This window comes from Emydura macquarii, unplaced genomic scaffold, assembly GCF_026122565.2.
Source record: "Emydura macquarii macquarii isolate MOO-44397 ecotype Brisbane River unplaced genomic scaffold, CSIRO-AGI_Emac_v2 contig_18, whole genome shotgun sequence".
Classification (NCBI taxonomy): domain Eukaryota; kingdom Metazoa; phylum Chordata; order Testudines; family Chelidae; genus Emydura; species Emydura macquarii.
In genome coordinates, this window is record NW_027130155.1 from 6,443,900 (window position 1) to 6,515,988 (window position 72,089).

Below are 72,089 nucleotides of genomic sequence, written 5' to 3' on the forward strand. Positions count from 1 at the left end.
AATTCAGGAAAGCGGGATAAATTTTACAAATTTTTTTTGTGAGGCTCTCTGGATAGTCTGATGCTACGGTGATGATCTATAGATAGATGTTTGCAAAATTTCGAAAAGGAACAGGAGAAAGTGGCAGTGTGCTCTAAAAGCTACATGATACAGGGAAATGAACATGCAGATAGGAACCAGAATAGGGAAAGTTTTATTCTTACCCCTACTGACTTTAATATTTTACATTTCTATAGCACTTTACTCTCCTGACACCCTTGTTCATGTTTAATATGCTAGATCACAGTACTCATTAGACAAGCAATTTTAACTTCTGTGAATTTTTTTTATCTAATGTGACAATGTAATATTGACATAAAGAATATGGATCATAAGAAAGGGTATTTAAATTGTAGTATAGTATGGTTTACATTAAAATATCTTAAAAAATGTATTGGCCTGTCATTAGTTACAGAATTCAGAATTTGGCTCAGATACTACTTTAACAATGAATCCTCACTTCTCACGTACTTCTAAAAATTGTGGATCAGTGATGGGCTCTTAGGTATTGGATTTTGGTGTAACAGGCCAGATTTTTCAATGATCAGACTGGCTTCTGGGTTTTTTGACCACATACATGACAAGAAATATCTGCTAGCAGTGTCATGAAATAATATTATTATTTGTCCAGCAACTTAAATGCACACAGTGATTTATGGAACAAATATATAAAACAGCATCCCTTCCCTTAAGAATTTTACGTTTTAAATTTAGGCGTAACATGAATGATAGCAGTAAATGGGGGGAGGGAGGGCTGAAGAGGTCAGGGGAGGACAAAGAAACACAGATAAGATAATGCAGTTGTTTGAGTTTGTTGGAACCAAAAAGTGTGTGTATGTAAGAGTGTTTATTTTTTAAAGACCTAGTTGTTTGTTCTCATTGTGTGTGTACGCAGATCTAGAGTGGCAATGGATAAAAGAGTTGGGAGGATACATGAAAGCACAAATACAGAGAGGAGGAGAAGTGGGGTGAAGTTTCAGGGGAGTGGATAGGTAGGGGCTGGCAAGGAAAAACGAAGTGCGGAAGAGAAAATGTCCAGGTGGCACAAGTTTACTGACAGCAGGGAGTTTGTGAATTGAACAAATGGTAATTCAGAGGCAATGGCAATACAGAATTTAGTATAATTCATGTATATCTATAGTATAATTTTGCAACATGATTAAAATCCATCAGGAATATCTGCTTTATTTTTTTATATTCTATATGTCTATTGTCTCTAACTACAAAGAGAGGACTTTTAAAAATAATTTCAGTGTGTTGAAGATAATCTATATGTATGATTTACCACGTTAATACTTTAATGTCATGATGTGTATATGAAAGGAAAAACATAGAGTGCAGAGGTATCTGTGCTCCAATGCCAAATTTCTGCTCCCTGTCTACTGCATCTATTCTCCCTGCAAGATGGATGGGACAAAGCCAGGGGCCATGCCTTCTTTGCCAAAGAAAGACATTGCACCAGCGTTTGATACTAGGCCTTGTAGCAGTGTAGAATACTATAGGACTGTACATAAGGGTACAGTTGGACTCCTTTTGTTTAGGCATTCCAACAGGTATTTGAAGCCTTCATGAAAATGCAGTGGAATTACTGCTAAATTTCTGATATGAATTCAACTAACTTTAATCAGGCTATAAAAGCTTCTCTCCAACTGAGAGTGAACTGGAGCCTGGGACAGGAAGTTGTGCAGGCAAAACACTTGAAACAGCCACACTTATCTAGAAAGCTTAGGCTGAGATTTGTGTTTATTATTTGAGTCACCAGTTAAAACTAAACTTCAGCTAGGGAGTAAATTTAGGTATATGCAATGTACATATAACCTATTAGGGCAGCAGCAGGGTGGGATTGATACCAGTTTACAGACCTAACTACCAAATTTTTGTCATTTTCAGGAAGGTGGTATCATTTTTCTCTTATTTTCATCTAGTTGTATTTTTGAGACAGTTGGATGTTTATGATTGGTGTATAGAATCTGTATTTATACTATTGGGGTAAAACCTAGGTGTTTGAGGATGGCTGTTATATCAAGTTTACAGGGATTATTTTTTGTTCATGAGAAAGCTGCAAACTGTTTCTGCAAAAAATCAGTATTATGTCATTTTAAAGTTGTGTAGAGTTTTTTAGCTTGTGATGGGTTTTTTTGGCCTTCCTCATTCTCTCCAAGGAATTTATTACTTTGGGCTCTTTCATCCTCCTTTGTCTTGATCCTTGCTCCTGTTCAGAACGTTCATGATCTTTCTGTGTAAATTTAAAATAACGAGACGCAAGTGTCAAGTTAAACAGAATGTTGATGTTACACAGAACTTTCCTGTGTATGTGTTGTGTTGCGTAAGTGATGTCAAAATAAAACCCTTCATGTTTTGTAATGGGAAGCCAAGGATATACCATTAATGAATTACCCCGCAGCAAGAAACACTTATCCCTATTATCCAGCATATTTCACTCTTATGTGCAGCTGGGATACATCTGTTCCTACTTGGTTGTTTCTACAGTTGTATAAAAGTATCAGATCTTAATATATCTCTGTCATTCAGGGTAGAGGAAAAAGAATGAAAAGCTCAAAGAAAAACAAATCCATAATTTGCTTCAAATCATTCTCTTGGGTTTCTGGCATTTGTTCCTTAGCAATGGTGTATCCATTTGCAGCTGTGTGTTTATACTGGGGGATCGCAACCCATCATCATGGAATTCAAATTATAGTACTAAGATGTAGCTATTTTTGTGCCTGGCATGAGAGAACATCTTGCACCAAGTTCTGTTAACCCAAAGTAAGTTGTCATTTAATAGGCAGCATGTTGTGATTTATGATGTTGGTTTTCGTCTTGTGGCTGGTGGTCAGTGGGAAGTTGGCATCTGACAGAGTCACCGGACATAGGTTTCTACTAGGCCTTGTTTGCAGCTACACAGGCTCTTCCTGAGGTGGGGGGCAAGCGTCTAAATGCCTGTAGGAGCAACAGAGAACAAGGATGGGGACGGAGGCAGCCCGACTGTCTCTAGTAGGGGCCATCGTGACATAAAAGAGGAGCTGAATGGAGAGACTGAAGCTAGCAGAAGGATGAGAGCTGACCATGAGCAGTGGGACTGGCACTGCTGGCCACCATCAGGAGCCATTAGAGGAAGAGGCTGTCCAGGGAGCAGGTGCACGATAGGTCATGCAGTAAGTTCAAGGAAGCAGAATGCCAGCCAACATGTGCAAGTGGAGAGTTAATTTAAGAAAATCCGGCCCTAGGCACCCCCTGACATGGGGCACCTGTGTCTCTGTCCTGAAGACCCAACTCTGCACTATGGTCCCACCCCCCCAATTGGATCAGTGCTGACAGCCCCTCCCCTCCTGACCCAGAGAAGAAGTGGCATGATGCCCACTTCCCTCCAACAATATCAGCAGAGGAGCATATCTCTGTCTCTGGAGCATTGGGGTGATCCTCAGTACTTACCCAGCAGCCACATGCCATATGCTTGACTGGGTGGGCTGGGACAACTGCACTCTTTGGTTACACCAGGCCTCTGTTTGGGCAGTGGTGCTTGAAGTTAAGACCATATTGAGATGAATTGGACACTTCCCCTCCCAGAACTGTTGTTCCGGGCTGTCTGCAGATTCAGGCAAACATTAGTGCATAGTGATACTGTGATTCATGGTTTTCAAGCTTTTCTTCACAACCATAAGGAACATAAAAATGGCCATGCTGGGTCAGACCAGTGGTCAGTCTAGTCCAGCTTCCTCTTTTTGGACAGTGGCCAGTAGAAGATATTTCAGAGGGAATGAACAGAATAGGGGAATTATTGAGTGATCCATCCTGTTGTCCGGCCCTAGCTACTAGCAAGGGGAAGATATCTATTTTTTTTTTTAAATGAAAGCTGAGATTTTTGATATAATCACCTGACTTTAAGGGACAGGGCCTCTAGGCCCAGAGCCACAAAACTATTTAGACATTAGGAGCCTAAATCCCTTTGTGGGTTTGGGCCATAATGCCTGTCCCTTAATCTGGTCCTGTCAAGTAAGATGAGGAGAAGGAGACCTACGGCCTGTTAGCAGAGAAGCATGTACAGGGGCTCAGACAGGAACAAATGGAAGAGGGGAGGCAGCTGACATGAAGAGCAAAAGGAGAGACAGTGAGATCTACTCCTTTTTGAAAAAGGATTATCACTTGTATTAAAAACAGATAAAAATACACCATGGCTTTCCCATTACTGCTTTTCTATATAAGCAAATGCTGTAGTTGCCACAAGGATGTTGCATGATTTTGAATAGGTTTGTGATTGGAAGAGGAGGTGATCCAGGAGATGGTCTCTCTGAAGCATGTTCCACATTATGAATACTATTGAGAATCCCCGATCTATGGAACCATTGGTGTGTTACTGTAACTTAACAAGAAAAGTAATGTGCGTTACTGCTAGAGGGTCGACATAATTCTTAGCTACAAATGAAATTATTGTATATCTTTGTTCAGTAGCAGTAGAAATTTTAGTGAACCATGTGAAAGAGCTCATGTAAAATAGACTTCATTACAACACTGATTTTTTTTTCTTTATAACATTTCTTTTTCTGTCATTTCTTCTGTCATTTTGGCTGTACTTAATACAATTATTTCATAACTGCTGTTCTCCTTATAATTCCTTCACTGTAATTAGGTTATATTATGTTGTACAAAGGTGGAAAACATATAAGTGCTTGGTATTAAAGTACATGTTATTACTTCAAAAATTCTGCTTGGACGACAAGAATGAATTAGAATTCTAAATTATTACATAAGCCTTCTGTTCTACAGTGGGAGCTATAGTGAAATGCTGACACTGGATAATTAACAGGCACTATTCTGTCTCTTCATTTTGGATAGTCCATAAAAGATTTGATGCTTCCTTTCCTGAAACAAACAAAAACAGCTTCTGAACTGTCAGAAAATAACAGCAGTTCTTGAAGGCTAATCATTACCAGCCTTTGTCATGCGGCTGTAATTGTTTCATGAATTCTGCTTCAATCAGGGAAAAATATGTTTAAGTGCCAATAAAAGTTTTTATGCTGCTATGATTTCCCCCCTCCCCCCAATTTATGGCTTTATTCTACCATTTGTGTGTCTAAGCAACACTGTACATGTTAATGCAAATTATTCTGAACTCTCAGACAGTGAGGCAGAATCTAGTGCCAATAGCATTGGGTTGATTTTTCTGATTAATATGTGATAAAAAGAAATGCTGCTGCACTAGAAAAGGCAGACAAAAAGACTTTGGAAGCTGGTTTGAAGGTCAAAAGGAATAAAATATTTAATATTAATTTGATTGACTGTAGCTGTTCCATGTTTAATAACTGTCCTTCTCCAACCAGATGCCCCAAAACTTCGATGCCCAAGGATCTATCACTTTGACTGGATTGCTTTTAGTTAAGCAGCCCAGTGGTCACACAATGTACATCCCATGATGACACGAGTGTTGTTGTGATTGTATGTCATTTTCGTATGTATATAAGAAGAGATAATATGATTATACGTATGCTATTTTATTTTTATTATGCTCCAAAAGTGTAGTTATTGGGTGGGATTTTCAAGCACTCAGTATTAGTGTGTTTCCATTGAAGTTAATAGAACAACACCCATTGACATCAATAGGAGCACAGCTAAATTAACACTAAATTTTCAGTAACCCCACCCATGCTATGCAACTTCTTAAATATTGTTCATTGCAGGAGATTCCACTTTTTACTCTCTGCACATACAGAGCTCAAGATAGTTTCCTTTAACAGGTCAGAAATACAACTTGTTCTTGAATGCAATTTGTTAGATAGAAAGAACTGAGGCAGACACATCTTAGAATAGTATGAGAGAAAGACACATTGGAGGGGCACGTTGGCTCACAGGAGCATCTTATCATTTTAGAACTGCTTTTGAACTTTTAAGGCTTGGTTATACCCTCACTGAAGTCAATGGCAAAACTTTTAGCATCAGGCCCTTAAAACATTGTTGAAATATATTGGTGAAATATAGAATTTTCCAACAGTTTAAATTCTAGGTGTAAAGTTTCACTTATTTGCATGTGTTTTGACATTTTTTTTATTGCTACAGTGTGAAGATTTGGATCTTTAAAACAAACTAAAACAGGATCCAACCATTATTGGTCCAAACAATGTTGCCCCTCCCCTTTTTTAATAAAGAGCTGAAAAGGCACATTGAAACAGACTAGATTTCAAGTTGCCTAAGTATTAATAGTAATAGAAGGAAAAGTAGCTTCAGATACAACTCCTGCCTATGAGTCCCCTCCCATTTTATGTGATTTTATTACGTTTTTCATTTAAAAAAAAATGTTTTCTGTCTTTTTGTGAAAGATCCGCATAAACGAAAGGAGAAACTGACTATGCAGAGGAAACAGTGACTCTTACTGCACAGGAAGTGCTATCAAATGTACAAAATGAACAGACTGAAATTTAGAAAGAGAAAAATCTCTGTTTTAGTGCTTATATCTTACTTACAACAAAAAATAAAAATGTTCACACAGAAACCTGATTTTTTTTTTTTTTTTTTAAAGTTGATGATCGATTTAAAAACTGGAAACATAAGATGATAAAAGTATGGATTGTATTCTTCATATTGTCCCATGTGTTTTCCTCTATAGTTTACAGCCAATTTAACAGCTGTGGATCAAGTATTATCTGAAGGTTAAGAAAATAACATGTATTACAAGAATTAAGTATTAACTTTAGTAGATACAGTTAATCAAATTTAAGCACCTGCTAAATCCTAAAAACAAGCCAAACTGTACTTCATTAGCATTTGCAGTGTCAGAGTGTGGCTACAACCTAAATACTGCATGTATTTGCTAGTTGATATATACAGTATGTTTATACAGGAAAAAGAATAATGCAGGCATGGATATGGCTGATTTACTGTAGAATTAAAAGAAAAAAAGATGTCACAGCCTATGCAACTACATTGGGTCAGATTCATCAACCTTGCTCACTTTAAGTAGGCTCTTACTCCTCAAAGTACTACTCGACATGTCTATAGCTGGAATTTATGGAGACCTACATTTGACAAAATACTGCTAGCTTCTTCTGTTGCACAGACACATTACCATTTTGTTGATGACACAGAAGAGAGCTGCTCTTGTCTTACTTTTACTGTTATCGCTTATTTTACACAAATATAACGGGCCAGATTCTTTGGTGTAACTTTAAGGCAACGGACTTAATTTATCCGAGGATTTGGCCATAAACCAACTCCAAGAGAAGCACTGAAAATGCAGGTTGAAAAACGTGCCCCTTGACTGTAATTTATTTAAAGTGTGCAGCTTTCAATTGGAGAGAGGGTCGAAACTGAAGTAAACAACTTAAGATATTTTTAATGTACCGTATTCTTTACCTAAGATCATGACCCTACCATTGTTCAATGGTCCACTTAAATGCAAAAGCTAATGTACTGACCATAAACCTGAATTTTAAGGTTTCTTTTGTGTTTTTGGCCCTAATCCTGCAAATGCTTAGGCACATGCTTAACTTTATGCACCTGAGTATTGTGTTCAATAAGCATTTATAGTTATTTTTAACTATCATGTAAACCAATTCACAAATCAAATGAATCAGCAATGTAGAAAACATCTTACAAATTCCTAACCTTTGTGGGTATATACTACAGACCATTTGCATTTTCAATTGTGACCCAGATTTCTTTCTTTTGTTTTGTTACATATGCTGGGACTCGTTTAAGATGCTTCACTTTAGTACTATTCAACCAAAGATCTCAGAATGCTTTAAAAATGTGAAGCCTCTCAATAACTGAATTTTTTTGGGGGGGAGGGGGGCGGGAGGGGAGAATGGATGGATGGATAAACAAGTCACTGAGAGGTAAAGTGACTTGCCCAAGGTCATACAGTCAAGACAACACGCTCATGCATAGCAGAGCTGGCCAACTGAGCTAGCTTGCTAAAAGTGGCAGTGTAGTTGTGGTAGCATGCTAGCTGCCCAGGTATGTGCCTAGGGTCTCAGGTGGGATTGTACTCGGGTATCTAGCCTGAGCTGCTGCCCATGCTGCCATGGCTACCGGGCTATTTTTAGCGAGTTAGCTCAATGGAAGCTCACTCAGATATGCCTACATGTGCTGTGATCATGCCTCCTGACTGCAGTGAGATATACCAGGATCAGTGGTTGAGCCAAACAGAGTCCAGGCGTCTTGCCTCCCAGTTTCTACTGTCAAATAGTAGTCTCGCTAGGTTCACAAATGTCCTGTTGAAGCAAAATACATGCATTAGATGTTGTAGGTGAACAAAACTTGAACAAATCATCACTGGTTGTGAACTGAAGATTAACTTGAATCAACGCTTAGTTTAAGTGCAGTGAGGTTGTTTTAATGTTTCTGACAGATCAAACTCAATGGGAAAAACTTTTGTGAAAAACCATTACTATTTCTGAGAATAGTAGTATAATTACTACTGGATTCCAGTCAAAATGTTGATAGGTTTTCAAATGAGTAATACTTTGATAGTCAGGTATCTAAAATCTATTAAAGACTGTGCAATAAAAACAAATCCACTGTTCAACTCTCAGGTAAAGACTAGCTGAGTAAAACATCAAGGATAATAGATAAACTAGATAATAGTCAAAGTTAGTGCACATAGCCAGAGATACTACTCACTTAATTAAAAATATCAGATATACATTACCATATGGAAAGCATGGTGATACTTTGCAATACCATACCGAACTCTATATAATAGGGAAAATGCATACTCTTTTCTGTATTTTTCGTGACATTCATACTAAAGTAATCACCTGAGTCAGTTTTTTGAAAAAATTTCAAAATTAATATATTTTATTATCTAAAATGTACACCTCATGTACACATCATAAAACTTGTTTATACCATATCACCAAAGGATACATTGCAGGTCATTTACATTCTTTCTTGGTGGTCATATGGGTACACCTAGTACACAGTGAGGGGATGGGGGTATGTTTATACATTGTTGGCTTACCTGATTATTTTTCACAGTGAAAAATTACATTCTAAGTTATAAAAATAAATATATAGACTCTTATCTTCTACTTCGATTTGTTTTCTCTACGTATATATTTCATATATAGTAGATGTATCTCTTGTGTAATAAACTAAGGAATATGTGAACTCAGGTTATTTGTGCATAGCTAATATACATACACATGGCAATATATTACCTTTCCTAGATACAGAATTATCTATTGCAGTGGTTTTCAACCTTTTTTCATTTGTGGCCTCCTAAAAAATTTCTAATGGAGGTACAGACCCCTTTGGAAATTAAACCTGTGGTCTGTGGACCCCTACCATAGAAGTTTTAGGCTATATCTTCACTGACGGTGGCAAAATCGCCACCATCAGATCGACTTCTCTGGATCAACTGAGCGATCAGTGAAGACCCGCTCAGTAGATCCAGAAATCGACATATTAAGACCACCTTCTCAAGTGGCGTAGTGCTGCATCGGCGCAGTGCAGTGAAGACAGCGCGCAGAACAGAAGCAGAGAAGTCGATGGGAGTTACGCAAGTTTTTTGCATAGCTGGCTTAACTCCGGTCGACTGCTGCCGAATCTCCGAGGTAAGTGAAGACAAACCCTTAGAGTGAAAACTGACTGGACAGAATTCAACTATAAACGTTGCACATGCTGTGCATGGCATTTGATGCAGTATGAGAAAGGACACTAAACTGTGTGCTTCTATGGTAATGACACGTCTGGGTTTTGACCTGTAAATAGGGGTAGTCACATACTATTGAATGATCACAAAAATGGAATGCCTTTTCTGGGATCTGAAACTTTATTTTCATAGTCACCTTTCACAGATTCTTAGACACAATTTGCGGACCCCCAGGGGTTGAACCACAGGTTGAAAACCACTGATCTATTGGGTTCTTAAGGGAAAAGGTGCAACTTCTTATGAAAGAGCTTCCGAACAGTGGCAAATTAGCCACTAATAGATCCAGTCCAAATGTTCTGGCCCAAACACTTATTTTATTTATTGGGGTGTGTGTGTGTATTTAATATAAAAAAGCCTGTATTTATGAAAATTTTGGAGAAAATTTTTGTGTGGAAACTTTTTGTCCCCCTGCCAACAAAACCTTAAAATAAAATCTTTTACTGTATTCTGTTTTCCCCTTTTTCAATGGCAAAGGGAGAAAAGGAGGGCAGAAGGACCAATTTGAAATATTTTTAATTAATTTTGGATTTAAAATGTAGAGCAAATGAAAAATTATTCTTTCTTTAAAACCTGTGGGATGAAAATGATTTTGAAATTTTTGCACTTTTGTCATACATAATTTTTATAATTTTTCAACAGGCTCTCGCTACTGCCTGTATTTCCCCCTTTCCCCCCCCCCCCCACACACATTAGACTGTAAATTCTATGAGGCAGGGTTTGTGTCTTCCCGTGTGTTTGTATGTCTCCTATTATAACAGGTCCTGATCCTGACAGGGGCTTCTGGGCACTAGCACAATACAAATTTTAACAGTAATTAAAGTACATAGAGACTAAGCAAATTAAATAAAAATGTATAATCCCAGATGTACTATAATCCTCATCTGTGTCCTACAGTGTGGAAACCTCTACAAGGCTTTGCCTGTGGGATGGGCACTGCTAAGGATTTGAATGGTTTATAGTTCAAAACATGGACAGAAGTGGTGTCATTTGATTTCAACCCAAAAGTACTGCGTGCTATCTTTGGGCCCAATCCTGCACTCTTTATTTGCAAAAAAACCCAAAAACCACTCCATGGAGTCAGGGGTCTGATCCAATTTACAGTGAAGTCATTGGGAGTCTTTACATTTATTTCAAAGGGAATTGGATCAGACCCTCCCTGGAGCACAAGGAATGCAGGATAATACCACAGTGTTAATTATGAGAATTTTGGTATGGCTGATATTGATTAAGGAACAGAGATAACATTTCATTCAAACTGCCATTATATGCCACTTTCTCCAGTTTTCATCTTTTTCATCATAACTTTAATACTTCTTGTGTACTTGTAATAAAATGAAAACATTTTAACTGTCACTGCCAAATGACCAACATAACAGGAAAGCTGTCCTTGTGAAAAACATTATTAAATGATGAACCAGGCATTAATATTAATAATTAAGACAACAAAAGCAACTCTTATCCTATACAAGAATAATACAGTTACACAAGAAGGCCTATGCAATTTAAAACTATTTCTAATAAAGCAACAAACTGTTAACATTCAACACTTTACAAATTCTATCTGCACAAAAACACAATGGAAAACATTCTACATATTAGTCTTGTTGCTTAGTTTTTCATATATATCTTTACGGTTATAGAACACCACACGAGCCACTAAAATGATCATATTACTCACTGCTACGATGCTTTAAATTCATGTTAACCCCTCAAAGTAATCTGAATGAGTATATGTCCATGGCTTGGACCTAGGGCTTCAGTACTAGTTTGTCAATGGCAATGAGCCTGACAACTCTAGCCATCAGGATTAGCAATGTGCTCATTCAGCCTTGGTAGCAAGGTTTCTGGGGAAACAGACTTGATTGATAACACAGCCTCGTCAGCTTGCACCACAGGTGTCATGAGGTTTTGGCCAAGCCCTTCAGTATGATGTAGAGGAACAGTGTTGAAGAGACCTTGGCCTTGCAGTGGGATAAGAATGGCTTGATGAGGGTAGATAGATGTTTTATATCTGGATCTGGTCATGCTGTCTTCAAAGAGATGCCTTTCAAAACTTTTTCTAGCTATTACTAACACAAGATGAAGAGATTTTGTGTTCAGTGTTTTAACATCACATCTTAAAAAAGTAACTTTCTACAAGCTCAAATGATGAACATTTTCAGTATAAGCAACCTCCCTCTTGATAGTTTTGTTTTTTTTCAGTGTTTGACAATTTTCCCTCTTTCCACTGCAAAACTTATCTTTGGGAACATCAACATGTACAAATGTAATAGATTGTATATTTAGACAAGAGGTCACACTAGATGGAGATGAATCATTACTGGAGCTACATAAGAAAAAGAGAAAAATCTGGGAATCCCATATTATCCACTGATGCTGCCAGAATTACATGTACATGATGAGAATCTTAACAAAATGATAATTCTGAAAAATAAGAAAAGCCTTTTGGCATAACATTCATTCTGCAGTACCTTGACAAAAGAAATCATTAAGAGAATGGGCCATATTCATCCCTGATAGAACTCTATTGACTTCATTGGAGTTTAGCTCAGTAAGTGCGCACATATATGATGAAGCATAAAAACACAAAGTACAAGCTCGAAGGATGTTCAGTATGAAACATGAGTCAAAGTACTATTATACAATAAATAGAAATAAATATGAATGCACATCTCGAGTATACCATTGCTTAAACATGATTCTGCCAGCAGAAAGGAAATACAAAATATTCAGTTAAACATGGCAACAGCATATATTTGTGAAGTGACAGGAGTGGGTGAAGTCATTCCTGTACTTAGGACTGTATAGTTTCCTTGATTCACAGCTAGCAACTCCGTTAACATCTTCAGGAGTTTCCCGTACCAACAGAGGAAAATATAGAGAGATTCATAGTGGAAAAGTGTTATGGTCATTCTCAGGATGAAAGGTGATTTATAAATGTATCCATTTAAAAATAGTCATGTTATAATGACCTACACCTATAATGACCAGACTGTAAGGGGTGGGGGCCTTTGCCTGGCTTGTTGGAAAAATGTGTGCTTCTGTAAGGGCTAGAGAGCCCAGGCATGACTCTGCTGCAGCTGCAGACCAGGTCAGTGTGGGGATACTGAGCCATCTCTCCCAGGTTACCGGAAGAGAGGGGGAACTCTATAGGTCCATGCTGGTGTAGGAAAAGCCTTCTTTTACTTGAACCAGTTGGAGCAGCACCCACTCTCCCACCTGTGGAAGTAGTGAAATCACAGGTTTTGTCAAGACTTGCTGTGAACATTGCAGTAATTGCTTCTTTCTCGGTGAGGCCAGGAAGAAATTTTTCCTTCACTGCCAAATTGGCCAAGGTGATGTGGGATTTTTTGCCTTCCCCACAGTGGGTTTGGGGGATCTTTGTTGGGGCAAACATGAAATGGGAGTGAGGCTATGATATCACAACTCGTTATGTAAATGTGGGGCGGATGTTCCAATGAAGGTACTCCGTAGGGAAGGGACACAGTGATCAAATAAAATGGATTGGTAAAGGATTTCAAGGAGATATTTTTAATGGAGCAGAAATGGGGTGTTTGCAGCTCCTATGACTGATGGCAGTGAGTCAACCCCCCCCTCCTTTATAGCCCCCCCTCATTTGAGGGGGGCAGGGGATGGTGAGGTCCGAGCAGCAGGCTGGCTGAGGACCAGGATGGGTAAGGGGGAGGAGTGACGGAAGCCCCTTGCGTGTATATATCGAAATGATTATGGAATGACTTGCACTGTACATTCTTTATTGCCCGGGTACTCCCAGACATGTAAGAATAAAGTTGTGGCCTAATTAAACCACATCCAGTGGCTCCTGTTCTCCTTCCAGCATAGATGGAAAATGTGTACTGTATATTTATTAAACCCTGTATTTAATGAGCCCTTAGGAGTTTGTTCTCCTGAGGCCTGTATAATTAATACTTAATTGAGGGTAAATTATTTGGGCCTGATCAAAGGCCCATTGAAGTGAATGGAGGTCAGATCTTCCTCCTGACCATAGAAGAGCTGACCTGTGGCAGTAGGTTGTGGAGCGGCAGCTTTCCCCACAGACAGGGAGAGGAGGAACTGGAGGTGTGGCCAGGGAGTCTTCACTGTGTGGACTGGCCACCTCCTCTTCTCATATGTTAGGGGCAGCTGCTGTCACTACAGCCTGCAGGCTGTTGTTGTGGCTATGAAGGAGCTATGTGAGTGCTCTACAACCTGGCAGCAGGAAGAGGGGAAATCTGTCTCCTCCCTTGCCTCCCCCTTACTCATAGCCAGTTCAGGCAGACTTTGTGCAAGAGATCAAGATTTAGCTGTGGGAGAGCATTCCAGGGCAGGCTAGGCAGTATTAGGCACAGAGGCAAGAACACCCCTGTGTTGCTGCAATGGCCCATATCACTAGCACCAGGGATGAGTGTGCCCTTAATTGTCAATTTGGTGGCTTTGCAGGGGGCTCTGGAATGGCAAATATTGGCCATTCCACTCTTCTGACTGTGTTTGAAAACAGTTAGCATTGCTGCCTCCCGCCTAGGGTCCCTGAAGTCTGCACACTTGCAAGCCCGGTCTTTCTTTTTTTTTTTTTTTTACAGATTTCTTTATTTTAATCTGTAATATTTGAGTAGTTTCTTATCCACCATCTGTTAGCGGTTTTTTTTTTTGCAAATGCTAGACTAGGAACCACACCCCTCCAATAAAAGTCATGACTAAAGTATTTAGCAAAAGATTATTCCCCCACCCCTTCTAATTACCAATGTGGGGTTGATTGTTCATTAATAACACATCACATGCACCCCTTCTCTACCTCTCCCACAGTCACACACACATACAAGTACCCATCTGCCTTCTTTCCCCCAGGATGTGTACAGACTTAGAACACTGAGCAGGAATTTTCCTCCACTTGTTAGTAAGCCACAAGCTTTCCTTGGGCCAAAATAATTAAAACCACTGACCAATGTAGCTACTTTTTCATTTTCTGTTGTTAGACAATTGTCGTCCCCGTCCCGCCCAATAATTTAAAAAATAAACTCACCAGCCTGTGAGGCAGTTACTTCTCAAACCCCAGGTGGGAAGATAAATTGGCTTTCAGGTGCACCAAAAGACAGGGAGATCATCTCTTATCTTAACGCTGATATATGAGTATCCAACACATATAAATGGCCCAGTCCAGCAGACAGCATCCACAGCCAGCCACCCTGCAAATGGGAAAGATGGATGCTCTCTAGCAGGTGAGGCCCTAAATATTAGTGCATGTATATGGCAAAATCTAATACTTGTGCTTCAACTTATTAAGCGTTTAATGGAATGCAACTACTTTGGATATAGTATAGTATAATGGACCAAATTTTGCCTTCAGGTACATATCTCCTATTGGTTTTAATTGGATATCACGTGCATATCTGAGAGCAGATTTAGCCTACATGTAAGGTATTAAATACATAATTAGAAAGTTGCTTAGGTGATTATCATTAACATATATTTCATTGTCTAATTCTGAGCTATACTTTAATATTAAAATCAATATAGAATCATAGAATCATAGAGTTGGAAGGGACCTCAGGAGGTTATCTAGTCCAACCCCCTGCTCAGAGCAGGACTAACCTCAGCTAAATAATCCCAGGAAGGGTTTTATATATATATAAATATATATATATAATAAATAATATAATATAATAATAATATAATAAATATATATATATAACAATAATGGTGCCTTTCATTTTCCAGAGCCAAAGTAAATCCTGGAATAATATTTCTCAGTGTAGAATACATATCTATATTCAGAAGTTAGGGATAATCCTACAACTCACAAGCAGACTCAAAAACTAGTTAAATGTGTCATCTCTAATTTTTTAAAATACTGCACTTTTGATTGTAATCTCTCTGCTGTTATATATTTGTTTATACCATTCATCTGAAATTATCAGGATTTTTTCTTAACTTTTTGTCTTTGTCTCTTAGACTATTTTATAAACATTATTTTCTTTTGGAGAGAGTGATCAATTCTAATTTAAAATTGTCTAAAGTTTTCTGGAAAGTTATTAGCTGCATTCACTGAGGCAGGATCAAGTATACTTGGATCATCCCAGACAAATATTCATCTAACCTGTTCTTAAAAATCTCTAGTGACGAGCATTCCATAATCTCTTTAGGTAACCTGTTCTAGTACTTAACTATCCTTATAATAATAAGATTATTATTAGAAGTTTATTGTTGGGAAGAATTTGTCTGCAAATATTTTCTTTTTATTGGGCCAGGTTTTGCTCTCAGTTATTCAAGTGTAGATGTGGAATAATTCCATTGAAGTCAATGGATGTTCTATAGGGCTCAAATTCTTTTCATAATTACTTTGGTGTAAATACTAAATTCAAGAGCAAAATTTTGTTGTACATTTTCATTTATATGACTGAGCAGAATTTGACACAACTATTATTATTACATTTTTGCTTTATTTAGCTTTGATTGTCCAGCAATACTGGAAAAACAATGGAACATTTTTAGAAGTTCTGTGTGGATTGAATTAATGTATTTATTTTTCATTTAGTGCTGTAATTATTCTATGAAAATAATTTTGGCTGATCCTTTGAAGCTTGCTAATGACATCTATCACAGGATGTCCATATTTAACTAATAGCGGGGCAGATTCTGATCTTTTTACTCACATAAAGTAAAATTTTACTCCATGAATAATCCCATTGAAGTCTGTAGGGGATATTCATGTTCATGTGAGAGTAAAGATAGTTCATATATGAACTATGTTAAATATAGGTTGGTTATATTTATGGCCATAGTGATAAAAGTGTGTATACAAAGTAATGTTTCCTTGTATAGACTATAACTAACAGAAATATAGATTTATAAAAAGAGTTTTTATATTAAATAAATAAAACTGCATTTGATTTAATATATTATATAAACTTTTGCCATGTTTAAAATGAATAATAATAATAGCAAAAAAGTATGTGAACCCAGTCTTGAAGTCCTCAAATCTCAATCTGAGATGGGAATGAGACCTGCATATATAGAATATTTATATATTCACCAACTGGATGTATTATAAATGTAATGCACATGATATTTGTATCATCAAGGCTAAATTGATATTTTTCATATTTCTGACACAACTCTGTTCTTCACCATCCCCACCAAATATCATGTGAAAGAAAACAAGCATTCTGTTTGACTCTGGTAACACCTTGTATAAAAATTCCAGATTGTTAACTTAGAATTGCTTATGTATGTTGAAAGCAAATTCTGCAGAGTTCATATAATTCACAAATGATCATGCCTTAACCTAAATTGTGAGGTCTTTTCAGGAGCATCATGTACCCTTCTTCCAAAGTTCTGAGTCAAAGGTAGGATAATGAAAGACTTTCCCAACTGCCACCTTCTTGGGTTGCTTCAAATAAAAATAACACAGTCCTCCTGACAATATAAATTAAAAGGCCACTGCTAAATCTTCCACAGATGTGTTCTAGTAGATGGTTTAATGTCTCGGTCATGTGCTGTAAGCTGTGACGATCAGGACTGAGGGAGAACTTTGACATTCTTGCTGTTTCATATACAAGATTGTTCTAGAAACATATAGCGCAAAATACATCACTCAATATCAAATGACCCAACAGTCTTTTTCAGGGATAAACTTAAGTTTTCTGTTGGTCGATAGGACAGGGTGCTTGTTTTTGTTGTTAGACTTGGATGTGCTCTGACATTTGGTGGAATGTATTTTAGTAGCTGAAGAAAATATTTTTTAAATTTTTTTCCAAAAAAACCATAAAGAAATGGATTCAAGCAGTTGTTAAAGTAAGCTATGCAGATGGTAAAGGGCATAGCTGTATCCACAACATCAACAATTTGACAATGTGTTATGATACGTAACTGGATTAATACATCTAGAAAGGTAAACACTTGATGTGGAATCCAGGAAAAGAAGAAGAATAGTACTATTGCCACAATCATCTTAAAAATCTCATCATTTCTGGTCTTGTTTTTCTGAATTTGATAAGTCTTCTTCAGTGTCTTCCAGATTAAGGTGTAGCTTGTTAAAATTAGCAAAAAGGGAATAAAAAATCCCAGCATGTTCTTAGATAAACCTAGCCCAACAGGCAGTGTTGTATTATGGGTCTTGTACCGAAAAGCACAAATTGTCATATTCATATTCTCGACAAAAAATACATCACGGTGAATTAGGACAGGCAAACTGGCCAGTCCTGCTAGCAGCCAGATGATGATGCAAGTTATTCTGGCAACAAGCATGGTGCGCCGAAGTCGGGACTTCATTGGATGTACTATAGCCAGGTAACGGTCAATGCTAAGACATGTGAGAAGAAACACACTGGCGTACAGGTTGAAACTTACCACAGCTGATGCTATTTTACATAAGCAGTTGCCAAAAGGCCAGTGGTATTCCATGGCTGTGTAGGCTGCCCACAGTGGCAAAGTCATTAGGAAACACAAGTCAGCCAGGGCTAAATTCAACAGAAAGACACTAGCCACAGTCTTTAATTTCATGTAGAAGCAAATGACAATGACAACTAAGCTGTTCCCGAATATGCCTACAATAAAGATGATGCTGTAAACAGTTGGAACCATAATGTATATATAACCATGCCTTCCTGAAACGGGGCAGTCAACATGGATTCTTTTAACACTCCCTTCGGTAGAGGAATTAAGGTTCATTTTGATTACTTCAGCTGCAGGTTGGTTTGAGGCACAATATAAAGTTTACCTGGGGGGAAAAAGAAAAAAAAAATTCATCGGAAAAGGATTTTTTTGCAATTAAATGTCAAGATTGCGCCCTATGTAACAATGATGAATACAGTTCACTGAAGGAAATTTTAACTCCACTTCTGAGGAAATGAGGATATGAAAATTAATCTACCTTTCATTATCTGAACATCTCCAGTTGATTCAGTTGAAGTCTGGGTTAAGGGACAAATCCTTAACAAGCCCTTGTTCAGTCAAAACTCCTATTGCAAACCAATGGGAAACATTTTCCAATTCTTTATATTTCTCTCGGCATGTGCTGTCTTCTTGTATTAATGTACACCTAGCTGTAAATGCTTATTTTATGTATTTAACACAACTAAAATCCTTAGTTCTTTTAAACTGCTTATCTTTGTATTTATTCTATTTCATTTCACCATCTTCAGGCCATATCCTGTCAGCATTCTTTTGAAATCAGAATTTCCGTGCACTAACGGATGTCAGGATAGGGCCTTTGATTAGTTTCAGGTGGAAACAAACATTCAGTGGTGTGTTCTAGGAGTACAACTCACAGGTCTATTTTCTCCAGAGCCTTTGCACAAAACTCTCATTGATATTAACTGGCGCAATCCTGTAGCTGGTTCTTGCCTGGAACACTTACTGATTTCAGTGGGAAATTCACACAAAGAATCTCTGTAGAATTGGACCCAGCTGGAAGTTATGTGCATGGAAAAGGTAGAATATAGCTTTTGCTGCATAGGAACAAATGTGGGATATGATAAAAGTTGTGCATGATATTTAAATTCCCTGCCACATTTACTCTGTCACTGAGCCAATGACATATTTCACCCAGCCTGTTCTCTGATTTGGGGTGAGATATAAGGCCAGGTAATGCACTAAGGGCCTGATCCAACTCTCATTGAAATCCATAGGAATCTTTCCATGGACTTCAGTGGGAGCTGGATTGAGCCACTAATAACAATGCATTGCTCAATACCAAAGCAGTAACAAAAGAACAAACACAGCTAAGGGAGTCCCCAACACTGGCCCACAAACAGTATGAGGCAAAACTCAAACAAGGATAAACACAATGCCCAAGATGTGATGCATAATGTCAGTGCTGTTCTAGAACAACTCCACTGTACTACCAATTATATACAGGAACAAATTTCCTTTCCATCCCCAGAACAGGCAGTCAACTGCCTCTCTTAACAAACCAGCAGGTACCATTTATATACCACACTCTTTAGTGGAGATCAGCAGGCTGAAAACTGATGGCACTCAAATGGAAAAATATGAATGATATAAGTTGTCTTAATGCATACAAAAGGAATGGGTGGGAAGAAAGAGGGTGTGTAGCCATGTTCCACATTTTCATGTGGTACTGTAAATAAAAAGGAAAGTTTTTATTTAGCATAAATGAGTCCTTTGTTTCTATGACACTATCTGTCTAATGTCATTGCAGTAAAGGCTAAAGATAGTAAATTTCCAAGGTTCCAAAAGTCCTTGCTTTCTGATCCTGTTCAGTCATGGGAAAAAACTAATTTTAAACAGCTAAATAAACTACTCTGAAATGTAGTGAGAATTTTGTATCTGTCCCCACCATATGTTTGCTTGCTCTGTGGAAGTCATGGCAAACTCTATGAATTTTTGCTGAAGAGATTTACTTTGCAGCCTTCAGAAGTTTACCAGAACTTTCTAAATCTCCGTACATGCACAAAAACCAGAAGGCCAGAGCCTCAGTTGCTATAAATTGCGATAGCTCCATGGACTTCCATGGAACAATGCCCGCCTATACCTGCTGAGGGTTCAGCCCACAAAATATTTATTCTTACAAATTCTAAAATATTTTCCATAACTTTTTAATTGTAAATGTCAAATTCTGAAGTGCTTACTCAGGTAATACTATTAAAAAGTTCAATGGAACTTTGTCAGCTGAACTGAACATGAATAAGGACTTTAGGATTTGGCTCATTATTGATAGCTTCTCTTTACAGCAAGCTAAAACTGTCAGACTCTCTAATTTTCAATGAGGCTGCAACTTAAAGCAAAAATAGCTAATGAATATATGCAAGAAAGCCTTCCTGGGATAACAGGCAGGAAATAAAAATCTCAGGTAATTACATTTTAGAAGAATCTTCTGTCTATACAGGCTACTTTTTCAATAATCATAAAGATGACGTGCCAGATGGACCAACTTATTCAGATGTCCTTTAGATTCTATACTTAGATGTCATGTTTGCCAGTTCATACAGTAAATATGATACATGTGCCATAGGCCAGAGTTTTATCTGAAGCAGAGAATTCAGGCTAGATACTTATTTTGTTCTACGGTATCTGTCCCTCTAATGTTCTTTCAACATCGTAGTTTAAACTTAATTTTTTTAGATCTATTAGAGATTATATAAGCAGAACTGAGCAGGGTCTAACAATTTAGTGGTCTGTTGCATTCACCAGGACTATAAATACATAAATGACTCACAAATTACACATCCCAGCCATTTGGATTGAAAATATGGTATTTAATTGATGATGGAAAACACATCTGTAAAAATCCAGGGCCACATTGTTTTGTCTCACATTGAAGCCTTTAGAAAGGTTTCAGGGGAAGGAATCGCAGCGTCAGTTAGTGTCTAAATACCGATTTAGGTGCCTACATTTAGGTACCCAAGCGTGAAAATTTTGGCGTAAGTCTATTAAAAACATGTCCAAGCTGAATAAACATATGCAAGTTGTGTGAAATCTATTATGGGGCACCTTTGGCTTTGCTAGGGCTTTGTGGTGTGGAAGAATGACTTACCCCTTAATGAACAGGAACCTCAGGGAGCAGATACTTAATTGTAATGGGAACTGGCAGAACATTTTCTCAACAGCCTACAGACCAGCAAATTTTGCTCACAAATTACTGGAAATTTATAAGGTGACTCCATTATTTTGACCTTGTGTAATATAGTATTTGTTTTTTTCCCCACAACATTCAGAGACATGTCTGTGAGGACCCTAACTGACTATCAAACCTAACTTGTGCCCGAAACACAGATTAGTAAAATGTCGGCTTTACCCTTAAAACAGCCTTGTAAATGTTAAGTCACTATTACAAAAATGATATGCCCCCAAACCCTTTGGGCATTACAACTACTTTGCTTCATTTAAAAAAAAAAAAAAGACATCCGCATCTAAAGAATCTAACTACTGTATATACTGTACAGGCAGTGGAAAACATGGGCTAATACTGGTATGTTGTTGCTCATTATTTGTCCTACAGTAGCACCTAGAGGTTCTAATTAAGATCATGCTGAAGTTTTACATGCACATAGTGGGAGACACTTCCTGTCTGAGAGAGCTAAATACACAAGACAAACAATGGGAGTATTATTTTCTCTTTTTAAAAAAAATGGGGAACGGAGGCACAGAGAAATTAAAGTTCAGATTTTTAAAGGTATTTAGATGTTCTGCTCAGTATTGCAACACCTGTCTGATTTAGGAGCCTATAAGCTCCTACATCCCTGCAGTTTGGACTATGTGGATGTGAATGGCAGTATGCACCGAAGTGCTATGCTGTAACTGCCCTGTGTGGACACAGTTGGTGTGAACTAACAGGTACCTAGTTTATGCTAACGTAATCCTCTTCAAAGAGGACTAAGTTAACGCAAACCAGGTATCCCTTTGTTCACGCTGGCAGTGTCTGCGTGGGGCTGTTACAGCATAGCATTTTGTAGTACACACTGCAGCGCAGCATACAAATAGCCTCAGGGTAAGTCTACACTGCTGCGGAAAGTGTGATTGCAGTTTGAGTAGGCATACCTATGCGAGCTTTAATCTAGTTACCTAAAAGCAGCAGTGATGACACGGTGGCTCCTTACCCAGAATTCCAGGGAGGCTTGTAATGCCTACGCAAGCTGCCATCACACCTCCGACTGCAGTGTTGACAGCCTAAGTTTCACTGAAAGTCAATGGGACTTAGGAGCCTATGTGCCCAAGTCACTTTGGCCTTCCAGTGCTTAGCTGAGGAATACCTAAAAACCTTTAAAAAAGTGGGCCTACACGACTTGCACAAGATCACAAAGGAAATCAGGCAGAACCAGGAATTTAATTAGCTCTCCAGAAGCCCAAGCCTGTGCCCCAGCCACAAGACCATCCTTTTACTTTAACAGGTTGCTCTTTTCTAAAAATGGAATGAGCCTCAAATATATTTTTTCATGACTATTGCTTTGTTAATGTCTCATTTATCCTTCTGATACACTTCCTTGATCTAGGAATGATGCTGGACATAAGCTGATTAATTAAAAAAAAAAAAACATAAAAGATTTAGCTTCTTGGGAATTACACCAAGACTAGAATACCTAATTAAATGTAGCTAAATACAAAACTTTTATCAAGAACTACAATTAATTCCTCCCAATCTCAGCAACTCCTTCTGTAAATTACAATCTAAGCACCTCATTTGTTACAAATGCCTAACACTCTTCCTCCCCCCCCCCACCGTAAACTCTGTTATTTTCACCATCTTTTTCAAGTAAAAAAGTCACGCTAATCCAGCTGGCACAACAAATACCCTATATTCTGATTATTGGTGGCATGTTAATTTATTAACTTCTGAGGGCTGAAATTCATGGCTTTCCATTCCTTAAAGTCTGGAATGCCACAGGTTTTGGCTTCATACTATCCAGAGGCTATAAGGAGAATAGCAAATACTCTCCTGAAGCACGTGTGGTGCCACCCAACAGGATTTTCACTCCTATGAATGTGGTTTTTTTTTTTATAGCTTGTGCTCTGCAACTCCATGGTCTGTCTTTTTATATCTTGCCTCAGTACCAGGCTGGGACTGTACAGTCATTATAGCCCTTGTTCATTTCTATAGGATCATAAAAGTGTTAAGACTGGAAGGGACCTCAGTAGGTCATCTAGTCCAGTCCCCTGCACTCAAGGCAGGACTGAGTAATAACTAGACCATTTGTGATAGGTGTTTGTCTAACCTGTTCTTAAAAACCTCCAGTGATGGAGATTCCACAACCTCCACAGGCAATTTATTCCAATGCTTAACTACCATAACAGTTAAGAAGTTTTTCCTAATGTCCAACCTAAACCGCCCTTGCTGAAATTTAAGCCCCTTGCTTCTTGTCCTATCCTCAGAGGTTAAGGAGAACAATCTTTCACCTTCCTCCTTGGAACGAGCTTTTATGTACTTCAAAACTGTTATGTCCCCCTTCAGTCTTCTCTTTTCCAGACTAAACAAACTCAATTTTTTCAATCTTTCCTCATTGGTCATGATTTCTAGACCTTTAATCATATTGTGCTTTCCTCTGGACTGTCTCCAAATTGTCCACATCTTTCCTGAAACATGGTGCCCAGAACGGGACACAATACTCTAGTTGAGGCCTTATCAGTGCGGAGAAGAGTGCAAGAATTATGTTTCACATACTTATGTCTTGCTTACAACACTCCTGCTGATACAGCCCAAATTGCTGTTTTATTTATTTATTTTTTGCAACAGTATTACATTGTTGATTCATATTTAGCTTGTGATCCACTATAATCCCCAGATTCTGCAGATAGGCAGTCATTTCCTATTTTGTATGTGTGCAACTGACTATTCCTTCCTAAATGGAGTGCTTTGCATTTGTTCTTATTTAATTTCATTCTATTTACTTCAGACCATTTCTACAATTTGTCCAGATCATTCTGAATTTTAATCCCATCTGTGACCCATTTGTGTCTAGGATAGCCACCTGAAAATGCCAAGGTCAGAGCAGGCTGCAAAAGGAGAGCAGATTCTCCCAACACTGGTGGATGACACTGAAGTCAGACTTCCCAACCAGCCACAAACAGTGCTTCTGATTCCCCACACTGGTTACCAAGAAGCTAAAACAAAAATATACACAGCCCCCTTTACTGCAATTCAGTCTCTGGCTCCCACTGAGCCACTAGGTCCAGTAAAGAGATCAGTTATTTAAAACTCTATGCTCTTTACCAAAAAGGTTCTCTTGACCCCAAAGGGTCAGCCACATTACCAGATCAATGTAGGTTTGGATCTTACCCAAGATAACACGCTGCCAGCCAATCCTTTAGTAACTAAAACTAAAGGTTTATTATAAAAGGAAAGAAACAAACTATAAAAGAATGTTAAATGATTAAAGCAATCACATACATACAAATGATCTGAAATTCCATTTATAGCAGGTTTCTAGTAGAATTGTGGAGTTTGCAGGCGTGTATAGTCTCTCTGGTGTACATCCAGTACCTGGATGGGTCTTAGTCCTTTGTTTCACAGCTTCAGTTATAGATGAGTTGATCCAGAGGTAGGTGAAGGCTGAAGACAAAATGGATGTTGTGCAGCTGCCTTTTATGTCCCTTGGCCTTTGCCATGCTGCTTGATGGAAATTTACAGGAATAAGAGGGAATCCAGGGTCACATGAGTAAATCCTGGTGACTCATCAGGTATATCCCTGGCTTCTCCCCCTGGGCCCATTGTACCTGTGAGTTTCCTTAATGGGCCATTAAGCGGGCTAGTGCTGCAGCCATCCTGTCTGGGGTGTCGCCCAGAAATACAGCACAAGTTGAAATATAGATATATTCAAACATATCCATAACTCCCAATACATATATAACACGTGAACATAAACATCATCTTACTTAGCACATTTTAGCGTTTCTAACGGTACCTGACATGGTGTATCTCATGAATTATTATTATGATTTTGACATATTGATGTTAAATAATATCACAAATGACCCCCCCCAATCCAGCCAGCATCACACCATCCTCCAAAGAACTTGCAACCCCTTCCAGCTTGGTATCCTCCACAAATTTTATAAGTGTACTCTCTATGCCATTATCTAAATCATTTATGAAGATATTGAGCAGAACTGGACCCAGGACCGATCCCTGCAGGACCCCACACAATCTACCCTTCCAACTTGACTGTGAACCACTGATAACTACTCTATGGGAATGGTTTTCAAACCAATTATACACCCACCTTAGTTTGCTTATGAGGAGGTCATGCAGGACAGTATCAAAAGCCTACTAAGTCAAGATATACCACATCTACCACTTCCCCCCATCCACAAGACGTGTTACCCCGTAAAAGAAAGCTATTAGGTTGGTTGGACATGATTTGTTCTTGACAAATCCATATTGACTGTTAGTTATCACCTTCTTATCTTCCAGTTGTTTTGCAAATTGATTGCTTAATTATTTGCTACATTATCTTTCTGGGTACTGAAGTTAAACTGACTGGTCTGTAATTCCCTGAGTTGTCCTTATTCCCCTCTTTATAGATTGGCACTATACTTACTCTCTTCCAGTCCTCTGGAATCTCTCTTGTCTTCCATGAGTTTTTGAAGATAATCACTATTGGCTCAGATATCTCCTCAGTCAGCTTCTTAAGAATTCCAGGATGTATTTCATCAGGCCCTGCCAACTTCAAGACATCTAACTTGTCTAATTAATTTTTAACTTGTTCTTTCCCTATTTTAGATCCTACTTTATTTTCACTGGCATTCACTATGTCAGATGTCCAACAGATACTAACCTGAACTGAAACAAAAACGTCAGTTAGCACTTCTGCCATTTCCACATTTTCTGTTATTGTCTTTCCCCCCCTCATTGAGTAATGGGACTACTCAGTTCTTGGTCTTCCCTTGTAGAATGTCTTCTTGTTACTCTTGATGTCAAAATTTAATCTCATTTTGTGCCTTGGCCTTTCTAATTTTGTCCCTACATGTTTATAGTCATCCTTTGTAATTTGACCTAGTTTCTACACTGTAGACTTTTTTTTTTTTTTTTTAATTTCAGATAATTGAAAATCTCCTGGTTAAGTCAGTGTGGTTTCTTGCCATCTTTCCTATCTTTCCTTTTGCAGTGGGAGAGTTTGCTCTTGTGCCCTTAATAATGACTCTTTGAAAAACTGGCAGCCCTCTCAAACTTTTTCCCCTTAGGCTTGCTTTCCATGGGATCTTACCTACCAACTTTCTGAGTTTGCTAAAGTCTTCCTTCTTGAAAGCCCATTGTATTTATTCCAATGTATTTAGTACATTGTTGTCCCTCCCACCATTCCTTAGAATTATGAACGCTATCATTTCAGGATTACTTTCACACATAGACACTTATAGATTTGAAGGCAGGAAAGAACAATTAATATCATCTAGTCTGACCTCCTATATCTATCTAAGAGCCTGATTCTGCCAGTGTTGTGCTGAGCAGGACCTTACTCCACGAGTAGACCCATTGATTTCAATGGTGCTATTCATGGAGTAAGGTCCTACTCTATGTGCCTAAGAGTGGAATCATGACGTAAGATATGTGTGTGCTGAATACAACTGTGGATTTCATAGCAAATAGACAACTGTGTCATGTTTAATGCAGCATTTGGTAGATGCCTCTCTGCAGAGGAGGGTAAAGTATTTTCCTCTCAGAACAGGTTGCAACTTCTGTGGTTGTGCAGCCCAAGAATCTTGAGGCACTTCTAATAACCAGCAAGATTATTGGGCTCTCTAAATAGATAGACCTCGCCTTTGGAATTTATTCCTCTTCGCAATACACCCTTGCCCCAGTCTAGTCTGCTTTGGGGGAAGTGCATCAGTATTTAGAGTTTGACTTCCTCCTGCACACATGGTGGCTAATGTTTCTGGTGACAGTGGTGGCCTTGATTAATGCTAACTACTGTTATCTGTATTTTAAATTTCTGTAAACAAGCACCTACCTTAAATGTTCTAAAATTCAATAAAATCAGCAATAAAATCAAGTTTGTTAATTTGAGCCTGACCCTGTAAGGTTCTGAGCACTTTCTGTGAGGTACTGAACATCCTCATCTCCCTTTGAAGTGAGGGGGAAATAAGGACGTTCAGCATTTCATAAGAGGAACCAGGGCCTTGGTCAGGAAAGAACTTTGAGATGCTTACAAATACTAAATCAAAACAGAGCAGTTTCAAAGTTAATAGGCCAAGCTCATTTCTGGTGTAACACTTCTGACTTCAGTGGAGTTACACCAGGGATGAATTTGGCATGTTACCTACTTTAAAGTGTATCAAGTAATTGCAAATATTTTAATAATTTATTCAAATGCACATATATGGAAAAGGAAAATATGCTAATTCTAATCACAATAAGAAATACCAAAATAATAATTAAAAAATACAACAGAGCTGAGGAAATGGAGAGAGGAGAAAGAGAGGATTATTAAGAATGAATAATGTCAGAAACTAGTTTTGTTGCATTTTCCTTATAAGTGATTTGATGCATCAAAGAAGGAAAGAATGTTTTCATGAATATATGTGAAGTGTTAGAAACATACAGAGTAGCTTTGTAAAGTGTTTACATGCAGTAGGACTATGGAAGGACATTTCTTTTGACAAGTGCAAATAAAGGAGGTGGATTGGGTCTTCCTAGGAGAAACAGATGTGTAAATTTTCCATGATTGACTAAGAGTGACACACACTTGTAACCTTATCACCTCTGTGACCTTACCATCTATGTTGTGCTCCCTATATCTGAGAGCACAAATGGCTTTACATCACTGTGAGACTGAATTTCTGAATGGCCTGATATCCTAAATTCCACTAAGGAAGGCATTGCTAATGCTCAAATGGGATTTTTAAAGTCCAAGAAACTCTTAAAGTTTCAAAAGAAGCCACAGTTGGATTTGGATTTGCTCTCAGAAGATGCACATCGTCCTCAATGCTCTGGAAACTTTAAAGAAATAGAAAAAGCTTCAAAACTGAATTGGAAACTCATTCCTTCTGAACAGCTACTAAAGATGGCAGCTCTGAGTGGTATGATAGAACATCACTGTTGGTATTAATTCCTTGTAGTGAATTGTGCTCTCTCTTTGCTAGTGGTCCTTGGGGTTTAGTTATATTCACGCTATACAGAAACGAATACTTTAGTGTGGGGGCACTTCACCTACTGCAATCTGTATCTTTATACATCAATGACTGCCAAAGCATCAAAATAGTCTGAACAATGCATAAAAGACAGCCACAAAAGATGCAGGCAGGCAGAGTTTTTTTCTAGCCAGTGCCTGGGAACTTAGAAAAAAAAAGTAGTTCTAGTGGCCAGAAGTAGTGCAGTCTGGCAAATCCATAGCATTAGGAGAGCCTCCTAAACACAATGTTGAATTGAGCTGATGGAGCTCAAAATACACTTTGTGCTCTCACCATGAAAAGCTGCTAGCCAGCTGAAGGTGCATAAACTGGATTGGTCTCTTGCCTCATGCCCGATACCTATTCAGTAAAGGAAAAAGCAAAAATGGGACTTAGTACAATGTGGTAGAAAAACAGTTTCTTTGCTTATGTTTTGACTATGTGCAAAAGTTAGATCATCTTGCACTTAGTTACAGTCAGGAAATTAATCGAAGTAGTTTGGCAGAATGTGCTGTACAGCCTGGGAATATTTGTTTATAAAACCCTGATTAAAATTTGCCATGAACATGTGTATTTCTATGTAAGGGCAACCATGCAATGGAGGTGTTTCTAAATAGTATCTAAAATACTTCTATGTAGATGTGTGCACATTACTATTTAGTTGAGTTCATTTGGTGCCACCCATGTGATCTGACTTCCATGTCTGGATGGGGAAAGAGATGAATCTTTGTGTTTTTGATTTATTTTCTGTTTTACTCGGAGTAGGGAAAGGAAGAAGAGTCACTAAGACAAGCCCTATGCTGATTTATACTAGCTCAGAATGCTAAGCTTCACGGGGGGGGGGGGGGGGGGGGGGGGAGGAGGGGGAGGAGGAGGCGGGAAAGAACACATCCTTTTAGCTTTCTGCATCAGCATTTTAGGCCAACGAATGTTTATCACAGTATTTTATAAATACTTGAAAATATAATTATTTAAGATGGCTAACCATTGTTTTTCTGCTATTTCTGTGACATTTATTACTATTATACTTGGCCAATGCAGGTTAAGTCACTGTCCAATTGCATGCAAGTATTGAGATTCTGCACATTCATAATTCAGTTTAATGGTCTCTGGTCATCCAAGATAACATAATGTCACGTTGACCATTTTAAGGGTGACATGGCAGTAGCTTTTGCTAAGAGGATTGAATTCAAGTGACTGTGAAGAGTGTGTGTGTGTGTGGAGGGGGAGGCTGCTTGAGACTCAATTTCTAAGCAAAGTATCTGGTGAGCTGCTAATCCCTGTTGTACATTACTGTCCTGTTTGACCTTTTATTTTTTTAATTACAATGATTATAATAAGTCACTGGTAATGCAGGGTTTCAGACTGTTCTACCAGCTATTATTTACCACTCTATTCATTTCCTGTGTTGGATGAGCATGCATCCTAATTAAACTGCCTTTGGTAACAAGGCAGGATGCTAGGCCCAGGCAAGGTAAATAGTGCTTTGCCAACTGAAACATAAGATGAGATACCACTGACTCCAGCTTCCTGTGAAAACTTCATTAGCTATAAATGGATAACCAGATGTCACAAGTCAGGTTTGAAACAAATAAACAAAAATACTTTCAATATTTGTGCTCTGGCACTGACTCTATTGATGCAGGCAGACCCAACCTTCAGCATTTAGCTGTATTACAATAGATTTTTCTTCTCCTGATGCTGGCTGGATTATTTGTTCCCCCTATAAATGAGAAAAGACTTTTCTGAGTTTATAAGGATGAAATCTTCTTTTCGCTTGAGAGCTGTGGATTTAAATGCTGACAAAGTAACTTCCTAAAACAGGTTGGAAAATGTTTTAGTACTAAAAAGTGTTTGTTTATTCTTTTTCTTTTTCTTCTTTTTTTTTTTTAAACTCTATTCCTGGTATTTAGTCCTCACATTCATTCTCTCTCTAGGTCTGTTATTACTGGTTGCTGCAAAACTGTTAAGATTTTGCAAGCTATTTGTTTCATTGTCCTTTTATAAACACAGTAATATAAACATCATGTTCATCCCCAGCAGTCATAAGTGACTGTACTTTCTTCCACCACTCATATGATCACAAGTTCATCCTCATTTCCTGCTTATCTACCCAAACCAGTGAGCTGAGAGGACTCGTCTTGTTTCTCATGGCAATGAGGCTGCATCCTGTTAACACTCCGCCACCAAACAGAACCCACGTTTGCCCACAGGAAAAGTAGGTGGCGTCAGAATTCTTGTTAAAAACAGATGTAAAAGATAAAGTAGCAGATATACCTAATGCCACTCCTCTCTGCCTCTACATGAAGAAATATTTTGGCAGAAAAAATACAAATGCTTAAATAATCTAAGTTGATGATCTACATACAGCAGGGTGGTTATAATTCTAAGAAGCCTTGTAATTGTCAGATTGCTCCTATGCCCAGACTTACGGTATAGTGCGAAGACTTGATGGTGAAACCTGCTGAGCACTTCCATGGAGGATGCTTCCTCTAGGTTGCTGATTCAGTCCAGTACCAGTCGATAGAAGCGAAAATGGTCAACTAACAATGTGATGGCTGCTCAGTGGCTTGTCTAGAATAAACTGCCATTTACAGTCTGTTCCCTAGTGGACGGGTTTCCATGTAACAGCTGTAGTTTACAGTTCAAGACAGAAACATGTTCAGTTTCTCTGATTTAAAGATTGTTTTAAAACAAAGTTTATTTTTAGTATCTGCAGTAGCTAACCTGATAGACCCTGTACACCAGGCTTTCCCAAACTGGGGGGGAGGGCGGGGGGCCTAACCCCACTCCAGTTACAATCCTAAATACAAAATATGCAAATAGCTGCAATGGATTTTCTTTCCTATTTTCTCTGTGCTTGTCCAGCACCAGCTAAAGCCTATCACACACTGAGCAGGAACTGAGCTGAGCCACAGGGTTTCCCATGCAGCTACAATTCCTGGACTTCAAGAGCTCTTGTGGTACTGCTGCTGAAGGCATAAAGGTTGGCTCTTCTCCTCTGCTCTCAGTGCTCACCCTAGTGGCATCCAACTGGCGTGGAACTGCCAGATGGGAGAAGAGGCAGCAGCCTCAGGGCCTTGCTGAGACGGAGGCAAAGAGACCAGAATGGATGGCAGGGGTTAAAGTGGGAGCAGATTGCTGCCCTGATCAGAACTAACTGCCAGAGACTTTCCCAGGGGTGTTTCTTATAGGTTTATAGGGAGCTATGGTATATGCCACACCCTCTTCTGGCAAGACATGAACTCCTCAAACCTGCCAAACCCAACCTGCTGTTGAGCCAACAATTGATCCTTCTGCTGGTTCAGGCCTTTCTAACTCTCCTCCCCCGCACCGTCCATGGCTTCCTTAGGTCTCTCTAGTCCAGAGTTACTGCTGAGGAGCCCACATGTGGGCCAAGGAGACTGTAAGAAATGTGTTCCCGCCTATGCATTCTGGGCAAATTTTGGAATAATTAAATAAAAGTGGTTTAGCATGTGACCAGAAATCCCAGGAACTGTACACCTTCCTGTTCATTTCTGAAGTATCTGCACTCCTTCTAAATCTTTTACTAATCAATTACCATAATCACATGAGAACTCGCTACCAGTCTTGTGTATTAAGTACTTTCTTTCTGCTACAATCTTTTGAATTGCATTAAGCTACTTTTTGGTTTTATGTTTCACAAGTATTAGTGAATGTATGTCCTTGTATTGATTGTTAAAATGTATGGTGTAAAAGTACTACTATTTTAAAAAACAATGTCTATTTGTAAGATCTGCATTGATCTACTTTTAGCTGACCCTGTGCTACTCCTGTCTAGGCTCCAGTCCATTTATGCAACTACGTAATCCCAAAGAGTTCAGTAGAATTATTCATGCGTGTTCAAGTATTTGCAGGTGTGGGACAGTAAATTGCAATAGTTATTTTAGTTGCTTTCTTTGATTGTGTTTCTATTTAGGCTTTGTAAGAGTGAGACAATTAGGCTAATTATTTGTGTACTCTACATACTTGGTTAATATTTTCAGCTAAAGTCATGCATGAATAGAGAAAGTGAGTTACTGCTTGCCCAGGACAGTTAGATGATACAAATACATTTTTAGAACAAAATATTTTTAAATTTAAATATCTTATTTGTAAATAGAGGGTTTTCAATTATGTGACAACAGTTTTTAAGCTGTCATGGTAAAACCTGGGCTGCTTTTCTGGTGCCAGTTCTTCAAAAGTCAGCAAACAAACTGCAAGGTTGAGACCTGACCTCTTAGGAGAATGTGAATTTCTCCATTAGAGTGAACAGTGACTTTCTTTGTCAAATTAGCTTTCATATTATTGGCTCTGGAATAGCAGATACCCAACTATTGTTAGCTTGTAAACTGGTACTGATTATGGACTGTGATATTGAGAACTCCTCTTTATATTTATCTCCTTCTTCCAATACTCACAAAAATAAAATTATTTTCATTTCTTGGTTTTCTTCCTCACTTCCTATTGTTTTTTGTACTTTCTTTTTTCCATGGCTTTCCTGATTTACTCTGATTATTTTTTTTTCCATTTAGTTCCCTAACATCCTTCAACTGTGCTGTTTTACTAGCACAAATTTCTGTGAGGGAAAAGAGCAGATGAATGTGCATTCTCCGTAGACAATCATCTGCTTTCAGAATGAGTAACCAGCATTGAAATTATGGGGAAGGTATTTTGAAGGATATTTCTTTGTGTTTATAGAATGGAAATGCAAAGGAAAGAGAGGATAATAGTATTAACCATAGTGACGCTGTTTAATTTGCGCCGAAATCTATTTCACACTATGTACAGCATTCTGACCACTAGAGGTCTGTATTTCCTATTTTAAAAAATACAAAAACCAGTTTATTTTATACTCTCATTCAGTATCAACCCCCAGAATGTTGTTTACGTGAAGAATTGCTTCAAAGACACAAACACAGTACAAAAAAGTACTATCAAGAAGCTCTGCATTTAAACACTGGAGAATATACCAGAGGGAGCAATTTTAGGATGGATTGTAGGACATAATTGTTGTTTCCTCTCTCTAATTACTATTAATCTAGGATATTCCTGGTTTTGCTGACATTTAACCCAGTATCCTGCTCTAGTAAATCATGGAGCAAGATCTTGACATTTGTTTTTACAAGAACACATGGAGTTTAATCTCCCTAAATTTCCTGAGGCAAATTTAAAAAAAAAAATGTATTTGCAGTCTGGGGAAAAATTATAGTTGCCTATAAAATTGTAAATGAAAATACTTGACAACTAAATATTATTCTGTAAGATTTTTAGCTCTGTGATATTAATTATATAGCATTTTTTTCAAATACTAGTCAGAGAATAATACTGAAAGTAATTTTAGCTAATTCTAGGTCTACATGACTTAAACATTCATTTTCCTATTTAGTGGGCGGTGTTTTTGTTGTTGAAGTTGTATGAAGATTCCACTTCAGATCTACTTTGGCTGTTATTAAAAGAGCACCAATTTTTTATTTTTATTTTTTTAAATAGGGATTTTGGAAAAGTACATGGCAATGTGATTCTATATTAGTTTTGAGTACTCAAATCATCAGTTTTAGCCCTAAAGGTCTTGACATATTTAAATTTACTGTAAAATCAGTTTCAGGTTTTAATAGTAGTTGTTTGAGTTTTTTCACCTTCTGTTTTCTCAGCTCTCACATTAACCTTGAGGACCCTTGTAAGACATGATGTTTATATAATTGTTATACTAAAATAATTCTCTTTTGAGCTAGGCAGTCCTCCAGTCCCCATAAAAGTAAACATCATTATAGCACTTTCCTCCATGTGAGACTTCCCCCACCCCCTAAATCTACGTAGAGGTGAATTCTGTAGTAGTTGAATGCTACAATGGTACTTGTTCATATGGGGATTGGAAGACTATCCATCATGTCAGTAGAGGAGCAATAGGGAACCACAAGTGAGTTATATTACTTCATGCCAGACAAATAGAAATAAATTGTATATTCTACTTTTCATGTCTTATGTTTGTGTCAAATGAGGGGGTTACGTTCTGTCTGATGGTGAATCCTTATAGAGTTAAGTAATGATTGGTTGTATCTCACAGCCAATAAAAACAGGAATATTTGAGAGAACACAAAGGCATCTGAGAAAATGGGAGGAGGTGGGGGAAAGAGTTGGACATCTGTTGTGTAAAACCTAAGGTGAATGGATGTCACCAGCCTCTGGAAACATAACAAAATAGCCACCAATTTTCTAGGCTGGGTTTAAAAGACAGAAGAAAGGGGGAAAAAAGGCTTTCATGTGCACAGACCCAGATTCAGCACTTTGCATGAGAGTGGACTGTGACAGAAGTTAGCAGGGACAAAAAGCTTGACCTAAATGTTGGTCTGCCCCCTGTGGTTGCACTTTTGCAGAGGAGCACTCCATGAGGATTTCCTTGGGAACTTTCCCCAAAGTGATGCATTGGAGGAGGACTGGATTTGTCCCTTCTCCCGACACACACACACAATGAGTTCTGCCCCTAGAAGCCAGCAGATCCTCCAAGATCCAGAGGAAACAAGGGCCATCTGCCTAGAGGGCCTGTGCTTCAAGGTTCCAATATCCTGATCAACCCACTATCCTGGCTGTGCAGCTTCAATAGGGCTGCATTGCCAGGGTGGTTCTTGGCCAAGGTTGTCCCTGGCACTCCTATTTAAACAGGGGTTCTACAACGTTCAACCTGAAGCAGCATTCTCTTTCTAAAAATCTGCTTGGGAGTGGTGAGGAGAATACAGCAATGACAGCCTTATTTCCAGCCCACCCTCTTCCCTACGTCTGCTCCACCACTGCTCTCTGTCTGCATAGACCTGGCCATTCGGAAAGCCAAGGAGCTGGAGGGTTGAGTGACCCCCCCCTGCTGTGTATGGGGCAAGAGAGAGCTTCATGTGCATCTTCGGACAAAGTCTGGTCCAGGACCAAGCCTCCAGCGGGACTGGCCAAGTACTAACATCAACTTTTATTCAGGAAAGTTTTGGCTTTAGTACAACAACATCTTGTTACTATTAAAAGGAAGAAATAATGTTTAATAATATTACAGGGTATTCATTAAAAAGCTGGTGCCAAATTGCTAATGACAAATGTGTAGGCAAATTACAGAGTGGTAATTTTCACATGTTGGAATTACATCAGTTGTAACAATGATGAAGCTTTTGGATACAATTTTGCCTTTTCACTAATACTTAAAGTCCAGGAACATTATATACATATCTTCACATTTAGCAGCATATAGTTAATTCTACATAGACCTAGGAGCTGTAATTTCCCATCTCTCATTTGTGCTCTGCTGCCAGAAGTTGGGAAATCCTGATGTACAATTTCTATTCATACGTGCTAGATTGCACCACCCTAGGATTGTGCAACTTCACTGGTATTCGGACACTAACACTACACTGGCTTTTTCTTGTTAAAATATTTTATATGTACCAAAATTTGTTGTTTGCTGCTCTGCAGAGCACTTGTGGAAGGGTTAGCTGAAAGAGTGCTATTTTCCAATCTGCCAAAGTACTTTACTTTGTAAGTTTCATTTATCAGTGCCCTTGGGTTTGGTTCAAAAGGTGAACTTTGATTTCCATATGCTCTTCTTCCTTATAAAAGGCCTGACTCTGCTCTGACTGCAGTTAATAGGAAAACTCTCTCTGATTTAGGATTGAACTTGAAAACACTGAAGAATCACTACATTCCAAAACATTACAGCTTTACGGGATGTTCAGCACAACCTCTAAAGACACCGGTTAGGTGATGCAGAGTGGACAAAACATGATGTCAATACAGGCCACCTCTCTCTACCCAAAAACAGCCTATAGTCAGCATTGTCATTGTAGCTGCAGTGTAATATGTTTGTAACAGTGTAATGTGTAGCTCCAGTGTAATGTGTTTCCCTTCACAAATTCAGGTTGTTGGTATCTAACCACCGATCCAACCTTTGCAGCTGAACCATTAGTTCTATAGCTGACTGAACCGAGATCTTCAATCTCTGAGAAGGGAAAGATTTGAAATCTATAGCTGGATTTTGCAGCTCAGGGTCATCGCTAATCTTGGCCCCCCCCCAAAAAAAAAAAAAAAGTGACAATACACTATTAAAGAATCAGTTAGCAAATAGAAAACATGATTGGAAGCCCTCATGGATACGTCTACCCCCTTTCCGCATGGATGGAGACCTAGCTTTGGCAAATGGGAATGTGATGGGGTGCTCACCCCACACAGGACCGGAAGAGGGGTTAAGGTGGCCACTTAGGCCTCTTAACGCCACAGGCTGCACCAGGAGGAAGAGCCAGGGAGCGGGGAATTGATTGCAAGCAGGCTCAGCTGGGCAGGAGGAGGCGGGGCCTAGAAAGCCAGCAAGGTGGCAACAGAGAAGATGCAGCAGTCACACCCTGGGAAGAGGGTTTGGAGCTGATACACCCAGGGAAAGAGGGGGAACTAGGAGTGGTAGGAAGCAGTCCGGGGAAGGAGCAGTGAGGGCTGGGAGAGGAAAGCCCAGAACTGCTGGGTTGAGAGTCTCTAGACTGGAACCCGGAGTAGAGGGCACACCCAGATTCCCTTACCCACCACTGGGGAAGTGGCACTAGTGGGGCAGTGACTGCCTGGGACACTGTAGGAATGACAGAGAATTTGAAGGACTGTACCACCCCCAGAAGGGGAAACCCCAGCAGTGACCTGGCCAGAGGGCTGAATCACGAAGAGGACAACTGTGGCTCCTGAGAACGCAGAATGGGCTACAGAGGAGAAACTGATGGGAGGGGCGGGGGGGACTGCTGGAAGGGGCGTTGGCCTGATCGAACTAATGCCCAGAATCAGCAAGAGCTGGAGCCATGAGGCCATAAACAGAGCAACCTGTGACAGGGATATCGATTCCGTCCCCCCTTTTTGACCTATTTAAAATGGCTCATGGCTTACTGAGTTTTAAACTTGGCATGTAAATTCTATATCCACTTTAATTTATTAGTTCAGCTCTCTCTTTTAGGTACTTATATGGTCCTCTTCACCATAGCATCTGGGTGTCTCCCAAGTATATAAAAATAGAAACAATAATAATCTCTTTCCTTTTCCAGCCTGTAGGACAAATAGCTTGAGTAGTTTAGTGTTTGTGTGTACCCTGTTGAAGGAAAGCTAAATCAAAGGAATAGATTTTGTATGTAGTTCTGAATGTAGGCACTTCCACGGTCACCCTTATTTCTTGCAGGAGTGAGTTCCGTAGCATCCATCCAGCCGTGTGAAAGTTCTGACTTTCACACTCAAGATCCCATCTTTAGTGGTCAACAATTTCATTGTTCCAATGAAATGTCACAGTTCTGGGAGGGGTGGTCTCTCAGGTAGTGCGTACCAATCCTGTGGAGGGCTTTGAGTATCAGGATAGAGATTTTCATTTGGAGACGCTAATGAAGGGACAGTCAATGCAGTGATGCCTTCATTGTGACCTGTGCTGATGATACACTACTTTTTGTAGCATCTTAAGCTCTATCAAGGCAAGGGCTTCATTTCTAGACCCAAGTTACAATAATCTAGCCTGTGAGGTCTTGATTGTGGCATGGATAACCATGGCCAGATCTGTGTGTGGCAGGAGGAGGATGCTACCTTGTGCCCAACCATACAGTGAAATGACCTACTTTAGTCACTGGGTGACCATTTGGGCACACGATAGCATTAAAGACTTTGGAGGGCAGGTGTCTTCAGTGGTGGGCAATGTTCTAAAAAAGCAAAGTTCTTTAGAGACCTTTCTAATTCCTATCAGCATCATCTCAGATACTGCCTAAGTTGTGTTTTAGCTAGTTACTCTTCCTCCTGGAGCTAAGTTCATATAGGCATTGAGAAAACTGATTGCTGGTGCTGTTACGTTTGCTGTATAGGAAATATGGAGATAGAATCCTAGCAATGTAAGGCTAGAAGGGACCTCAAAAAGTCAAGTCCAGCCCCGGAGATGGGTCTGGTTAATATATTGCTGGCACTTCAGTCTGGTAGCTTCTCTCTCCAGCTCTTCCAATAGCTTCACGTACAATTTGAGTAAAATGGGAGAGAGCATATAACCTTGTGGAACTCTGCAAGCCTTGAGAATAGTTTTCCACAACGATCCTCTAGATTTGCTTTGAGCAGAAGAACCGGAGCCATTTTAGGGCATTTATGTTCATCTTGGCAACTTCTTGGAGGTAGGACAGAAGTATGGTAATCAGCAGCATCCAATGCTACAAAAAGATCCAGCAGGAGAAAGGATGCACTTACCTTGTCTACAGACAAGAGGAATCAAAACAAGTGCTGTCTCAGTATTGTGCCCTGGGCTGAGCTGGATTGAGAGCCATTCAGGCAGCTGACTGGAAGCTGCTTTGGCTAGCTCCTCAGTTAGTTTGTTTAGAAAGGGGAAGCTAGAAACGAGGTTATTAAACAAGAGATCACTATTGGTGGCATTTTCAAAAGCACTTAAAATTGGTCTAACTTTGCTCCCATTGAAGGTAATGATAAAATCCCATTGATTTCAGTAGGAGCAAAGTTAAGAAATGCTAAGTGCTTTTGATAATATCACAATTGGCCTGCTGGTTGCTTTCTGAATTGTTGTAGGCATTGCGATGTTTTTCATAATATATGTGATATTAAAAGGCACAAAGCAATTTTTAGGGAGGAGACAGATACAAAGAGTAGCTAGCATGTGTAGAGAGGGCTGGATTTTGACTTTTCAAAATCCAATCATAAAGGTTTTGCATTTGTAAAATCAAAAGTAGGGGTGGTTTAAATACGACTTCCATTTTATCTGAACCTCCAAAAATTGGGATGGAGGAGAAGCACACATCGGACATGCAGTTTTGACTATATAGTCCAGATAAATTCTAGAATAAAATTCTTGGATAAAACCGTCAACGTGTTTAAGTGACTTAGAAAATTTTTCAGCTGAAACCTTTTTCCATCAAAAAAATACAGATTCAGTAACACACATGAATTTGTGTTGATTTTGCCAAATTGCTTCGGATAGACAAAAAACAACAACAAAAAAACCTGAAAATTTTTTTTCAATATTTTCAAAACAAAGCATTTTTTATCTGAAATAATTTTGTTTACAAATTTCCTTTAAATTTTATTTTAAAGAATCAAAGGTTCAAAAATTGTCAAACTAAATGTTTTGATTTTGTCTAACTGAAATGTTTTGTTCAACCTGAAACAATATTTTTTTACTTTTCAATTTGCCAAATTTAAAAAAAATTTTTTTTGGTTTGACCTGAAATGATTTCCTCCAACATTTTTGAACTGCTGGAGAACCAAAAATCCATTATGCCCACAGCTCTACTTAGGAAAATGACTTTAGAATTTTAAATCACTAAGACATTTTGAAAGCTTTTCCCTTTGTGAATATATTCTTTTGATTAAATGTATTCATCAGCAAAACTGTTTATGAAGGGAACCAAGAAAAAAAGTTATTGCTGCCCCTTTGTTTTATTTTGTGCAATACTTTCCTTTACTTTGAAACATTTTTTAAAATATAAACGTAAGTAGGTCTTGCAGACATTGACCTAAAACAGTAATACCTGCTGCTGTGAGAAGTGTGCAGAAGTAACTCACTCAGAAGAAATACCAGCATGGAGAACTGTGGCACTTCCATGGATCAGCAGCCATAGAAGATGCTTTCTTCTGAAAAAAGGATTGATCCTGCCTCCACTGAAATCAATGCCATTAAAGTCCTTTGACTTTAGTAGAAGCAGAATCTGGCCACGTTTTTGCAAAATCTCTCTTTTTAGGGAATTTGGGGAAAAAATGGTGCACTGATAAAAATGGATTTCCTCCCCCTCTCTCCACTTCTTTCTATAAACCAACAATTGATTGTGTCCTTAATTACAAATTAGGTGCAAAACTTTTTGTACTTGCTGTCTAAAGACGGGGACAATTCCTAACCATTCTTTTTTCTAATTAAACAGAAAAGGAACATACCTTTTGAAACAAAGTTTTTATCTGTACAGTATTTTGTAAAGGGGTTAAATAAGGAATGACTGTCTAACTCCTGAGACAGACCTTGATCCTGCAAGCAGCTCCATGTGGGAGGAACTTTATGGCTATGCATGGTTCAAGTGAAGTCAGCATGGCTCTGCGTGGGTCCAGAGGTCTGTCTGAAGGACCAGGACCGTAGGTTGGAATTTTTACAAGTGCTCAGAATTGGTCTAAGTCTGCTCCATTTAAATTAATAGTAAAATTCCCACTGACTTGAATGGGAGGAGAATTAGGCCATCGGTGAGCACATTTGGAAATCCCATCTAGAGTGTATTGTTGTTGGACTTATTAATTGCTTTAGTTTAAGAGTCAACGTTCTTAAATGTTGGGAGCGTTCAAGTATTTCACTGAATTTTAAATAAGCTTTTATTTTGCAGATGTTTTAAACACAATAATATAGCAATAATATAATTAGTTTCAAGTCATTCATTTTTTGCCTTCTGTTACTTTGTTGATTGTTTGAATACTTAATAAGCACCGGCATATGGGTCAGACCAATGATCTATCTAGCCCAGTGTCCTGTTTTCCAACGATTGCTGGCGCCAGATGCTTCAAAGGGAGTGAAGAGAAAAGGACAATTTGTTGTGTGATCTGTCCCCCGTCAGCCAGTCCCAGCTTCTAGCAGTCAGAGGTTTAGGAACAGCCAGTGCATGGGGGTTACGACATTGATCATCTTGGCTAATAGCTATTGATGGACCTATCCTCCATTAATTTATCTAATTCTTTTATGAAGCCATTATACTTCTGGCCTTCATAACATCCCCCGGCAACAAATTCCACAGGTTGACTGTGCCTTGTGTGAAGAAGTACTTCCTTATATTTGTTTTAAACATGCTGCCTATTAATTTCATTGGGTGACCCTTGGTTCTTGTATTATGTGAAAGGATAAATAACACTTCCTTATTCACTTTCTCCACACCATTTGTGATTTATAGACCTCTATCGTATTCCCCTCCCACCCCCCAGTTGTCTCTTTTCTAAAGTGACCAGTCCCAGTCTTTTTAATCTCTCCTCATATGGAAGCTATTCCATACCTTTAATCATTTTTGTTGTTCTCTGAACGTTTTCCCATTCTAATATATCTTTTGAGATGGTGGACCAGAACTGTATACTGTATTTAAGGATTGGGAATATTGTGGATTTATATGGTAGCATGATGATATTATGATATGATGAATGTATAGTTGGAATTATATTTTGCAATATGTATTACATGCATTTATCAACATGGAATTTCATCTGTCATTTTGTTGCCCAGTCATCCCGTTTTGTGAGTTACCTTTGTAACTTCACAGTCAACTTTCAACTTAAGTATTTCAACTTAAGCACGCACTTCCTCTTTGAATCAATACTTGCTCTCAAATTTTGCTTTTGCATGTCCTCCCCTCTGCTCTCTGGTAGCTTGGCTTATTCAGAGGCCATACTGCCAATGGCCTTCTCCCTCACAGCTGCACACTCTTCCCGCTGTGCTAAGGCAGAAGATGCAAAGGGGAAAGCTAATGCTTAAATAAGAGGCCTTAACTTCTGCACAACTTCTGCCATGAAATCCATTGGTTATCAGCAAAACATTTCACACAGAGCAACTGCTTCCTGGATCCTCCCCACTCCACTTTTACACTCCCACTTCCAAAATCTGTGGATAACCCCCTGGGACGGGACTCTGCAGGCTTACAAGGAGAAGGAGACAAGTCTCAGAGCCATGTTTTTTCCTGCCAGATCTCAGCTCATCTGCATCTGACAACGTCTTGTGAATAGGCTGCCCAGATAGCAAGTGTGAAAAATTGGGACAGGGGGTGCCTATTTAAGACAAAGCCTCGAATAGCAAGACTGTCCCTATAAAATCAGGACATCTGGTCACCCTACTGTAAGCCACAGGGGCTATCACAAGCACATTACACCTCACCTCTGCTCTTTATGTTGGCTTCCCATAGAATACAAAATCAAGTTCAAGGTTTGGTCCTTTTCTTTGAGATTCACTCTAGACCCAGAACATCTACAAGTTTGACAACAGCCTTGGCATAAGGATTGAGGTTGACAACTTCATGCCTTAGGCACAATGCAGCTATTCACAGCCAGGGTAAAGCTTGTCTATGCAGGATACAGAGCCTTCTTGGGGGCCAGGCCAAGATTGTGGCATAAACTCCCAGGAATTCAGTCACAAACCTCACCACTGTCCATTCACAATAGAAGATATGCAACTTTGACTTTTCTGATTATAAGACACCCAGCATAGTGTACATATAATTAAGCAACAAAGCAGTACATTGCACACTCTCTTTTACCCCTGGGAAGAGGATGAGAAAGACAATGAACCATACATGACAGATGTTAGTTACATTACTTAATGCACAATTGGAATGTGCTTTTGTACTGTGGTGATGCAGGCAGTATAAGAACCCAGCTAGAACAGAATAGCTCCTTTCTGCATTGCACAGCAAATGGGGAACAGTTGGGCCACTCTGGATAGAATGCCCTTGGCAGACCAACATTTGGCAGCATAGTGGCTACATCGTAGGCTTTAGTTTTCCCTCGTAACAGGATAATCAGTGATTACATTTTGTGTGCAGAGCCCTACAATTTAGGGAGAGATTTTCAAAGACGCTGCACTTGACTGATATGCCTTTGAGAATTCCGCCTTAAATTTTACTTTTATTGCTCTTATTCCTGATATTCAGGTGTGGTATTTCCACCAAGTTAGTCCCTGGCAAGACCATGTTTCCATGTATCTTTCTCAAGTCACCAGGTACGAGCTGTGTTTCAACCATATACTGCTAGAGCCCTGTTGCCTTAAAATACAACCTGTCCTGTAGGGAGGGAGGGAGAGTCTTATCCTTGAAATGAGGTGTTACTCGGATTTACCTGTAGGACAAGTATAATTTGATGGCTCCAGGATAGTAGATTCTTCACTGAAACTTTTCAGATAACTACATTACAGCACATAATGCATCTTCATCTCCAACTATGAGTAACCTCACCAAAATAAAACCAAACTAACCTGCCCCCACACACAATGGGGAAGAGAAACAAACTTCATGTTGGCATACTGCATCCCTGCACCCTCCGTCTGAAAATTAACCCCTCCCCACTTTTTATACAATGTAAAAAGCCTATATGACCAACTAATCAGCTGTAAAAGGGAGTAGATATCACACAGCCTCTCTAAGTATGATTTCTCCCATCTACTAAATATAGGATTTACTGGCTATGATTTGGTAAAGTACATAAGAATATTCCCATTTGGTATCAATGGGGTTAAAGTTACTGACAGAAGCTTTTACTTTAAAAATGTATGCTAGCACTAGCTTATACAAATATTTACTCATGCAAACACAGTATTTGCTCTCTCTCACACACACAAAGTGTGCCAATATTATGTTGCCGAGATAACAGGCATATTTACAAATCCAACTAACATACAAATTACAGCATCACATTATAGTAAAAGTGCTGTCAGGAATTCCATTATAATCCAAGGTTTTGGGGAGAAAAAAATCCTTTGTGCTGAAATGTTTTAAGTCTTCAAACTGAAAAAGCAATGTTTGTCTTACTCTTTAAGTCTGGAACTAAAAACGTAGTTTGAGTTCAGAAGCGCAAAAATAAATCCTAAGATTATCCCCTCAAAACAACTTGTGCTCTGATAACTGAAAGATACCTGTGTTTCCAATATGCTGTTTTGATTTAGTTCTCACTAACAGGAGTGGCTACAGGATGTAAGTGTGGTTGAACCACTTGCTTACTCTGACCCTTGGGTAATTACGTTAGACATCCTCACAGCAGGGGCAACATCCTAAGACACTACACTTCAAGAAGGGAGACTTTTAAAAAGGGGAGGATGTTAGAAACAGCCTGAAGGGAAAAGTTAAAATATTAAAAGCCACAGAATCAGCATGGAAGCTTCCTAATGAATACCTTGTTATAGTCTCAGGAGGAAACCAAAGGTGAAAAGGGAAAGAAAACTATGGTTAAATGGCAAGTTACAAGAGTATACTCAGACCAAAAAACCCAACCCAGAACCACACCATGGTAACGCAGCCCTGTTCAAGAGAGTCTAGTAGGAACACCTGCATAAGCAAGTATGATGTGGAAAATATAGAGGGCCCAATCCTGCAGTCCCTATTTAATTTTGACTGCAGGGTTGGGTCCTAAGAAGACTAGGAGGAAATCTGAAGAATAAATAGCTAAAGATACAGACAAATGATGAGAAATCTTTAAATGCATCATCAGTAATTTTGGGCAAGTCAATAGGACCACCGTAGTGCTAAGGGAACAATCAAGAGGATGAAAAACCAAATTTTGCCACTTTTATCCATGTATAAATAGGGATACTCACATAGTAAATTAGTGCCCTCTATGAATAAAAGTGACAGAATCTGGCCCCAAATTATTTGTCTATAGCAGATTTCATCATAGAGAGTGATGGCAAAATACTTATGCTGCCAGAATTGTATAAATCAGTACAGTTTTAATAGCGTTTGCCTGTGAGGAAACAATGTAACTGTTATCAGTCTGCATGAAAAATTAGTTGAATTATTCGTAAGCCTACTAATAAATCATCAGGTTCTTATTTCAAAGATGTATGTTACTGGTAATGAAGATGAGGCACGATCAGAGAGAAAGGTAGCAAAAATAGAGACGATGGAACAAGCTGAGAAATTACAATGGCAATTCATTTATTTTATGTCGTTTGGGGCCTCAAGCACCATCTACTTTAAAAATTAAAAAAATATTCTTCAATTGTAATAAATCACCACGATCGGATGGTATCTTCCAAAGGAGATCTGAAAGTAGTGAAGCTACTAACAAAAACTTGTAGTCTATCATTGTAATACAACACATCGGATATGATTTCAACACCTCTGGGCCAGGTCCTGCTCCATCTGAGTAAGGGAGGCAGAATCTGGGCTGTAATATGTAATATCATTAAAACATCTATCAGAAAGGTTGGAAAATAATAAAACATACCATTTAGGTAGCACTTTAGATATATATTCAAAGCACATAAGAATGGCTATACTGGGTCAGATCATTGGTCCATCTAGCGCAGTATGTGGTCTTCTGACAGTGGTCAGTACCAGATGCTTCAGAAGGAATGAAAAGAACAGGGCAATTTATTGAGTGATCCAGCTCCTGTCATCCAGTTCCTGCTTCTGCTAGTCAGAGGTTTAGGTACACCTACAGCAGAGGGTGGCATCCCTGACCATCCTGGCTAATTGATGGGCCTATCCTCCATGAACTTATCTAACTTTTTTTTTGGAACCCGGTTATGCTTTTGGCTTTCACAACATTGCCTGGGAATGAGTTGAGTCGATATGTGTTGTGTGAAGAAGTACTTCCTTATATTTGTTTTAAACCTGCTGCCTATTAATTTCATTGAATGACTGCTGGTTCTTGTATGATGTGCAGGGGGAAATAACACTTTCACTTTCTTCACACCATTCATGATTTTATAGACCTCTATCATAGCACGCTTAGTTGTCTCTTTCTCTAAGCTGAAAAGCCTGTCTTTTTAATCTCTCCTCATATGAAAGCTGTTCCACATCCCTAATCATTTTTGTTGTCCTTCTCTGTACCTTTTCCCATTCCAATGTATCTTTTTTTAAAATGGGATTACTAGGACTACACGCTTATTCAAGGTGTGGGCTTACCATGGATGTAGATAGTGGTATTATGAAAACATTATGTTTATGTTGTTATGTTTTCTGTCTTATCTATCCCATTTCTAATGATTCCTAATATTCTATTTTTTTTAACTGCTGCTGTACACTGAGCAGCTGTTTTCAGAGAACTAACCACAGTGACTCCAAGCACGGTACAGATATTAACGAATGTCATTAGGGAATCTGAAGCTGGAAGGCAATTTGGGTGAAAGTGATCATGAAATGATGGATTTCATGATTCTAATGAAAGGAAGGAGTGAGAGCAGCAGAATAAGGATAATGGATTTCAAAAAAGAAGACTTTAACAAACTCAGAGAACTGGTAGATAAGGTCCCCCTGGAAGAAAATCTCCAGGAAAATGGAGTTCAGGAGAGCTGGCAGTTTCTCAAGGAGACAGTATTAGAGGCACAACTGCAAAGGAAGAATAGTAAGAGGCTTTGAGAATTCCTGGAGAAAGGCAAACATAGTACCTATCTTTGAAAAGGGGAACAAAGACGACCCAGGGAATTATAAACCAGTCAGCCTAACGGGGATACCTGGAAAGATACTGGAACAAAGTATTAAGCAATCAATTTATAAGCACCTGGAAGATAATAGGATAATGAGCAATTGCCAATATTGATTTCTCAAGAACAAATCATGCCAAGCAGACCTATTTTCCTTCTTTGACAGGGTTACTGGCCTAGTGGATGGGGGGAAGCAGTAGCTGTGATAGGTCTTTATTATAGTTAGGCTTTTTATACAGTTCCACATTATATTCTCATAAGCAAACTAGGGAAATGTGGTCCAAAGGAAATTACTATAAGGTGGGTGCACATAACTGGTTAAAAGTCCATACTCGAAAAGTAGTTATCAATGGTTCGCTATGATACTGGGAGTGCGTATTTAGTGGGGTCCCACAGATGTTGGATGTGGGTCCAGTACTAATCAATATTTTCATTAATGACTTAGATAATGGTGTGGAAAGTATGCTTATAAAATTTGAAGATGACATCAAACTTGGCGGGGTTGTAATCACTTTGGAGGACAGGATTACAATTCAAATCTTCCTTAAACTGGAGAACTGGTCTAATTCAGCAAGGTGAAATTCAATAAAGACAAGTGCAGAGTTTTTTACTTACAAAGGAAAAATCAAATGCACAACTATAAAATGGGGAATAACTGGCTTGGTGGTTGTTCTGCTGAAAAAGATCTGCAGGTTACAGTGGATCATAAATTGAATATGCATCAGCAATGTGATGCAGTTGCAAAAAAAGTCTAGTATCATTCTGGGGTGTTTTAACAGGAGTGTTGTATATAAAACATGGGAGCTAATTCTCCGGCTCTGTTCAGCACTGGTGAGGCCCCAGCTGGAGTATTGTGTCCAATTCTGGGTACCACACTTCAAGAAAATTGTGGACAAATTGAAGAGAGCCCAGCGGAAAGCAATGAAAATGATAAAAGATCAGGATGTCTAAACCTATGAGGAAAGGTTAAAAAAAACTGGGCATGTTTAGCCTTGGGAAAAGAAGACTGGTGGGGTGCCTGATTAATCTTCAAATATGTTAAGGGCTGTTTATAAAGAGGACAATAATCAATGGTTTTCCATGTCCACTGAAGGTAGGACAAGAAGTAATAGGTTTAATTTGCAGCCAGGGAGATTTAGGTTATATTTTAGGAAAAACTTTCCAACTATAAGGGTAGCTAAGCTCTGGAATAGGCTTCCGAAGAAGGCTGTGGACTCCTCATTACTGGGGGGGTTTCAGAACAGGCTGGACAAACACCTGTCAGGGGTAGTCTAAGTTTACTTGGTCCTGCCATCTTCTGATGGTTCCTTCAAGCCCTACATTTCTATGAGTCTATGAAATTAATCATCACAACATCCCTGTAAGACTGGTGGGTAAGTGTTGTTATCCTTACTTTACAGAAGTTGAAGAAACTTCTCTTGGCCTATAGAGAGAGGAGGTGACAGAACCAGGATTAGAATTCAGGCCCTCCTGGCTTCCTGGCCTGTGCTCATTTCTCCTGCTCTCACAGAGATGCAGGGCTGTCCCCACTAAAAGGTGCTAATAGCAATCCCAGCAATTTTGGGTCAGTGAGCTTTACTTCGGTACCAGGGACTGTGTGAAGGTAACTAAGCCGTATGGTAGGAACATTAGCAAAAGAGTGGATAAAGGAAAGTAGGAAGATATAATTTAGTTAGACTTTTAAAAAAAGTTCTCTTGTAAGATGCTTTTAAGAAAATTTGGTAATGGGGTTAGAGATGAGTCTTGTCACCGGTTAAAAACTGATTAAGACAAAGAAAGTAAAGAATAGGAGCAAATGACTTGGAAGCATGTTAATAGTGGAGAGGTGTACCTCTGTGCAGGGCTAGAATATCACTTCTAAAACACATGTTGATACCCACTCGGTTCATTTAGCTAAATGGAGCAGGAGCTTGGGTACAAAAAATGCAGTGTATTCAGTAGGGGAGAGGAACCAGGGCTAGCTGCTGCTAGGGAGGGGGTAGCAAAGTCCATTTCTCTCTCCATTCCAGGACCTCATAGAGGCACTGCCCCTCTGTTCCCAGCTCCTCTCATGATGTCCACTTTTCTCTGTGTGTGCCTGATTACATTAAACGTGATGGGCTGTAGTTGAAAACCCAGGGCAGAGAAAGCACTGAACAGAGATGTGCCCAACATCAGACTGATATTGGCAACCCTCCCACCCTCAACCCTTAGGGTAACTGGACCATAGGTGGGGGATATTGGGGCAGAGAGAAAGGAAGGCCTTCAGGAGAGAAAGAGATAAGGGAGAAAAGGAGGAGACAGAAGTGGAAGAGTAATGGGGAGATAAATTCAGGGACAGAGGAGAACTTCAGGGGGGTGTAGAGAAAAGGTTAGCCCTTATGAAAGTAGATTATGTGGAATGCATTGTATTTAGACCACAATGTTCAGGGTGGTTGCTCACCTTTTGTGACAGGTATTTCAAGCAGACAAGCTTGCCAGGAGAGAGCAATACTAGAACTAGGGTTAGCCGGAGGATATTCCGATAGAAAGAACATTTTCTAATGAAGTCAGATAAAATGTTTCTTTTCCATGCCTAAGCCCTCCAAGATGAAAATAAAGTTGTTGTTCAGAAGTTTTCAGGAATGTTTTATCATCTTTACATAGGCCTCTCTGGGATGGAAATGCGGAGGAACGGTATTCCATTCAGTATACACCTGTACATTTTGGGCAAGGTTAGAGTGGACTGAGAAATCTGTTCTATTCAGGGTCATACTATACCCATCATTATGGTGTCTAAGCACTATGGTGTCATTAGCCAGCAATCTTTCAGCAAATGGGAAATGTATATGTTCTGAGAAGTAAAGAGTGGGGCAGCCCAGGTACCCACCCTTGCTTTCCTATTGGGGAAACTCACCTCATGGGAGTCTATCATCAGACACTTGGTTATATCAATTATTTCTGCGGCATTGTAACTAATACAGCATTTCCTCCCTTCATATGCTGCGGTGTCACCCTACATCTTAATCTTGTCTGACTTTGGCAATATCTGAATAAATTAGTGCTAATGTTGCCTTCTGCTGCTGTTTGATTTTTCTTTCCACCACAGTCATGCCACTAAACTGATGCCTTGCCAATCTGATCTTGCTTTACTGATGTGAGGTTGCCTTCAATTATAACCCATTTTCTACCACTACAGGAGATGTGCTACTGAATAATAATACCAGATAAACACCACAAATGCTAGCCAATATTTTTGTACAGTTGATAAATACTGTACCCGAATAATTCTGCTATCTCGCAAATACCATAGATTGCAAGAGGTGACTAGGAGAATAAATCTATAATAGTTTGAGGTGGTGGCACAACAGTAAATAGAAAGATCACACCTTCTTGAGCATGCTGTTTTCCATTTTCTTTTTTTTTTTTTGATTCAGTTGAAAGCCCACAGTAATTTTAGCCTGGTCCATCATTTATCTAAAAGATAAGTCTGTAAATGATTAGACTAAGCATTTAGTTTCATAAGCACTTTTGTTGCAAGCAATCACAGTTGCTCTGATTTATAGTAAAAACAACCTCCCTAGACTGTGGGCTAAAAAAGGGTCCAAAACAAAGAACCAGGAAATATATATTTTATGGTGCACAAAGTATTCATATTATTCATTGAGCTCTCCAAAGCATTCAAAATAATGTAGAGTCTTCTTAATGTGAAGACCTGGGCAAAGCACCTATCCTGAATACTATTTTCTTGCCAAAATATATTTCGCCAAGTACAAAAGTAAGAAGCAGCAGAACAATAGGGATTAGTCAGAGAAAGGTGATCAGTACTTCAGATCAGGTACCTGGAAAGAAGCACGAACATTTGTATGTACTCTGTCTGACTTTAATTTTTTCTTTAGAAGCTCTGGTTTGCTACTGAGTATTTGACTGAAGAGTGCACAACTGTATCGGATGAAAAAGATGGTAGGGTGTGAGCCATTTTTACACTCATGCTCCTTTAGGCAGTAGTATTTTCAGAATGACTGCTGTATGCATACATAAATGGAAATGATCTTGGAGGAGGTAAATCTGTTTATGGCATTTCAAATGGAAGAAACTGTGTCTAACAAAAGCTTGTCCTGATCCGACACCTTGCAGATTGTGGAATATGTTAAGGTCATAAGCATGAACAGGAGATAATATTACGCTATGTTTAGTAATTTTGTGTCTAGTCCTGCCCTTACCTACATGCCTCCAGCTCTTACTGTGTTCAGTAGGAGTTGTGTACATAAAACCCTTGGTGAAGTCCATTGGGGAAGAGAAGGAGATGGAGTTGTTAGGCACATAACAGTGTGCCTAACATTCATAAAGCACTGCAGGGTTTATATAAGCAGCTTAGATGCTGTAAAATTTGGGGAATTATAGTCAAGAGAGCCGGTACTTGTTCTCTTGGCACTGCTTGGCATTTTGTTGGGACCCCACTAGGAGGTGGTTGCAGTCCGAGCACTGCAGGAGAATACCCATTATAGAAGAGCTTTGGACAGGCAAGGAATTTGGCTTCTTTTTTTCACATGTGAAAAAGATGTTCCAGAAGTGTCCTGAGGAAAGTGGAGGGTTAGTTAGTACTTGAATCCATGACTGTGACTGTTTGGGCTAGTATCTATACCTGAGGCTTTCCTTTCTCACTAATGAGAGTTGTTTGACTGGGGCTCTGTTTGTGACCAAAGCTTGTCATTTATAGAAGCTTATTTTCTGAAACCATGACATTCCCATATTTGAGTATTTAATGTGACCTATGGTACGGAATCAAAGGGGATTGCCAGAGAAATTGGTAATACTGAAATAAGAGATTTGATTTTTAAATATTTATTCCATTACAAACGACGGTATTTAAAATGATTATAGCACAGAAAACTTATCTGGTGGGCCCAAGCAAATGCTGTGTTTTCCCCACCATCTGAAACAAAATTGTAAAGAATTTAAAGTATGGTTCTACTCTGAATATTGACACTTTCTGACTCCAGAAAGCTGCTCCCTATGGTATTCACTATATCTGCTTACTTTACTGACTAAATAAATATTTTCTACCTTTTACACCTAATATCTCTGGAGATCCCATACAGCATCAGTAGACTGAAATGGAATTGATTTTGGCTCATGCATTATCAGCAGAATTGTTAATTAAATTCAGATTAAGGACTCTCTAGTGGTGTTAATCCATAAGCCAGAAAAAAAAATTTACTTTCACATCCTAGGCAGCAGCGTTCAAAACTAGCTTTTAAACTGAACAGATTTATCTGGAAGTCATTGAGAGGCGATAAATATGGAATACCATGATGCCAATTTCAGTCACTTCTCATGGTAGATCAGCACTTTAAAACAATAGATTATCTAGCCAAAGAAGAGTTTTATACATCAGTTATACTGTAGACTTGAAAGGGGAAAAGAATCATCTTTATGTCTACAAATACAGTACAATTAATTACAGTACAATTAACAGTGTAATTAAAGTGTAAATGGGACTCTACTTCCTCAAGCTCTCTCTCCCTCTTTCTTTAATACACTTCCAATAGTAGCAAAAAGAAAGCCACCACACAGGCATTATTATTAGTTTGCAGATGAGATGTAAAAACTGAACATTTGTCTTATAGTGAGAGATTAATTTAAAACAATACTTAGAGCAGTGATGTGATAACCTGACAAGACAGCATGCTCCTCATTTCTGCAATGTTGTGGGTACTAACACTTCTGGCTGTCGTCATTGCCATAGGAACAGCCTCCCATTACTATGGGTTGGTACGTAATGTGCAAATTGCAAAGTGCTGTTACTAGGCTAGAAGACAGGACATGTCACACTACTGAGAAAAATGGGCTTGATTCTTTTACCTTCTCTGGTGTAAATCAGGAACTAACTCAATTTCAGTCAACAAAATACATGTAAGTAAGAGAACTATGCCCATTATTTTCAAATCTCAAGATGAATATTGTTTCCCTCTACAAGCAGTAAAGGGCCAGATTAGCTTCTCACCCTTAGCAACGTACATCAGGAAGTACTCAAGGGATGTATTCCTGACTTAACATTGCTGTGTGAGTACATGGTTCAGAGTTTGTAGAGATGAAAAATACATGGATTTGTAATAAAGATAAATAGAACAGATTGAACCATTGTCATCTCTGGTGCCTTTAATGGAGTTACACAAGGATTCAATTTGGCCTGTTATGAATAGCTGGAATAATTTCCAGAGTCAGAGGGGTTACTGCGCTAAGTTCCACCACTTTTGTTCAGTGGCATCTTTACTTTGTCTCTCAACTGTTGACAAGAAATTAGAGAGCACACGCAGGACATGGCCATGAGTTTGCAAGCTGGACCTATCTAGCTATCTCCAAAATAAAGATAAGTATGTGGCATGGTTTCAATAAACTGGCCTTGATGCAACTGTACTATCTTCATGCTGGGGTCTGCTTGTTAGAGGATTGCATTTTGGCAAGGGAAAAGGGATTCCACTTCCAACTCAATATAAACAAAATATAAATTGATCATAAAACTGTATATAACAAATCAGAAAGTGGGCATGTGCTTTTTCATTAGGCAGGTTTACCAGACAATTCTTTCTGTGAAAAATAAGAGTAATTAAAATCATCTGAACCAATCCACCTGTGATGAAAATGAAACAAAAATACCTTCCAGGGGGAAAGGCACCGTCCAACAAATAGGAATTAACTCCCTCAAATATGCTGTAATTTATTTTCCTGCAATTCTGTCCGATCAATTAACATTAAAAGCAAATTAAAAAGGCGCCATGCAGACTATGTTAGTTCTCTCCCAAAGCCTTAAACTTTGTCCTTGTGTGCATACGGCAGCCAGCGCCGAGCCCCAGTGGCAATTAGCCCCAAACCAACTTACCTGACCCTGCTATGGGGAGAGGGAAGAAAAACCGCCAGGGTTATTGTCACTGCATGAATTACGGAGTCCCCCCCGCCCCACGCGGCCGTGCTACACGCACACCAGGCGTGCGCCCGCCTGCTGCCCTCGGCACAGCCTGCACCGCGAGCCCACGCCGTGAAGAAACTTACAAGGCAGCAGAAAGTTGCAGCCGGCTGGCTGCGCGCTGGCGGGGATGGCGCGCGCGCCCTGGCGAGCTGGCGGCGCAGGGGCACAGCCGGGACTGAGGTTCTCCCGGGGCTCTGGCGCGGCGCTGTCTGGGGCTGTGCAGCATCTAGCCCGGCGAGCCGCTCCGCCCTGGGCGAGCCCGGCTCCTCCGGACCTCCCCCACCCCGCCCCGGCGAGGAGCAACCGGCCCTGGATAGCGGGCAGCGGCTGGCGGGCGCCTGTCTCCCTTTGCTCCGCGGACCCCCGAGATTTATAGCAAGAGGCGTCGCTGCACAGCCGGGTTCCCTCGCCTCTCACTCCCCCAGCTCCACTCCCTCCGGGGAGACCCCCTGTGACCTCTGCCCCTCCCACTCCCCCGCCCCCGCCCGCCTAGAGACTCGGTCCGGCTTCTTCAGCCCCTTTCCGCTCATCAAGTGCTGCGCCGCCGCCGCCGCGCCCCCTTTCCCTCCCTCGCGCCCGCCCGCCCGAGGCCGGTTTGCATCCAAGGCTGCGTTGTCTGCCTCCCGCTCCCGGGGCTCTCCCGCCGCTGCCGGCCGGTGGCGCTTTGTCGCTTCACCTTTGGGGAGCCGGGAACTTTGCGTTCCTCCCCCAGAGCTCGGCCCGGCGGGAGGGGACGGGGAGCCGCTGCGACTCAGCGCGCTGAAACTTTGCTCTGCCCGGCCGCCGCGGGAGGGGCTGCTTGGGCTCCAGTGCTGCTGTGGGGCTGCTGGAGCGCAGCTCGCAGGGTTTGGAAGTGGAAAGCAAACAGCCCCGGGTAACATCATACAGGCGACCTTGTGCCCAGGTTTCCCGCTTGCGCGCCATTGAGTCCAGAGGACGGAGCACTGCGTCGCGTGTTTCACGGGCGGCGCCCAACAGACATCCTGCTAGGCAGCCGAAGGGGAAAAAAGTTACTTTAGAGGGAGGGCCAACTCCCCCACAAATGCGGATGGGGCAGTTCGTGTGGGGCTAATGCATGCGGGGTGCGGGTTCTTTCGTGCACTACCGTGCAAGCTGCAAGAGGCATGCACATTTCCAGTTGGCACGGGACTTCCAAAGCCCCGGTGTAGGCATTCCCAGCACCATATGGCAACACATTCACCGTGATCTGAAAAATCAATAATCCACACGAAATCAGTCAGACTTTACCACTCGCAGCTCAATACCCAAACACACGTGAAAGAAGGGGACAGGAAAGCAGTCACTTTAAATCAGGTTGGAAAATATGCTCTCTGAATAGTCACACACTGCAGGTCAGTGCCAGCCAATGGATTTTTATTTAACTTAAGTCTGGTCTCAGTAAGCTTGAAATAGAGGAAGTGCCCAAGCAGACTTTCTAAGACTCTTATGATGTTGTTGGATCAGCACAGGATTTTTCAGCTAGGCTATTAGGAATGTGTTTAAGTACCATCTGTCCATCATTAAATGCATAGATCCTTCTGGGAAGGGTAGGTGCTAGTATGATGCCATGCTGCAAAAAAGCTGATCTCAAAATGCCTGTTGTCCAGGGTGAGTTGTGAAAGCCCCCTAAAGAGGATGATATTGCTACAAGGGATAGTAAAATGCACTGGGCAATGGTGTATTTTCATGGTGACCAGAAGTGGTTGGAACCATGGAAATACATTACTATGCCATACTACAAAAGGGAAAAAAAAGCAAACCAGGAGGAAAAAATCCAATTCTATACTAATGCTGACTTTAGCTGGAATAACATATGTTCTTCAGCATCTGTATGTGTGTATTCGGCTGGCTACATGATTTTTTAAACATCTGTTAGCGAAACCAGATATTCAAATGAGAAATATAGAACTCAGAAGCATTACATGAACTTAAATTGTTCCAAGGAATGTCTTCTGTGCTTTTAGCAATGTATGACTTACTTGGAGACACAAATACATGTGGACACAGTGTTGTCTTAGTATTGTTCATGTTATGTAAAGAAAATGTATATGTGTTTCCATCAGAACAATCCTGGAAAATGTTTAAAGGAAAGAAGCATCTCTGTGCATGAAAAAATGACTAATGTATGACAATTTCACACTGCATTTAAAAGCTCCATAGTTCTCTGATTAGCAATTTAAGCACGCTTTTCCTTTTATTTTAAAATCCCTTGTGCTAATGAAGGCACTAGAGTGCTTCTCCAGAGTGCATTCTGAGGTTGCAGTAATTGTGGAACGCGTTCTATGTTAGCAAATTGGGAGGCATGTCACACAGGTTTTTTGGCAATGATAGAGCAATTTTACTTTGCCATGTGTTGAACTAGCAGCATTGTAGCAAGCCCAGGTGACTTTGCACAGTCCAAAAGCCATGTATCTCAGACAGGGTACATCTGGCCAAAATTGTCTAGGCTCATAGAATTCTAGAAATGTAGGGCTTGAAGGGCCCTGGAGAGGTCATCAAGTCCAGCCCCCTGTGCTGATGCAGAACAAGTAAACCTACAGTATCCCTGACAGGTGGTTGTCCAACCTGTTCTTAAAAACCTCTAATGATGGGGATTCCACAACCTCCTTTGAAAACCTATTCTAGAGCTTAACTATCCTTACAGTTAGAAAGATTGTTTCCTAATATCTAACCTAAATCTCCATTGCTGGAGATTAAGCCCATTATTTTTTGTCCTACCTTCAGTGGACGTGCAGAACAATTAATCTCAGTCCCCTTAACATATTTGAAGACTTAGCAGGTCCCCCCTTAGTCATCTTTTCTCAAGACTAAACATGCACTTTTTAAACATTTCCTCATAGGTCAGGTTTTCTAAACCTTTATAATTTTTGTTGCTCTACCTTGGACTGTCTCTAGTTGTCCACATCTTTCCTAAAGTGTGGCGCCTAGACACAGCACTCCAGATGCACTACTAGTGCCAAGTAGAGCTACAGTTAGCTCCTGTGTCTTATGTATAACACTCCTTTTAATACATCCCAGAATAATATTAACCTTTTTTGCAACTTCATCCCACTGTTGACTCATATTCAACTTGTGATCCACCATAATCTCCAGATACTTTCAGCAGTACTACTACCATCCAGCTTTTCCCCATTTTGTAGTTTTGCATTGATTTTTTCCTGCCTAAGTAAAATACTTTGCACTTGTCTTTATTGAATTTCATCTTGTTCAACTAGACCAGTTGTCCAATTTGTCAAGGTCACTTTGAATTCTAATCCTATACTGCAAAGTGCTGGACCCAGGATTGAATCCTACAGGACCCCATTACCCACGCCCTCTCAGTTTCACAGTGAACCATAGATAACTATACTTTGAGTTTTCTTTCAACCAGTTTTGCACCCACCTTATAGTAATTTTATCTAGACCACATTTCCCTAGTTTGTTTATGAGAATGGAACTGTATCAAAAGCCTTACTAAAATCAAGATAAATCACAACTGCTGCTTCCCCTTATTCACTAGGCCAGTAACCCTGTCAAAGAAGGAAAATAGGTTGATTTGGCATGATTTGTTCTTGGCAAATCTATACTGGCTATTGCTTATTAATCTCCAGGTGCTTATAAATTGATTGTTTAATAATTTGTTCCAGTATCTTTCCATGTATCATAGTTAGGATGACTGGTATATAATTCCCCAGGTCCTGTTTGTTCCCCTTTTAAAATAGAGGTACTATGTTTGCCCTTTTCCTGTTTTCTGGGATCTCACCCATCCCCTTGTGTTCTGAACAAAGCTAATCACAAGAACTTTGAATTATCTCATTGCTCCCCTAATCAAGTTGTGTTGACTGGGCCCATATGAAAGGTAACCCATTTCCACTGTGTTTTAGACAAATTCATGCAAACAGTCATATCACCATATAAAACTGTATTCCTAAGGCTACCAAAAGACCCCAGATCCCCTTCACAGAATGGAAGGGTGAATAAACCTATATGATGAGCATAGAAAAGGTCCTCCTCTGCCATACAGGTTGCCTGGAAACTTTTGCAGACCATGGGGGGCTTCATATCTAATCACTCACATTAGGCTACAAGAGGCATGCACCTACCTAGGAGTCTAAACATAGGATCCTGTGATGGGGTGAACCAGGCATTCGTTGCCCCCTGCTGGAAGCCCTACTACCTTGGTACACCCTGCTCTAAGAGGTGCCCTGCTGGAAAGGAAGAGCAGTGAGTTCAGACCTCTAGGGACTGTCTAGAGAAGCCTCCCATGATCAGCGGCTGACAGAACCAGCCAGAGTTGGTCCTCCAGCACCTAGAAGGCTTGGGAACAGGTGGAGGCAAATTAGAGCTGAGCAGAGCTGAAGTCTGGCTGCATCTACTGGGGGACAGTTCTGGGTGAAGCAACGCTCTCCCTGTCCTAACCCAAGTAACATGGTCCAGTTGGGGGCGCTCTGAGCCTTGACAACATTGGCCATGGGTCTCTATGAAGGACAAGTATTTATATTATGGACTTTAACACCCAGATGGCTATTTTGAGTTAAGATTTAATTTGTTTCAGTTAACCCTGGACTGATTAGGCTGGAGGGCTAGGCCAGGGAGGTGGCAGACCAGTGCAGAACCAGGACACCAGGGAGTGCCAGAGACCTAGAGTCCTTGCAATGCCACATCCTGACATGAGGGGTGCTCTGATGGTGAGTGCACACCATAACAGATCCCCACTCCCTTCTTCTCCTCTCCTACTTCTTATTTTTCTCTCCTTTGTTCTTCTTCCCTCATAAGCAAAACCAGTAGCCTGCCTGCATTTGAAGTATACAGACAGGAATCCCTTTTTCAGAAGTTGCCAATGATGCCTCAGGACTGAAGTATGCTGTCCCTGCCATGTGGAGAGGTATGGACAGGCTTTATCTATACACAAATGATATCGATATATCTTATATTGTATTAGCAATGTAACTAAACCAACTGAGTGTGTGGACAGACTTTCCAAGACAGGGAATGCAAGCTCATGTGGAGGCTAGTTGTGTTCTGGCCTTTTATAGCATAGCAGCAAACTCCTGCATTTTCTTCTTTAACTCCCATGTGCTACAGGTTTGACTTTTAATAATAATAAATAATAATAATAATATAAGATTCTGAATAATGAAGCTCAACTGGAATTTATCAGAGATTATTAGTCAAAGATCAATACAGAAAGGAAGGTTATACATACCAAGTCAGTGTGGAGAAGTAACTTTCCAGCTTGATTCACTTCAAACTAACACCCAGAAACTCTCCCCCGAATATACTATTCATCTTTACAGAAAAAAGAGACAAAGTAAATGACCTATTGACCCACGGAGGTCTGGTTTACCTAGCTGATAACTTAAAGACACCTGTAAAGTTCATTATGACAAAAAAAATCTGTAAGGAGTTCCTGCTAAACTCAAAGCAACTCCCAATAGATCATTATCCATCACAGAAAACATCCCCTCATCAGTAATAAGTAGACCCTTTCTGTCCATGTGAACACAATTCTTAAGGATTGGATTGGATGTCATCTTTCTATTGCTGATAACAAGCTAAGGTTCAGTTTATTGATAAAACACTAGGTTCGGTTAATACAAAGAATTACAGATATAAAGCAGTATAGGACTTTGGCTCATCTACAAAGAATCAGTGAAGTCTGGCTCACCTACTAACACCTAATATAAGCAATATAAGAGACTGATGAGACATTTATTGCTATTCAAATGTCACTCTATCTTTTGCACAAGTGACTGTATCAAACTTTACTAAAATGTAAATGTGCTAAAGGGAATATAAAAGCATGGTCTTGATCATTCTTTCCTATGGTGAAACCCACATGATGGGGCTAAAAGGGAGGAAATCTCCACAAGATTATGCTCGCAGAGATTTTCCCCGTATAGTTCCCTTGGCTTCAGGGGAGCTGTGTTGATGGACTCCTGCAGCCAGCACTAGCCCTAGGGAATCCTCTGTAAGGAAGATCCCCACCACAGAGGGTTATTATTTTTCTACTCTGAGCTTCATTGGGTGCTGGGGAGAGGGGGACAGTGGAAGAGATTGATGTGCCTAAGGGAAGGGGGGATGCTACCACAGTATGCCCTGCCACAAAGGACAGGTGCAGTCCATCAGCAGACAGCCTTCATCAAGTATAGATTAGGGAGGAGGATGAAAAGGGACTCTGAAGCACAAAACACCTGGCATTTTAAAGCTTGAATGTGAGAGTCATTATTTGTGCTCTTGGTTTCCTTATTGCTCTCAGATGGAAGATTGATACTAGCTAGTCAGTTTTACTTCTGTTTCTAGTCAGTTTTAGTTTTCTGTCCTCATGTACAAGCATAGTGGTGCAATCTTTGGATTAAAAACTCTGCCAGAGGGTATTTATTTTGAGAGGCGAGGGGGCAAGTGGGGATGAGGACTTTCTGTTGGAATAACATGGTGACCTGGCAGCATTTTTATTGATACTGTGATCAAGTTTTATAAAAGTTTATTTTTACAAAATGTAAATTTGGGAACAAATTTGGTGTAATACTCTTCTTTTAAGTTAGTTCATTCTGTCTGTATGGTAGGGGTCTGATTCTGCAGTGCTTACTCAGGCAAAACTGCCATGGAATTGCAGGATGAGGCTATATACTGGTACTTGTACTTTCATCAAATAAGGCATTAAGTTTGAGTGGCATGATCTCTGCAAAAGAACCCACAGTGTTTATGACTCATTAGGCTTTTCTAAGTGCATCCAAATCAATTATTATTTGTTAGAGTATTTTTCCCAGTATTGATATTAAACTAACTTGTTGATAATTTCCTCAATCTTTATTTGGCACATCTTGAAGAACAGGATGATTATCATAATTACTTCCTCGTATCTCACTGTAGTCAATCTGCATCACTCTGCTTTTCCTGTACTGTTGCTGAATTAAATCAGATTTCCATGGTTTGTAAACATAGTTGTCCAAATTCATCTCAGATGGAACTATATCAAAGTCCAAGGAGATACATCCAGGATGAATTTGGCCAGTTTGTCATTACCAATCAAGCAGCATGTTGAAATGATGCTAATAATAAAAACAGAGTGCTCACAATGTCCTTTCATTTGTTTTAAAATGACCCTAATAGTCTAATAAAACTAGAAACTAGAACTGTATAAAATTAGAATGTATTTTTCCCAAAGGATGAATTTGTAACACACCAGGGCTATGCTTCTCAGGCAACTTTGTTGGCAAATCTCTTTTTCCTCAACCGGGGCAGGGAAAGGTTTGTAAATTGTGATCAAATTTGCCTAAATAGTGGAGCTTGTAACTTAGCTAAGAGGCATCTTTGATGTCTGAACTTTCTGTGGACTGGAGCCCTGGTCTGATAATTACTACTACAGTAGACTGAGGATTTCTATGCCAAATTTTAGCAGACTCATTGGAAGATTTGCAGTGTTACCAATTCTTGTGATTTTTATTGAGAGCCTCCTGTTATTTGGTGAAACATGCCATTATGTGAGAAACTCAGCTTTCATTTAAAAATATTCTAGATCTCATGACTGTGAAGAAAAACTTGAAAACATGAATGCCAGAAGGCAGATAAAATGAACTCCATTCTAAAAAAAAAATCTCATAATTTTAAATCCAGTTTCTTCATTTTATTGAGGTGAAGAGTGACTCATGATTTTAGAGGCAATATTGTTCTGGAGAGGGATGGATGAGAGAAGAGACATGGAAGCAGGTCTGACTGAATTACTATTTCACAGCGACTGAGGCAGAAAAGGCAATGGAGCTACAGATCATGAAGGCTAGGTAATTAGGGATTAGTGCATGGGGCTGAGGATCATGGCTATACAACTATGCTCTTGCCTGACTCCCTGGCCCCTATTGTCTATCGCCCTCCAATCTCACTGCTTAGCCCAGTCCTCTTGTCCTAACCTCCAGACTGGCTATCTTGTTCATGGCTCCTCTCTGACCTCCATTACAAGTTATGGTTAAAGGAGTTTTAGAGATGGGAGTTGTTCTTCACTTCTCCCCAATTTAAAAAAGTTTATTTGAATTAACTTGAACTATTTTTATCAATAAATATTAATTGGGGAAAAAAAATCTAACTGTAGATAGAGTGAAGGCCATGGAAGAGCTAGTGAGGGTTTAAGGAGCCACAGTTCCATTGCCTTTTCTGTCTCAGGTGTAGTCTGGCTACAGCCTTCGATAATCAACAGTGATATTGTGCAGGAAGGTGGTGTAATGAGCGCACACACTTTTTGCTTCAGAGAACACCACTAATTATTTGGTATAATTTTAAGGTTACACTGAATTTATCTTATATTATTGTGACCTATTTAAAGTGATGATCTTTTATTTCAGTTTTTATTGCCTCAGCAAAGGGCTTTCTGCCAGAATCAAGCATTACTGAGGAGTGCCATATACTGCTAGTAACAGGAGGTCAAGTGCTCGACCCTGCAAGGTGCTTTGCAGGATTGGGGTCATAGTACTCAGCAGCTTGCAGGACTGAGCTCTAAATTAGCCCTCTAAGAAGAATGCATGTGAGATCCTTTAGGTTTCATTTCTATACTATGATTGTCAAAAGTGGTAGGGGACGAAAGAGTATGGGTCACATCTTCTTCCAGGGCAAACAGCAGAGCAGGATCCTTGGACAGTGTATTAGGAGGTGAGCCAGGTTAATAAGACAGCCTATGCACCACAACCCTAAATGGGAGTATGCTCTTCAGGCTGGGTTTTCAGATCCCCAAATCCCCTAGCACACATGCTGCCATCAGCAACAAGCTTTAGCTGGCAGATGATGGACATACATATTGCTCAGAGAAACAGCAAAGTGCATCCCACTGTGCCCTACAACTTTCCATGGAATCTCACTTTAGCTGGCAGGCTCTCTGTGGTAGAGGATGCACTAAGGACCAGGCAATATTTTTGTACCCCAGCCAGTGCTGGCTAGGGCTGGATTTCAGTCTTAATGGAAAGATAATTAGGTGGGAGGGGCATGATTAAAGAGAACAGTTAGAGATGAATAACACATGGGGAATGGGAAAAGGCAAGAGATTTCAAAAAATGGGAGACTTAAGAAAAATCAGTTCCAAAGTGATTTCTGTCTGGTGACAAAGATGGAACTGAGTCAAGGAGAACAAGAAAGGATCTATCTGGAGGCAGGATCTTCATGGTAAGGTGTTAAAGCCTATATGGTGCTGCTTATCTGTATTTTGGGATGTATTGCAAAGAAATGGTGACAGGAGTCTGTATGTAGGATGCAAACACAGCAGCAGTTACTAAGAAGAAGAGACTCCAGCATGACAGAGTGTGGAGGAAAGAGCAAAATATATAACTGGCCTCAGATTATTTTTGTCTTTTACATACCTACATTATAGCAAGAGCTTCAGAATGCAGAGAAGTGCCATAAAATGTATAGGTAACCATGCAATATTTCCTTTTGTGCGTTTCACTTTTTTGAGATGAACATATCCTCTGTCATCCTAAAAAAAAAAGGGGATTCCTCCAGGAACTGTGTTTCCTGTACTCCTCTGGCTATATGCTGTATTGCCTGTCAAATACTGAATCCTTTCTGAAATGACATGGGCAAAATTCTGGGGTCCATAATAAATCAATCAGATTTGCATCCATGTGACTGAGAGGAATTTGGCCTAATGTTCATTATGAATTGCATTATAAAAGTATTTTATGTTACAATTAGTTACATCAGTGCAATATTACATTAGGGCTGAGGCTTTGTGTGCTGTTGGAGCGGTGTGGTGAGTAGATGGAATTGTAAAAAAACAAACAAAATACCTCCCTAAGGGCTTGTTTTATTATTATTTTTGTTTGTTTTTTCATACTAATGCCAAACTTTCATCAGTTTAATTCCAGGGTAGTTACTCTTGATTAAAGACCTGATTCAGGAAAGTGCTTAAGCATGTGCTTAACTGTAGAGCTCTTCTGGAATAGGAATGCTTTTCTGTATTGGGTCTTAAGAGCATGGTACTGCAAACATGTATACAGGTAACTTTACTCACGTAAGTAGTTCTTTGAAGCCAATGGAACTACTCAAGAGTAAAGTTACTCGTCTGTCTACAAGATTGCAGGATCAGATTCTTAAACTTGTGTGTGTTAGAACAGATTTTGGCCCTACATTACTTTTTAACTTATTCACTGAGTGAAACTCTAAGATGTCCAAATAGGAAGGAGGCCCAAAATATTTCTTCCCAAAATATGACATCATTGAGACCAAATATATTAGATGAAACGGATATGCATATTAGCAGTTCCAAATATAACTAAAATCAGTTAAATAATTTTACTTTAAAAAGTTCTGTCATCTTTAATACCGACCACTGATGTTTAAAACTAAAAAGCTTGATGAGAAACCAAATAATTTTTATCTTGAAAAATATTCTTTTAATTATAAGATATTTATAAATAGTTAAAGGGACACTAATGATTTGTTACTCTTCTAAATTTTCTATCTATAATGCTACAGGTAAAATGATTATCACTGATAGATACTAGAGAAATATTTGCTCTGCCCTCCTCCCCAAATTTATTAGCACTTGGTATATAGTCAATTTAACATTTTTCCTGGTTAGTAATTGTTTTCCCCAATTTGGTCCTCACCTTGCACTTACACATGTACACACAGGTACTTAACTTGATACATATGTGTAGTCTTCAATGTGATTGCTTACGTGTGCAAAGTTAAGCACATAAGTACATATTTGCAGGATCAGGGTCTTTGTGCGAGTGGATGTTTCAGACAGTGACATGGAAAAGAGACTTTAAAAACAAAAACAAAAAAAAGAAAAAGGAAAAACGTGATTGTAAAACTCCAAATTGGCAAGGGGACAATAGTAGCACCTGAAACTACTTTTAGCTCACATTGCAGAACTAAACAGTGTCTCTTCAGTGGAATATCAAAATAGAAAAGAACTGGGGATTTCTAGTCCATTCTCTTTTACAGATGTTCTTATACTGAGCGCCTTCCAGTAGTGCATTGAACAAACTGAATGTTTGATGTTAGAAAATTAAAAGAAGAGTTATTTCAGGGGCATGTACAATATACCAAGGACAACATTTTTCAGATCTGGGTTACTAAAGTTAGGGACCTAAATCTATACTTAGCCTACATCTTCATTGATGGCGGCAAATTCGCCACCGTCAGATCGATTTCTCTGGATCAACTGAGTGGTCAGTGAAGACCCGCTTAGTCGATCCAGAAATCGACGTACTAAGACCACCTTCTCAAGTGGTGTAGTGCTGCGTCGACAGGAACGCGGTTCCTGTCGGTGCAGTGCAGTGAAGACTGTGCAGAACAGAACCAAAAAGTCGACAGGAGTTACACACGTTTTTTGCGTAGCTTGCGTAATTCCGGTCGACTGCCACCAAATCTCGGAGATAAGTGTAGACAAGCCCTTAGGCTCCTTAATCATCAGAGGTGCTGAGCATCTAGAACTCCTGTTGACTTTCATAAGGGTTGTTCCAGTATTTAGGAATGGATATCACTGATGTAATCAACAGTCTATATTTGAACATTGGTGCAAATCGTGTTTTGTTATGTACAGAAGGTACAGCCAATAGCACAGGTATATGTACGTGTGTGAACTTTTTAAACAAATAAAGGAGATAATTTAGGTTCTTGAATTAGGCGGAGTCTCTCAAGTAGCAAAATTGCTGACGTCCACAAAGGCTGCTTGGCCAGAGCCATGGAAATTGAATTTTTATTTGCTGAAGAGGTTCTTGAATAATTAAAATTGTTAATCTCTTTCCAGGACACTATGTGGTTTAACATAAAGTCTTCCTCAGCTTGTGTGCTTTAATTATGCCATTTATAATCATTGTGGCATAGTGCATGCAAAATAAAAGGGCATGATGAAAAATCTAATACACATAGGTCTTTAAAAGCGGATATTTAAAAAAAAAAATTCAGAACTGCCTTTCAAAATCATAGGATTTAATCAGCATTATTAGATTCTGATTATGAAAAGAAAGAAGCTGTAATGGACCAAACCAGACGTGTATGACACATCCTTGCATGTTTGTCCAAGTTAAGTGAGTGTGGATGGTTCTGTATTAATTTGTGTATATTCCTTGAATGTTTCTCATTTAGATTCCTAACTAGCTCAGTAATGATGGTAAATACCTTGCTGGTTTTGACTGTAGAGTTATAAAACTATGAGCTCCTGAAGTTAACAGTGATAACTAAAGGCTTGATTGTGTCCCCCTGATCTCCATGTCCATACAGAAGGAGCAGTCACCTATGTGGAAACAATTTACTTTCCTCTACACCTTTTTGGAGGCTTCTGTGTTGAGTAACTGGATCTGTGTGGGAGGGATTTGGGGAATGGTTGGCTGAAGGGAAACCTGTTATCCTCTAACCAGTCTTGTGGAACTCAGGTTGGAGTGATAGTACAATGCCAGGCTATGCTGTCTTGCTGGCAGGTGGGGTGGAGAAATGTCCTTGGGACAGTGCTGGCCATTGGAGCAGCATCACCAAGTAATAAGACCTAGACTGTATGGGCCCGAGGTGCTGTAGAGGCACTGTCTCCAGCAAGCAATGCATGATCTCCTGAAATCATGAATGTTCTGAAGAGTCTATGGGATATGGGTTCTTCAGCTGTAGTCTGTTTCAAACCCTCTTCTTCTGATTGAGAAGAGATCTCTGCAAAGAAAATGTTAGAGATTTCCTCCCCTATCAGTTGCTCTGCAGGTCTTCTGCAGGAGGTGCTGACTGAATCCAGGCTTATTTCATTATTATCATAGGCTAACTGGGGCTTTCTTGGCTGCAAGATGGAGTTGCTTTCTGTCTTTTATATATTTTCTTTATTAATTTGTGTTGTGTTTGCTCATTTAAATGAACTTGCCAGATTTTCTTAGGTGCCTAAATGAGTGATTAGCTCTCTTAAAAATCATCTTCTCTGGTCAGGTGGCATCTGAGCAGAAGCTAAGACCGATAAGGGGCAGTCTTGTTGTGAGTGCTTCTTACAAAATCTGGACAAGGAAATATATTCAGGTATTTGGGATGTTATATAAAACATTGATATACCTTTGGAAATTACCCCATGCTAGATTTTGATAATATGACTAATCCCAATACACCTTAGTTGTATGTGTGTGTCCAAATATAGGGATGGTTTAGAGTTTCTACTGGCTTTCAATGTTCATATTGTATGTGCAAAATAACACTTATACACACCAACTTCCTATTGGCATAAAATTTGATTGAGCTGAGTGTCATAGTATTTGGGTTACTCCACTTTTCTTTTAATTTTGAAAGTGTAAGCAAGGATTTTCTGAACTTCCTCTCTCAGAATTAAAGAGAACTACTACTCTTTGTAGCCCTGAAAGCTTCCTGGGAAGCTGAGTAGCAGATATCGCCTGCTCAGCCACCCGGGAAACTGCATGGTGCATAATAAGTAAGCTCTGCTCAGGGAAGGGGCGGACAGTGTGTGCGGCGGGGGCCTCAGGGAAAAGGGTGTTGTGGAGGACATGTATCTATCCTCCCCTCTGCCCCGGCCCTTTTACATCGCCAGGCCCCTGGGCAATTGCACCCCTTACTCTTCTCCCCCCCTCACCACATTAGTGGGCCTGGTTGGGTGGTATTTATAAAGAGCAAGTTTGGAGCAGGAAGAAACTTTGCAATCACTCTCCTCGTAGTAGAAGTGAAGAGTCCTGTAAGGAAGATGAACTTGCAGGGTACAGAGAGATGACAAATTTTGGGAGGAAGAAGTCTAGTGAGATGGTAGCCAAGGAGCAGGGGCGTAGCTACAGGTGGACCTGGGTGGGCCATAGCCCCCCCCACTTTGAAAGTAGGCCCACCCAATCTGTTGCTTCTGCTGCCGATGCTCTGCTTAAGCTACCCTGGAGCATCTTTTGACCGGTCATTACCTGAACTTCCTGCTTCAAGTCACGTGGCCAGAAGCAAGAAGTTTGGGAAGTGACCAGCAGAAAATCACTAAGCTGCCCAAAGCTCCAGTTGCCATGGAAAAAATGTTAATACAACTTTAAGGTTGAAGGTTAAGGTTAATGAAGGGTTAAGTAGAACATAACAGAGGTCAGGGAAAAAAGATATGATTGATAGCGCTGGCCTGTTTTACTTATGTTTTTATGAACACAGGAATTACATTACTGGATCAGACCCAGTCAGTCACTTACAGTGTCAAGAATTTGTTTCTCTACACTCTTTGTCCCTTTGTGTCATTTGACTAGTTTTTGTAGGTAGTTGAAGTCCACTATTATTACAATCCTGTTAGGTTTTGCTGCCTCTTTGTTGTTGCAGTATTATGCACTCAATTTCTCTTTCTTGAGAAAGAGGCTAGTTGTAAGAATCTAAATGTAGTGGTAGGGCTATAAACCTTGGGATTTCTATCCATATAGATTCAGTTATGTTGTCCTCTCCACTCAAAATCCACATCTTGCTAGATTCCATGAAATCCTTTAGATACAGCACTACTCCCCCAACCTCTTTGGCTGAGTCATATTCCTGTGTAGTTTGTAACCAGAAAACTATCCCATTGGGTTTTGTCATACCATTACATTTCCATTATGCCTGTTATATCAAGTTCCTTGTCCATTGCAAGGCATTCTAATTCACCTATTTTTGCTTTCAATCTTCTTGCATTTGTATATAGACATTCATTTTTTATTCTTGACTAGGTGCCTATTTTCAATAACTCCTTAATCTGACACCCAGCTGACTTTGCAGAATTCACTTCTGTCTTCTTATCCTGTCCCTGTTCTAGTTCAGTTGCAATTTATATCCTGCTCTTTACTGCATACATGGATACTGTTGTATTACCAATGGTTCAGTCCAGATTATGTGCTCCTCAGCTTCTGCTGCCTTCCCCCAAGCTCTTAATTTAGACACTCCTCCAAAACTTTACCTGTCAACAGTCTGGGTTCCAATCTGGTTAAAGTAGCTTTCATCCCTTCTGTTATAGGCGCTCCCTTCCCCAAAATGGTCCTAAATCCTTGGCCTACATTTTTACAAGTGGGTAGTGATTTTGAGTGCATCACTTTTCAGAGAGTGGGTGTGCAATACTTTCTGAAAATGGGATCCCTTCATGTTGTCTCACACTGGCTACCCAAAATCACTCGTCACTTTCAAAACCTTAAGCCCTTAATTCTGTCATCAGCTCACGTAAGCAAATGGGACATGCTGGAGATGCTGCCAGCCATCATCTAACCTGTTCCACAACTTTTTCTTACCACAAGTTTTGAAAATACTGGAGTAGCATATTCAAGGCTCTTGCCACTTTTGTGAAGAATCTCTCTATCTGCATGCTGGATTTAGTAGATTAAAATTTCCAGCAAACATCAAGCAATAGGTATGGACATGTCTATTAGTCAGCAATGTCACTTATAAATCTTTGGTTTCTCAGGTTACTGAACCTTCCTGCCTAATGTCAGATTTCACTCTCTCCAGGCAAGTGATGAAGAAATTTGGTGAGGTAGGGTTTACTCAATGTTTCAGACTTATTTTTGATTGGTTATGATGCTTAACAGTCATTCTAGATGTGAAGCTGTGCTTCAGATTCTTCCACCTTCCAGGGTTTCAAACTATTCACTGATCAAAGGCCTTTGTTGTAGACTATTTAGTCACATCGTGTTTGTTGTACTTAATACCACTAACACAGAAATTGGGGGAGGGGCGGTGGGAGAGAGAGGAAGATGCTGAAGTAGATGTAATGCTATAAAACAGTATTCAAAGATAATATCATATTAAAGAAATATTAAAATAAAATGCAACATTTCTACATCTATGGGAGTGTATTGCTGAACAATTCATAACCTTGTAACAGATGCAAATATGATATTGTAATGTATTAATTCATATTTTGATGAATAATGAACAAAGAAAAGGAGAATTGTCATTATAACTAAACATCATCATTTTAGTTGCAAGTCCAGTGTAGTGTTCAGGTTATTAACCACTGTCACAGTATGTTTATGGATGTTTCAAGGATTAAATGAATGTTGCACATTGCTTAGAAGCACCATTTCAAATAGTTGGTGTTTTTCATCATAAGGGATGCCAACCAAAAAATTTAAACACATGCAATATTTACTGGAAATAAATTACTATTTAAAGATCTCCTCCAAGTCATTCTACTTCTTAAATATATTAGCCACTGACAAAATTAAACAAAATCCAGGGAGTGAATTGCTAGAAAATGATCTTATCCTGGCTTGACTATTTTAATGCAAGCATCAGTCTTTAGAATTTTAAAGAACACTTCTGCCCAAAATGACCTGTTTGACCTTTTTTTTTGTGATCACTCTATTATATTCTAAACTATACACCGGTGACTCATAACTGAGGAGAAATTGACAAGTCTGGACTGCCTCCATGGTTTGGAGTAAGCAACTATACACACTGGGATTGTGAGACTCTGGTTTGTACTTTGGAATATAATGAAAGGGAATAAAGTAGAACCATGAGATCAATTGATGCTCAGATTTCATGGCGATGAGCATATTATAAATCCCTAGAAAGATAGATATCATTGGAATATTCATGTGATCAAATGAGAAATTCTGAACCATATGAAAAACAAATCAAATAAGACAAACTGCATTAGAATTAAAAATGTATCCTGCTTAATCCTTTCTTTCAAAGGCAAAATATTGCCCTGAATCAAGAGGGAGAAGTGAAAAGGATGTGTATTTTCTTCTACTTCTAAACAGTGGAATATCACAGCAAATACTAAAATGGGAGTGAAAGTCTTCACTTGGCCATAAATCCTCTTAACCTCCTGACATTACACAGCTGCTATTAAGGCTTCCCAGTCACCTGCAATGTAGAAGTATTTCTTTTTATCCCAATGGAAAGTATTCAAATGTGCTAAATGGTTCCAGGTGGAAAATACTATGTTTTAACCACCCTCCACACATCCGTAACTTTATGCATTGTCAGTAGTCCAGCTGGGGACTCAAGCTTACCTTCACTTCAGTGACAGTGGATAAAAGGAAATACTTCATTTCTAGAAAACAGTCTTCTATTTCTGACCCCTTTGTTAGGCTGACAATTTGACCAACTTGTTTTCAGGAAACATCTTAAGGACCCATCTTCTTGTCTTGATCTCTGCCAGGATGTTGTTCTCCCTGACTTTCTTATCTTTAGGTTCCTTTGATGTTACAGGGCTCATAGTTATAGCAGATATTTCTCAGAGTTATTCACACAGATGTTCTGCCTTGTTTTCACAGCAGATAACACCTCATCCAGTTAAGATTTCCATTCTATATTCAGTATTGTATATGAATGGTATACAAAATATTGGAAGCCATTTGTCCGGTTTTAAGCCAGACAGTCCTTCTTTTCTAAGGTTTGTCCCCTGGCCTGTACAGAGACGAAACTGGACATGGTTTTGTCTGGCATTGGATGGGGGATGCCATTTTGAAGAGTGTGACACATTGCCCTCACCAGCGTGAAGTCATGCCAATGGAGCACGGTCATGCAGATGGGGGTGGGCCCCTGCTATTCCCAGAAGTACCAAAATGTCTGTTATTCTGTCAATGCATGAGGGTTACCTTAACAATATACCATTTCTGTTGCTCCTTTTCACTCCCAGTGTTTTTAAAGAGGCTGTCTGCAACAAGGTTGGCCGTCCCTCCCCGTCAGTCTTGTAGGGGAGGCCACACCTCCTCACTATCCTGCCTTGGCAGGGGCAGTCTCAACTCAGGGCGGGGAACAGTCTCCGAGCTGTAGTTAGTTCAAAAGGCCCCTGGGGTGGGGCAGCAATCAATGCAAAGGCCCCCGGGGTGGGGAAGGGGGCACAGGCCCACCCGACTCCACTGCGTCCCAGCCCAGGTCCCTAGCTGTGGCCAAGGGGTCAGCCACCGGGTATGCCACAGTCAGCAGGGTCCCAACTGCAACATGCTGAGTCACCATCTGGCTCCCTGGTCCCCGGAGTGTGTGGTCCCTCCCCTGGGCTACTTCCTTCCCCCTATCCCTCAGGTACCTGGTATCCTGCTGCCCAGTCTTCCTCATCAGGGTAGGTGCCGAGGGGCAGGTTGTAGAACCCCTCAATCTCATCAGGAGGTGGCGGGTCGGGCAGCTTTTCAGGGCCATCTGCAGGGGGCAGTTCTTCCAGGTCTGGCCCGGTCAGGGCCCGCGCCTCACCATCATCCTCTTCCAATTCCAGGGGTAGCTCCTCCAGGTCTGGCCCTGGTAGGGCCACATCCTTCGCATCTGCGTTGGGCAACTCTTCCAGGTCTTTGCCCCTCGGGACTACTGGGCCCAATGGATCCAGGATTACCACTGAGCCCTAGGTCTCACACTGCTCCTTTGCCGGCACCCAGATGTCAGCCCTAGTCCACCTCCTTGGGTACCTGGTCTCAGTCGGCTCGCCAGGGTACCAGACCACAGGCAGAGCTAGAGGGATATCCTTCCCGTCCGGGAGCTGGCCACTAACTGGGCGCCTGGGCCTCTCTTTTGTACTTCCTGTCTCACCCCTTCACTTCCGGGTTGGCAGACAGGCAGTCTCTGGCTCCGCCCCCACAGGCCCAGCCTGTTGTTCCCCATCAGTCTTGGAGGGAGGCCACACCTCCTCACTATACTCTCCTAGCTGGGAACTTCCACCTCCAACCAGTCTGAGAGGATGACTCCCTTTTAAAATCCTAAATAATCTCTTTTCTAAAATTGACTTGTCTCTGATCAGAGGTTCATAGATTCCCAGGCCAGCAGGGACTACTGTGATCCTCTAGGCTGACCTCCTGTATAACAGACCATAGAACTCCCCCAAATACGTCTTTTGAACTAGAGCATATCTTTAAAAAAATCGAGTTATGTTTTAAAAATGGCCAGTAATGGAGAATCCACAATGACCCTTAGTAAATTAT

General features: G+C 39.9%; 1 protein-coding gene across 2 annotated transcripts; it reads right to left on the reverse strand.

The window, feature by feature from the left end:
* Positions 1-6,489: 6,489 nt before the first annotated feature.
* On the reverse strand, positions 6,490-53,584 carry AGTR1 (angiotensin II receptor type 1). 2 transcript variants are annotated; one of them, XR_010921257.1, is made up of 2 exons: positions 53,382-53,584; positions 6,490-8,243 (listed from the first exon to the last, which is right to left on the reverse strand). XR_010921257.1 is itself a non-coding variant. In XM_067555246.1 (2 exons), exon 2 carries the CDS (start codon positions 18,347-18,349, stop codon positions 17,270-17,272), a length of 1,080 nt encoding a protein of 359 aa, XP_067411347.1. In that variant the 5' UTR covers positions 18,350-18,398; positions 53,382-53,584; the 3' UTR covers positions 12,642-17,269. The 2 variants fall into 2 exon arrangements, 1 of the variants encoding a protein (XP_067411347.1); XM_067555246.1 differs by lacking the exon at positions 6,490-8,243 and adding an exon at positions 12,642-18,398.
* Between the last annotated feature and the right edge of the window lie 18,505 nt (positions 53,585-72,089).

Coding starts and splice junctions, on each gene's coding strand:
- AGTR1 (XM_067555246.1), bottom strand. CDS start 18,349: ATGAACCTTAATTCCTCTACCGAAGGGAGTGTTAAAAGAATCCATGTT.